This window comes from Chelmon rostratus, chromosome 1 (genome assembly GCF_017976325.1).
Source record: "Chelmon rostratus isolate fCheRos1 chromosome 1, fCheRos1.pri, whole genome shotgun sequence".
NCBI lineage: Eukaryota > Metazoa > Chordata > Actinopteri > Chaetodontiformes > Chaetodontidae > Chelmon > Chelmon rostratus.
In genome coordinates this window covers 878,138-948,887 of record NC_055658.1, presented here as the reverse complement: position 1 = coordinate 948,887, position 70,750 = coordinate 878,138, and the positions used below count along the sequence as shown (strand labels likewise).

General features: G+C 41.2%; 6 protein-coding genes across 7 annotated transcripts in view; 3 read left to right on the top strand and 3 right to left on the bottom strand.

The window, feature by feature from the left end:
• The window catches only part of shcbp1 (SHC SH2-domain binding protein 1), a 16,507-nt gene extending 4,119 nt beyond the window's left edge, over positions 1 to 12,388 (top strand). The window contains exons 4-14 of one of the 2 annotated variants that reach the window (XM_041936157.1): positions 756 to 964; positions 1,050 to 1,145; positions 1,235 to 1,465; positions 1,594 to 1,661; positions 2,181 to 2,290; positions 2,782 to 2,902; positions 4,431 to 4,562; positions 6,065 to 6,183; positions 7,574 to 7,660; positions 10,608 to 10,746; positions 10,871 to 12,388. In XM_041936157.1, coding sequence (XP_041792091.1) covers positions 756 to 964; positions 1,050 to 1,145; positions 1,235 to 1,465; positions 1,594 to 1,661; positions 2,181 to 2,290; positions 2,782 to 2,902; positions 4,431 to 4,562; positions 6,065 to 6,183; positions 7,574 to 7,660; positions 10,608 to 10,746; positions 10,871 to 11,157 — 1,599 coding nt within the window. In that variant the 3' untranslated portion in view covers positions 11,158 to 12,388. Of the gene's footprint in view, positions 1 to 755; positions 965 to 1,049; positions 1,146 to 1,234; positions 1,466 to 1,593; positions 1,662 to 2,180; positions 2,291 to 2,781; positions 2,903 to 4,430; positions 4,563 to 6,064; positions 6,184 to 7,573; positions 7,661 to 10,607; positions 10,747 to 10,867 lie in introns of both variants that reach the window. The other variant, XM_041936150.1, reaches the window with a different exon arrangement.
• A 332-nt stretch (positions 12,389 to 12,720) lies between these two features.
• Positions 12,721 to 24,753, bottom strand: spg21 (SPG21 abhydrolase domain containing, maspardin). Its single transcript, XM_041936169.1, has 9 exons — positions 24,626 to 24,753; positions 24,343 to 24,405; positions 22,085 to 22,246; positions 21,341 to 21,421; positions 19,773 to 19,918; positions 19,578 to 19,686; positions 16,731 to 16,838; positions 16,488 to 16,628; positions 12,721 to 13,641 (listed from the first exon to the last, which is right to left on the bottom strand). The coding sequence occupies exons 2-9, from the start codon at positions 24,403 to 24,405 to the stop codon at positions 13,516 to 13,518; spliced, it is 936 nt and encodes a 311-aa protein (XP_041792103.1). The 5' UTR covers positions 24,626 to 24,753; the 3' UTR covers positions 12,721 to 13,515.
• Positions 24,754 to 29,070: 4,317 nt separating this feature from the next.
• pdcd7 (programmed cell death 7) lies at positions 29,071 to 33,242 on the top strand. The gene is made up of 5 exons (XM_041938256.1): positions 29,071 to 30,453; positions 30,888 to 31,026; positions 32,135 to 32,365; positions 32,486 to 32,573; positions 32,788 to 33,242. The coding sequence occupies exons 1-5, from the start codon at positions 29,419 to 29,421 to the stop codon at positions 32,921 to 32,923; spliced, it is 1,629 nt and encodes a 542-aa protein (XP_041794190.1). The 5' UTR covers positions 29,071 to 29,418; the 3' UTR covers positions 32,924 to 33,242.
• Positions 33,243 to 36,579: 3,337 nt separating this feature from the next.
• Positions 36,580 to 52,091, top strand: ubap1lb (ubiquitin associated protein 1-like b). The gene is made up of 7 exons (XM_041940763.1): positions 36,580 to 36,593; positions 42,732 to 42,830; positions 43,719 to 43,831; positions 46,306 to 46,917; positions 48,730 to 48,939; positions 51,245 to 51,346; positions 51,481 to 52,091. Exons 3-7 carry the CDS (start codon positions 43,727 to 43,729, stop codon positions 51,613 to 51,615), a joined length of 1,164 nt encoding a protein of 387 aa, XP_041796697.1. The 5' UTR covers positions 36,580 to 36,593; positions 42,732 to 42,830; positions 43,719 to 43,726; the 3' UTR covers positions 51,616 to 52,091.
• An 852-nt stretch (positions 52,092 to 52,943) lies between these two features.
• Positions 52,944 to 54,197, bottom strand: kbtbd13a (kelch repeat and BTB domain containing 13a). The gene is made up of 2 exons (XM_041939217.1): positions 54,117 to 54,197; positions 52,944 to 53,910 (listed from the first exon to the last, which is right to left on the bottom strand). The coding sequence occupies exon 2, from the start codon at positions 53,904 to 53,906 to the stop codon at positions 52,944 to 52,946; it is 963 nt and encodes a 320-aa protein (XP_041795151.1). The 5' UTR covers positions 53,907 to 53,910; positions 54,117 to 54,197.
• Positions 54,198 to 56,951: 2,754 nt separating this feature from the next.
• On the bottom strand, positions 56,952 to 61,675 carry si:cabz01068815.1 (solute carrier family 51 subunit beta). The gene is made up of 5 exons (XM_041939192.1): positions 61,636 to 61,675; positions 61,173 to 61,550; positions 59,425 to 59,547; positions 57,479 to 57,569; positions 56,952 to 57,387 (listed from the first exon to the last, which is right to left on the bottom strand). The coding sequence occupies exons 1-5, from the start codon at positions 61,673 to 61,675 to the stop codon at positions 57,066 to 57,068; spliced, it is 954 nt and encodes a 317-aa protein (XP_041795126.1). The 3' UTR covers positions 56,952 to 57,065.
• Between the last annotated feature and the right edge of the window lie 9,075 nt (positions 61,676 to 70,750).

The following is a 70,750-nucleotide window of genomic DNA, read 5'->3' as shown; positions in this document are numbered from 1 at the left end:
TGTGTTTTTCCTGTAAACGAACTGTTATCCTGAATGAAGCCTCTTTGCCTTTATTTGACTTGCTTTGGGTTTTCAGGATGGGACAACATTTTGCCATTTTGCTGGAAAAATACAGCAACCAAAATTAGAACTGGCATTGATTTGCTCTAGCTTACTTTTAGATAAAAACTCAGCATTAGGATTGAAATATAGCAAGTGAAGATAGTTGCAAGTGATTTACAACAACCAATTGATTTAGCACATATTTTACAGTTGAGCAGCTACCAAAATGAATCTGTTACTGTTGTGCCCACATCTTACAATGACGTGACTCCATCACATCTGGATCAAGCTATTGCACTGATAGAACATATGGTGAGGGAAGGTAGACTCTGTGTGTACACCTGTGATGCTTGCTGGTCAAACACAGTCACAGCTGATGGACAGTGTTTCCCAGATGAGTATTTAATGTTAAGATGCTGACTATATTATCAACGATGTCTTGTTGCAGCTGTTTATGTTCACCCAGATACAGGTTTAAAAAAAAAAAAAAAGCACTTCAGAATTATTACTTTCTGGGTTGTGAAGGTGTATATGTATTTATGTGTAGAAATACTGTTGCTATTTTATTTACTTTACTTATTCTAAATGTAAATATTTGTGTATATATTCCGTGTGTGTTGACTAAAGGAGCTACAATTTACATTTCAATGTGCAACCCTGTGTTGTAAAATGACAAATGAATGACCTGATTGAAGAGCTGCTCATGATTTCAGGTGCGTGACGTTGGCTTGAAGGATCTGAAGGCATGTGTGGGGCTGGTGCTTCCTCTGCAATGTGACACCAGAGGCTGTGAACTCACTGAGGAGGCTATGAATTCTCTCCTGGAGGCCACTCAGCACAAAGTCCCTCTGCAGGAGCTCCAGGTGGTCTACGATCAGTCTGGGGCCTTTGATCAAACCGCCCTCGCTCTCGAGCACCTCAGGTGAGACATTTTAAACTGTTTGATAAAGTGCACTGCCTTCTTCTGCCATCCTTTCCTCTTTCCTCTTCTATCCTCCTCTATCTAGATTTTTTTATAAACACATCTGGAGGCAGTGGGATGAGGAAGATGAAGATGATGACTTTGACTACTTTGTCCGTTGTGTGGAGCCTCGTCTCAGGCTGTGAGTACACCTTGTATGTGGGTGATGCTGTTGTATTTATAAATGTCGGTTCATCCCCATGAATCCTAATTAAAAATGTCTTATCTCAGCTACTATGACATCTTAGAGGACAGAGTCCCAGCAGGCCTTGTGGCAGAGTACCAGTCCTTACAGAAAAGCTGCTTCGAGTGCTTTCAGCAGTTCTCAGTACTGCGCAGTGGCCTCAGCACTGACTCAGACTCAGAGCTGGACAACATTTCCATGGTGGAAGGCCTGAAACTGTATGACCAGCTGGAGACATTGAAACGCAAGCTGCACATCATTGAGAACCCGCTGTTGAGGTAGGAGATGAGTTGAGATTCTCCATCTCCAAACGCCCTGCACAATCGCCACTGCCTCCCGTTTGTCTGTCTTATCCAGCCCTCTCACAATATTTTCATCTTCCTTACCGTCACAACCTCCTCTCCAGGTATGTTCTGGGCTACAAAGGAAATGCAAGGCAGCAGTGTGTGCAAAGCCGTGGGCTCAGGGCATCAGGTGAGGTGTTACTGAGTTACTGAAAAATAGTAAGTAGTTACCTCATTAAAAGTAACAAGATTACTTATTACTTTCACCAAAAAGTAATGCATTACTCTGTCATGACTTCCTTTGTGGTTACTTTAAATAGGGCTGTCACATGTGACCAAAATTTCATATCCCAGTATACCGTGGGTAGTTTCATATCCAGATAACGATACATATCATGATATAACCCATTTTCTGTCAATTCAATGAATAAATAGTTTTCATAAAAATACCACGTGGACTCTCCTAACATGGCTGTTATCTTTCTTGACCCCAGGTCTTCTTTCCGATTTTGAATGTCACTATATCTATTATAATAGACTGTGTTTGTCTGCTATCAAAATGAAAGTAACGAGGCCCTTCAAATTTTAGTAATTGTAACTGCGTTATTTAATTTGAAAAAGTAATTGGTTACATTTCTAGTTACCACCCTTAGTATTGGAAATACGCTAATGCATTACTTTGTGATGTGTTACTCCCAACACTTATCAGGTATGAAGGTGGTCCATGTGGTCACAGCCTCCTGCAGCACCATCCAGCTCCAGTCCCTCCTCAGTGACAGACTTCTACCGCTGTGCTCCTCTGAAGACACTGAGATTCAGGTCAGTACCACTCACACTTACGATATGACCAGGGTCGGGCTGCAGCAGACAGGTCCATGTTGGATCCGATTTCTGGTCAGCAAAGTAACCGGATTTAATAAGATCAAACTAACAAATCTCTCATTGAATCGATCAAAACATTGAGATGGCCACTTCTCTGTGCAGCTGGATGATGTATGTACACAGCAATTTCCCAGCTTGGGAAAAATAAAGTATATCTATCTATCTATCTATCTATCCATCTATCCATCTATCTATCTGGCTGCACTGTGTCTCATGATACACCAACGGTTGCATGTTTTGTAATGGAAAGACACATTTTCTTGGTAAGATTGTCCTAAGGGTGGCGCCAGAGGGAGAGAAACGGTGTTATCTGAAATCACTGTGATTTCAGGTAACACTGTTCTCAGGCTTAGCCCCAAGCTGCCACTGTACATACAAGCATAGAAGTTGAGTTCAGGCTGTGTGACTCTCTTAAATTGTGTGTTTAGTTCCACAGAGACCCAATATCAGCGGTGGATTCGTGCCATCAGGGCGATGTGGTCATTGTTCTCCCAGGGAGCTACAGTGTCAGCAGCTCCATCTTCCTACCAGACTCCATTACTATAGAGGGTAAAAGCTTTTATCTTGTTTCCACTGAGATCATCAAATGTATGATCCATGTTTTGTGAATGAAGTCCCGCAGACCTAGATACTGCAATAATGGAATAAGTCAGGCTACGGATCCGTTGACCAATACCAATTACTAGTTATAAACTACATATACTACTACTATATCTAAGTACAGTTGTGACATACTTGTACTTGTACTTTTTATTTCAATTTTGTTACTTTATACTTCCACACCAATCCTTTTTGGAGGCTTGAATTGTACTTTTGAACTCTTCTACATTTTTGTGATAACTTTAGCTACTAGTTACTTTGCAGATTAAGATTATCAATATAAAGTATAAATAAACCAATAAATTATGATGTATTACCACAGCACAGGCGGTTAAGTTATGGCTCGTTTAAAAGGTTATGTAGCCACCGTTCATGTGGTGGCAAGTTTACATTTGATAATCAACCATAAGTGACTACAATTTTACTACAAATTTTAGACTGACTTCATGAATAGTTTCATGTTGAGAATATTTCATGGCACTCAGCCAAACATCTAGCTAAATAGTATAAGGTGATACCCTGGGTGTATTTACTGTGGCTTTCATCAGTTCTGAGGAAAGGTGCAGGCAGAGGTAATAGGCTCTGAAAACAGCTAGATTGATTTCCTACAGGCATTGTGGATGCAGCGCATGATGTCCAAGCTTAACAGGCTGGCTTTGTGATGTTTCTTTGCAAATGCATCACAAATAAAGTAACACAGTATGTATGAATCTAGGAATGAACGGGATATTCTGCACTTTTACTTTCAATACTTTAAGCCACCACTGAGAATAACATAACTCCAACACAAAACTTGGTTTAAATGCTTTTAAGGTCCCAGCAGTGTTTCTTATGAAGTTAACTGAAATTTTTAATAAATGAATAAACACAATATCTCCTCAAAGTTTTATGAAGTAAAAATAAATAAAACTAGTAAACTGAAATAAGTAATAATAATAATAATAATAATAATAAATAATAGCTGAAATTTGAAATTTGAGTCCTTCTCTAAAAGTATGTGAAAAAATAGTAGAATAAGAGATAAGAGATATCAGAGTGGTGAACAGCTGCAGATGGCCAGTTTACCTTGTGTATCTTACCTATGTGTATGGTTTACCTTGTGTGGTTGACACAAACTGTAACACAGATGTGTCTTGGTAGTGTTTAACATTGTTGCTGTGGACCGGTCGCTGTCAATAATCTTGCATATTTCAAAACTTTCTAACATTTTTAGAAATGTTTTACCTGCGTATATGAACTGTTAGTGTGTATTTGAGTTTGTAAACTGGCTTGCCTCAGATTGTCTGTCTGTTTAGGGACAAATAAAGTATTAATATTGAATTAAGTTTTACTGTATCTGGATGTGTTGATAAGGTTAAATTTGAGAGTGTAGTGAAATCTAACAAAACACACACCTCTTGACTTGAATTATAGAGCTGCTGTACACTGACAGTGTTCTTTGTTCTTGCCAACCACCTTTGTGTTTCCTGTGTGTCAGGCTTCGGGCTTCCTGATGAGGTGGTGATCGAGAAGAAAAACAAGGGCGACTCTTTTGTGGAGTCCACAGGAGCTGATGTCAGGCTGTCCAACATTAAGTTCATCCAACATGATGCTATCGAGGGCATTCTGTGTAAGTATACATGAAACCAGGTTGATAAGCAAAAATTGACAAGGCTCCTCATGTATAAACCTTTTTTTAACACTATGATGTAGGTAAAGGATTTCATTTCTTAAATGCTTTTACCAAAAAGAATTAAATTTAACAAGAAAAAAAGTCATAAAATACGAGTAAAAGAGAGGTTAGAATCGACAACTGTAACTTTTCACCTAAATTTTGTTAGACACTTAGACGTTTCTTGCGTTCTGTGCTGTTATCAGCTGCTCCAACAACAAGCGGACACTTGGAAACAGAAAATTCCACCAGCTGCTCCATGAAATGTATTTTTTTTAAACAAGATTTCCATTTACATTGAGCAGCATGCACACAAAGTACCAGTCAAGGACCATTTACAGATGCCAGCCTACAGGTGAATTGCCACCCACTGATGCATTAGCTTGGTACTCTCTGATGTTGCAACTATTACAGCATCATGTGTGTCAGATTTTGTACTAAATGTGATTTGTTCTCGTGACAGAAATGAGTGGGTTTGATGATTTAAGTGAAAAGCAGGACAGAACACAGTAACTCCTTGTGCAGCAATTTGACATACAGACCATGAAGGTCAGACTATGTTCAATACAACCTCTCTGCACGTGTGTTCAGCTCTGACACTGCAGTGATGAAGGCTTCAGAGAGACAGCACAGAAATCTGACAGAGGATTCATCTACTGTTGTGTCCATGTTCAGGGTGTGACTAGACTCTAGTTACTAGAGTCTGCAGTTTCTAACTCCTTCTCTCTCCTTCAATTATTATTATCATAATCATTGTAATTATTCTTATCTACCATTTATCATGTATAACAACCCATCAAGCTTCAGACAGTTCCCAACTACAGCAGGAATCCTGCAGGGAGTTACCCGAGCCTCTTTGCAATTATATTGGACTACATCCTTAGGCAAAGTATAGACTCGATCCAGATCCTCACCATCAAGCAGAAGCGATTAGAATGTCAGCAAAGCCTGCATCTTACTGGTCTTGACAATGTGGACGATCTCGCCCTCATAGCTGATCAGCTATGTGATGCACAACACTGCAGCCAAGGTTGGTCTGTTTCTCAATGCAAAGAAGACTGAGTACATGACCATCAATAAGGATGAAAGTCACCTGCCAATATATTCCATAGATGGTACACAACTCAAAGAGCTCAGAGACTTCAGGTACATTGAGTTGCTGACAGTAAGAGGGACTTCCTGTCACACAAGGGACACACGTGGAGAGCCTGCACCAAGCATAAGACCAAATAACAGATTTACGGAGACACTTTTGCTGGCCACTGATTTCGCACTGAACACCAGGTCACATCAGATGCTGATGTTATTGGCAGAGAGACACAACATTAAATTGAGGACCAACCAAAGTGCATGAGGGACAAAGACACAACGTGGTGATGATGATAACAGTTGTAAAATAGCCAGTCTGTTGACATGCTGACTCTCTCCTGGTGTGTATTTTCCTGTTTGGTTTCTGTCAGGTGTGCGACAGGGGACTCTGAACATGGAAAACTGTGTGCTTCAGTGTGAAACCACAGGAGTAATTGTCCGAACATCTGCCCATCTCACCATGAATATGTGTGACCTGTATGGCTCCAAGGTATGTGCCATAGACTGTATATAAAGCTGAGCGATGTGTCTGAACTTCCACTGTACAAAAATGAAGCCAACTGGACAAGTGGTCGGGGCTTGGAGCCGCGGTAACTAGGTCCTGGCCGCACACCCGCCCAACTCAATCGCGAACAGGCTCAGCTGTCAATTATGATGTCACACCTGCCTTTCGTAGCATAAAATAAGTAATTAAAACCAAACCAATGAACACTTGAACATACATCAGCGTGATAAGAAGTACCTAAAATGACAGAAACTATCTTAGAGAAAAATCTATTTGACATGTACTGTACGATGTATGATGACACTATGTGGAGGGGGTGAGATTTATGACATATACTGCACTCGGCCACAAGGGGGTGGTGTGTTGGCTTTACTTTTGGGGAGCTGTCATGTGGTCTGTCTTCATGCAGTCAATGGTGAGTGCTGGATGATGCACATCACAGGTAGAAACTCCTCTGAGGCTTCACTTCAAAAAGAGTTTGTGTCGTTTTCTGAGGTTGCAGTCTGTGTGCTGCTACTGTGAGAAACAGATGTCGGCATACAAAGTCATTGCCTCTTTAGTAATTTTTTTTTTTTTTCATGAACAAACAGCCAGTGCTGTGTATCCACACTCAGGAGATAAGATAAGAGGGTGTGACAAGAGCCCTTTTAGGAAAGGACCATCACCTTAATATGTTGGTAAGGGTTTTTAGTCATGTAGCAACAGTGATGATTTATCTTTGTTCTGCTCATAAGAGGTCTTCTGTGATTAATGGTGTATGTGTTCTTGTTCAAAGTCATACATCACAGTAGCTTCACACATTACAGTAAGAAAGTCATCTCAGGGTAAAAATTCCAGAGGAGACTTCCTTCCTTCCTAACCCCTGTAAATTCCACCGGCTGTGTCGTGTTCTGGCTGCGATGCAGCTGCCGGAATTTAACGATGAGAATACATGTGTAGTCTGTTTTTTTTTATGGAAGCTGTGTCAAGCTTCACAGAGCAGATTTAGCCAGGCAAGAAATCAGACATAGGAACGGTTTAGAGAATCCAGTTAATTTTCCAAATAAAACACCAATTTGGCTACGTATTCTACTTACCAATGGTAGAAACACAAACATCGAAGAGAAAAAAACAAATCAGGAAAATCTGACCAAGTCAACAAAATTTGTCAGGCAGCACTTCTGAAACGCTGAGTGAAGCTGTTATTCCTCCATTTTCCAGTTTCTGTTCAACAGCTAATGCAGGGACAGTCCTTTTGCGAGGCTAAAGCATATCTTCTGCATGTCTGTATTTTTGCCCATTTATTGTCCAACATGACACAATGTATGGATAATGCATGTCTTTAATGTGTCTGTGTGTGTCTGTGTGTGGTCGTGTTGCTGTGTGTTGTCTGCAGGGGGCTGGTGTGGAGATTTACCCCGGCAGTGTTTGTAGTCTGATTGGTAATGGCATCCATCACTGTAAGGACGGGATCCTCATCAAGGTGGGTAAAGAGGAAGTTACTCCTCCAAACATTTGGCCTGTTGGAAACAAATACTGAATTCAGTATTAATACCAAGAACTCACCAAGAAACACAGTCAAGGCTTTGATATGACCTCACTTGTTAGACATTATTATTTAGATGCTCAACTACAGCATGTGCAGACAAGTCCTAAATGCTAAAAAACATAAATCTGCACCAAGACAGCAATCCACTTGATTTTTTGATTTGTTGTCTCCTCCTCAGCATGTAAACTGACACAAGTGTTAGAGCCAATCCCAGGTGAGCTGTATGACAATGGTAAACTGCATTTATATAGTGCTATAGTTATATATTTATACAATTTCTAGTCTTACCAACCACTCACAGCACTTTACAACACAAGCCAGCATTTAGCCATTCACACACAGGTGGCAGATCATACCATGCAATGTGCCACCTGTTCATCAGGAGCAGCAACCATTCACATGCACACTCACACAACGTTGGCACAGCTATCAGGAGCAATTTGAGGTTCGGCATCTTGCCTTGAGATTGATATGTAGACTGCAGAGGCCAGGGATCAAACCACCAACCTTCTGATAAGAGGACAACCCCTCAACCTCCATCAACAGTGCAGCCAATAGAAGGACTTGTATTCTAAACAACACTCATTCAAAGGAGGAGTTCATAACAACAAAACAAATTCCAGATTTATGCTAAAATAGGCCAATGAGGAATATTAATTCAAGATTCAGGTATAGAATCTATATTCTCTCTATAGTGACTTTCTGGCTGAATTTCTGTCTGGCAGCTGGATGTGTCTTGTCATGATCCACAGTGGAACATCTCGTTTTTTAAATCATGTTCACGTTTGCCAACATCAGGTAAATTACATCAACATTTAAGTAAGTTAAGTAAATAAACTAAGGCAGTGCTGCATGTGATTCTGGCCCAGTTTTCATCTACAGACGCTATAGATAAAAACTGGGTTTTCATTTACCCCAAAAATGCAAAAACAATGTAAACCCAGAATTTAACAGGTCCAGGCGTACAAAAGAGGTCAATGAAACATAACTATACTCAATATAACAACAAATAGACATGTTGTTGACTGCTCAAACTGATCTGACACAATGACACATGAAATACCAAGTATAGTGGTTTGGCCAAAACAATGAACATATAAAAGGTAAACAAGATAGACACCAACACAGCTAAATACAGAAAAACTAACTAAACCAAGATCTCCCCCCATGACATGGCAGCACATGGTTTGGCCCGCTAAACTGGCTCCAGGATTAAAGAGTACTCTGCAAGTTTAAGCGAACACCACTATAGCCAGGTGCACTTTGCACGTTGGGGTGTGAAGGGGCGAATTTGAGAGTTGCTTTCAACTACCTGGAGAATGAATCAAGGTTGGACAACAACTAAACTTGTGTAATGTAGTACGTTGTATGTGACCACAGGACCTTCAGGGCCTTCTTGCTGTGTTTTTGTTTCTGCCTCCGCCCCCGACATAAGAAGTAACATTCTGTCTTGACTTGTTGTCCTGCGTTTTGCAGCATTTGGGTAGTATTCAGTGTTTAGGACAACCACTGCACCTCCTTTGTCAGAAGGATCAATAGTGTTCTCTGGATTCCTCTCCAATTCAACTGCTCCAATCCTGATGACTAAAACCCCATCATGGCTGAGGAAGAGGTTATGTCTCCAGCTCTGTTCAGAAAGACATACAACATGCCAACACCACCTCTCGCTCTAATCTCCTATCTAATGTACAGAAAACAAAAAATGCAAGTCAGGCTTGTTTCTCTACACAATTTAGGATATTGTCATGAACAAGAAGGACTCAAAACAAGACAACATGGCTGACAGTAACTGGCATGTATAGATGTGATAACTGTGCCTGCTGCACATGTACAACAAATACAGAATTGTTCAGTCATCCCCACACTTGGAGGAAAATTACCCTTTGGGAGTTTATAGACTGTAAGTCGGCTTGTGATTGGCCTGTTCTTATGTCCCTGTGGTCTAGCAGATGTTGAGCAAACCAACAACCCCTTGAACAATGAATATTGGAGCACAAAACTGCCGTCCATACAGGCAATATGGATTATGCAATCACTAAACATTATCCTGAAGCAAATCACGGTTCACTCTCCATTAAGTCAAATTAAGTCTCCATTAAGTAAAGTCACTCTCCCACAAGTCTGTGGGATTGAGAAAGTCACGATACCTACTAGAGGAGGTAGAGGAGGCCATGTTCTGAAGAAACTGGCCCACAGAGAAATGTTATGTGTATACACACTCAATACTATGACACCAAAGGGACTTAATGATGATTTCAACTTAAAATGTTCTTTAGGTAAGGACTGTTTGTAGTCTTTTGTAACCCACAAACTGTGTATGTGACCACTTCCCACTCAAGGATCATCAGTAAGGTCATCCTTCAGTGGAAAAGAGGTTTCATTCAGGTTTTGTGAAGCTTTGTATAGTATGTAATGGGGTTTCAATTGGATTTAACTACATGCTTGTGATTGGTTGCTATGTCTAGAACCACAGGATAAGAAAATTGATTGGTTCCTTAATAATTAGGTCTAATGCCCAGCTGTGTACTAACTCTGCTTTTTATATATTACCAAATTGAACCTGTACACTGTAACCGCTCTGAAGGCTCTGTGCCAAAACAAGTAAGCGTTTTTCTGTTGTGCCGTGAGCCAAGTGAACAATTGAAATGTGAGTATTTGTCCCTCTTTATTTGAAAAATTGGGTCCAGGGACACAGTTTTCTGTAGTTTTTTGGATATGCTCACTGAAAACTCTGTTTCCACTACAATGATGGATCAGTGCTCTTGTGAATGAGGTGAACTGGGAAAATGACCATGTGTTGCTGTGACCATCACACAACTATTTCCTACTCCTGATTTCTGATGATTAAATTTGGAAATGTTTGTGTTTGGTGTGTGTGCAGGACTTTGCTGATGAGCTGGATGTGATGCCATCCATCACCATGGAGAACAATGTGATTCACAATAATGAAGGCTACGGGGTGATTGTAGTGAAACCCAGCGACGGGGAACAACACAGGGTTCCTCTGGACAGAAGTGAAGGTAGATAGAGCTCCCACAGTCAGAATATAACATCAGAGAAATAAAGGCATGAAAGGGAAGGCAGAGGACAAGGCACGTTTGGAAAAAGCAATCAATTATTGATCCGATCTTTTGTTCCCAGAAGACCCTGCTGGACTGACAGCTGAATACAAAGAGCAAGGAGGCGCTCCAGCAAACCTGACCAGCACCGATTCAGCAGATGTTCCTGAATCAGACAACAACAGCACACATGTGGGCGTGGCCTCCACCTCAGGCAGGAAGTGGCAGTTTAGTCGTCAGCTCAGCAGAAACAAGGAGACGTCCTGCAGCCGAGCGGTCCAGGATCTGATGGACCACCAGATCTTTGTCTCTATTCAGGGAAACCAGTTCAGGCGCAATGGCATGGGTGACTTTGGTACTTTTTTCTACTGACAGATGACGTTGACACACTCATAACTTCAGACTTTTCTTGCATTACTGTAGATACTTCCACTTCCAGTGTTTTGGAGCAGTAATTATTTGATGACAGCTTCATGCTTTAGGTGATTTCCTTACTTTGTCATGAAAGATTGCTGATTCACATCCACCCACTGAACGGAACACAATTCAACAGAACTCTGACTTCCACCTGTTTAAATTAACAGTGAATTGATCCCCAAGTTTGAACTTGCACAAATGCTTTTATCTTATTTATTCCTTTGGGCTCCATATGCTAGATGTTTAAACATTTTTAATTATTATTACTTTGAAATCCACTCGTCACTTTGAATGTAGTTTTGGTGGTTTTGACTTCGGATCTAATAAATGTTGTTACCTTTAAGGTGGTGGCTTGTATGAAAGCAGCTCACTGTTGATTCTGAGTTCACATTAATATTCCTAATTTCTTTTGTTATGAGTTCAATGTGACTTTCACACGGTGCCTCGGGTGTTTTTAAAGGTTTCATGATGTACAGTATTTTATAGCTGAGGGACGTGTACAGGTTGATGAAAGCAGAAGCCCAGTGAAAACAAACTTAGGTTTTATATTTTGACTGACTAAAACAAATGAGTCATTGGTTTAACGTGTTACTGGACAATGTGAATATAATGACTTTCCTGCCGATTAAACAGTGTCTGTTGAAACCTCTGTATGGGGGGGGATGCAGCTTGATAATCTTTCTATGTGTGTTGTAACCTGACTCAACACAATAACTGTGAAACAGGCTCACTGAGTGTTTCATACTGTGGATCTTCGATTATATATTAACTCTCTGGACATGAACTTTTCTTCATGTCCCCCACAAACCCAAATATTCAAAATAACTTCTAAAAAGGAGTGAAATCTTCCTGCTTTTGCTCTCTCTCTCTCTCACACACACACACAATCCATGTCATTTGAGCCATTAGTCACACAGGGGCTGAAAACCGAAACACTGCGCTATAGATCAGTTGTCCCCAACCTTTTTATCACCACAGCCCAGGAGGGGAGGGGGTGTATGTAGATTGTTCATACTGTAAATATAATAATTTTTTTTCTTTCAAAATACTCTGGGATCTTGTCTTTTAATCCAGGGTGCTTGGTCTCCAAGTGGAGAAGCAGTTTTGAAGGCCTCATTAGAGAGCCAGTCGCCACATATGATGCAGATCGGCTCGGTGTGTGGGAATCATCCATATTTCAAGTTGGTCTCCTGGTGTTGTGTGTTAAAAGCTTCTTTTTCTTGGAAGTCGTTGCTCTTCTGTCTCTTCACTGGGCCTTTTCCCCTTCACAAAGAAACTTTCCAAACACGTCTGTTTTTTACTCATTTTGCGAGCTTTGGGTTAAATTTGAGCGCTCAAGTGACCGAGATGTAACCAAGAGAATCCAGTCATTTTTCAAAATAAAAGATCGTTCAGACTCAGATGCTGGAAATAATAATTTCTTGTGCGGCCTGGGTTGGGGACCACTGCTATAGACAGAATTGGTTGTACTGTAATCAAAGTGGAACAAGCACATTCCACTATTCTGTTTTTTGAACGTGACAGCGGTGGAGCTTTCTGCCAGACTGAGAGTAAAACATGAAGATGTTTTAGTGTAGAATGTGTACATTATCTCTAAGGCACAGCACATCATTTTCATTTATTCTTCAACTGTGTTCAAGTGTTTAGAAGCACTTTTCTGTAGCTTGACACTGCAAAAATCATCTAGTGACATGTTAACCTATTGATGAGAAATTGTAGTTTGTAAAAACAGAACTTGTTTTAGAGGCTGAAGCTTTAGGCAGTGCTGGGGTTTGAAAGTTGTTTCACATTTCTCACATGTCAACTTCCTGTAGAGCCACATTTCCAACACAGACACCAGTGGGAATAACATGAAATTCAAAATAATGAACTGTATTACAAAAAAAAAAGAACAAATGTAACCTCATGTCATTGAATTACACAAACACTTTCACATATATATATATCTCTCCATAACCAGTGTGTCCATCTTTCTGTTAACTGGAAGCCAGTTCACTGCTGGCTGTGTTAACCACTCCATATATTACAGATCAAAACTTGAGGCAAACAGTTCAGACAGTTTATGTCAGATTCATTCAACATAAGGCAAGGTGTCATTCGTTTTAAAGCAAAGTGGCCCAGTACCATGTATGTACAAATCATTATCAAAATATTGCTTCATCTGTCCAAAATATTCTCTGTTGGCTTGCTGATTGGCTGCTGAGCGCCACAGAAAATCAGAAGAACGTCCTGTGAAATGATGCGTTCAGGAGAACAAGTGCTGTTGAGAAGAGAACTTGCAGATTTTGAGGGGACAGCGTGCAGGTAAACGTCTCATTGGTTGTCATCAGAGTCCTGGTTACTGCACAGGTGACTTCCCTGCACCTCCAGCTCCTCGGCACTCACCATGGCAGGACTGATGGCAGCGTATCTCGTCCCATGGAACTGACGCAAGTGAATCTGTACATAAATGGCAGTCAGAAACAAACCGTTACAGTATTTTTACAGTACTTTTTTAAAATCACCCCAGTGTCCAATTTGACTTTTTGCGTGAAGATGGAGGAAGTGAAAACCGTTGCTAATTTGACACACTGAAACAGCAACATAGGCCTATTTGGGAAGCAAAATGACAACAGAAAAAATAAAGCCATTAGGAGAGCAAGACCCTGTAAAACCTCTATTTGTGTACAATTTGTCAAATTGGCACCCCTAAAAGTATGCTGATTTAGCTATTAACAGGCGTGTTTGCAGTGTATCCATGGATGTACAGACAACTATCACAGGATTATTTTGAAACTGAAGAAAAACGATGATTCTCAGGCAAGTTCTGCTCTTTTTTCCATTTTTTCTAATGGACATTTTCTCGATGGACATCAGAGATAATATCCTCTGGAGGTCACACTGAATGATATCAAATGTGTTTCATGTTATGGCTCTGAGAAGGAGTGAGAGTTGTCACCTCACGCAACAATGTGCTAGTCTATCTCTTAATAATTCCTAATTCCTTTAACCCACTGTTAAAATCACAACTATAGAGTTTCATTTCTAAAAAAGCCTCAGTAATTTCCTAAAACAGTTGGTCACTGCAGCAAGGAAGAAATGCCGTGTTTGTTGGGGACTGTTTTCAGCAGTGATTAATGCTGATAGGCCATCCGACGAGTGGGAGGGGGGAGTTAGGTCACTGCATGCCAGTGAAATGCCAGCAGGGGCGACTTAGTCTCAGTGTCAAAGAAAAACGTAACATTTTGTATTTAGAGATATTATGGGTTTAACCCAGATGTGAAATGGGAAAAATCTGCAAGCTATGGAAATAATGTGTGCCAGTGGAGGACCCACTTAGACGTCTGTGTCATATCCGAAATTAACTATTTTTATGGAGCGTAGGGCAGAGTTTTGGTGAGCAGGTCTAGTGCTAGCTGTAGATATTCCAGACCACAGTCCAGAAGCACAGGGGCAGTGTTTTTTTCTTCGGGGCTCACCCTCACCTGACCCTTTCAGCAGGTGGGAAGCAACAGATCTTTCTTGGTCTTGAGAGGCTGCAGCATGACACACCGTAACTTTTCCTGTAAATGTCCTGGCAGATTAACAGCTTGCTGCTAACCTTTTCTGCTGCTCGCACTCTCACTCACTCAACCATGAACCCGGCACGAGCCCAGATGCAGGGCATCAGATCCACGGAACAGAGACGGGAAACTCCTAATTAAGGATTCAAAATTTGCTCGTCACTTGTGCTTAATAACAGGGATCAGCAGGCGGACATGCTGCTCCACCAAAAACATCTCTAAATGCACAGTAGGACTCACATAAAAGAGATTATTTTGATAACATCTTTGTTCTGATATCTAGGTAAGAAAACTTATTGTCGATCATCCCTTCAAATTGTCCAAATATGATCTAACTGCCAAACAACACCAGCCTATTGCAAGTTATGAGCACATTGTACACCATCATTGCATTGCAACACTAAGAAATGAGCTGGTACAGTTAGAAATATCTGCAATAATTAGATATTGTATCTATGTTAAGGGAAATCCTATTTCTGATCTAATGCTTCCTTACGTACTCTTATTAATCTATAGCATCAATATTGACAGTTTATCAGTTTAGTGTGGTGAGCTACAGGGCCTGCTGTATGACTCAGGGGGGTCCCATAAAGGACCAGGCCACGTAAAATAGGCAAGCATCCCGGAAAAAACGGGAGGGTTGACAAGCTCGTACTCTTCGGTCTTCGTGTGATCTTTGAAAGGACGGATCTCTTTCCCTTTCTCTTGGCTTCCTGAACCAGCAGCCACAGTTTGGTACAAGCCTCCTGGTCTTCTCTGGCGAAATCTTCTCTGTATGTGCATCTCTCTCTTTTTCAGACCTCGTCCTGAACTGGGTTATCACTGTGCTCGGCATGTTGTTTGAGGTGCCAGCTTCGCCCTGTCTTCCTAGAGGGTGGACACTGTTCTCTGTCTCTCGCAGCCATCCCACAGACAGATAGTGGTAGTGAACGTCATTATCATATTTATTCAGATATTTTCCTTTTGGCTTCCCACACCTCTTAGCTGCTGAATGGTGAAGTCCTTGTCTTCCGTGTCTTCACTTCAGTAACTCGACATTTGCCGATTCTGTTTTGTTAGTTCCACCTGAATTTAGTGAAGCTAATTTGTACCCAAAGTTAATTTATGCATTAGACACACTTGTCTAGTCACCAAGAGCACTGTTTTATTATGCTGACTATAAATTATAATGCCGGACGAATGATTAATGTTTGCTTAATAAAACAATTAACGCCATATTTGTGAAAAAATGGGCAACATTTTCCCTGCACACTTTATTACTCTCAGACAGGAGACTGAAACATGCTCCCAAATGACTGCAGTTCTTTTTAGTGTTTAATCACGTTCCTTCCTTAAGACTAGTCAGCTCAACTGCTGCCTTTCATGTTGCACTTCAGTAGGCTACAATCATGAGATCAGCTGAAAGTGTGACTGCTCATGGTAATGAAGGAATGTGTCACCAGACTGATATATTTTTACTACTTTGCGGACAACAATGGAGCTCAATGGCACAGAGGAAAATGATTTGTCAGGCTTTGGATACACACACACAATACTTGTTCCACTCTGCACAAAACAAAAGATATGATTATCATCACTAAGTATCAATATTACCAACCCTACTGCTACGACTACTGTTGAAAAGCAGCACTCAAGACAAAATCAATCATCAATCACTGTTCCCCTGGATGGTCAATGTGTCTCTCTCTGCAGGCTGCGGTTAATAAAGCTCCACCATCATCATTTGTTAGTAAATGAGTGTACCTGTATGTAGAGGTTGACTTCAGCACTCCTGCACAGGTACGGGAAGTTTCCTCCTGTTTTCAGATGAGCTCGTCTTGCGTTGGGATACAACTTATACATCTCCTCCTTCGCCTCCAGTGACAGGGCACTCTGATCAAACACCTCCACACCGTTCACAGAGAAAACACGACTGAAGTCACTGCAGTAGAAATATACATGGATGGTTCTGGTACACCCGAAGGGAGGAGATGCTTTAACACTTACATCTATAATGGTCACAGCAACATCTTTTATTTTGTGTGGCTCCACATAAGAGTTCTGGCAGTTGAGTGTTAGCCGCGATGCTAACTCACTTTGGTTCAGACTCTCCAGCTGCAGCACACATGAGACATGGAGGGCAGAGGTTAACATTCAGGCACAAACACATAAAAACATTACATACTAACACTAAAAGAAAGCAAGGCTTTACCTGGTAAAAAGTAATTGTTCAAGATTTTGGGAAATAGACGTATTTTCTTTATTTCCAAGAGTAAGATGACAGGACGGATATGAATCTCACGCCTGCTGTTTAAGGGTGTTTCTCATTTGCCTTAACTGCATCCACATTTCCTCACCTGGGGCTTTTTTTCCTCATATCTTTGGCCCTCTAGTTGAAGACACCAGGAGAGATGTAGGAAAGCATGAATGAGCTGAACTGTCGCCTGAAGATGGCGACACAGCCGGGTCAGAGCCAGATCACAAGCGGATCGCAGCTGGACCACAGCCAAATCACTCTGGTATAAAACTAGAGTGATGCTGTGTGGCGGTATCAGATGCAGCGGCCCATCCCTGACAGATTTCGTATAAAGGGGTGTGTCTGTCTGATAAAAGTTTTAAGTGAGGGATCCTTGCTCTTCAGAGCAGAAAAAGAGAACTCAGACGTCTTTCATGATGGTGGACCAGTTTTGATTTCGAGGTAACCCGAGGAGTGGGAAGGGAGGGGACATGAAATAAAGCAAATGAGAATGATCCTAACTACAGAGGTGGGCTGTGTTCTAAATTGCGTACTTCAACATTTTAAGCCAGAGTAGCGCCTAATTTTTGTTTTGTACAATTTTAGAGTGAAAAAAAAAATGTTTTGGCACTGAGAGGTAAAGTCCAAAGTTTAGTTTGATAGTGTTATGGCTAGTTCACCATCACCATTAGGAAAGCACAGATGATTTATAATTACTCTGACTCCACAAACCTCCCAACAATCAGCAGCCATGGGCTCCTCTAAGATGGAGCCTAGCACTCTGAAAATTAAAATAATTGATACCCACAAAGCAGAAGGCTTTAAGAGAAATGTTATGAAGCTGTTTCCTCAGGCCATCATGTAATTAAGAAATGGCAGTCATCAAGAACAGCAGAAGTCAAGTGGAGCTCTGAAAGACCAAGAAAACCTTCTGAAAACTGCTTGTAGGATTTCTAGAAAGGAAATTAAAGTGGTGGTGCACCGTTCTACTGTGCAGCAACACCTGCACAAATATGAGTTTCATGGAAGAGTCATCAGAAGAAACCTCTACTGCATCCTCACTGCAAAATTCAGTGTCAGAAGTTTGTCCCAGACCTTCACTTCTGGCCTTCTTCTATTTTGTTACTTTGAAACTGTAAAAGACGGAATTAAAAAAGTAATTTGGCTTAAAATATTAAAGAACGGTGTCATCTTTACATTTATGCTGTTTGGAAATTGGGCTTTTACTCACATAAGAGAAATTTGGACCAAACTTTTGCATGCCTGTACGACTTCATGATAAGAAGCCGTCACCCTGGTGAACAGTTAGCTAGTAGCACAGTGTCACTAACCCTCTGACACCAAATCATCCACTGACTGGCCATGAAAATCCATAATGCAGTTTTTATCAAGTACAATCCCTGATCAGTGGAAAATTCATTGTATGTATTGTTTATTGCCTCATCATTCTTTGTACATATTGTTTACTGTTTATTTTATATTTTTGCACTGCTTAACTTATTGTTCAGACTGTCTCTCTTTTTTTCTATGCAGGTAGATTGAGTGTAATGTTTAATGTTAGATTCCTTGTAAGTGCACACATACTTGGCGAACAAAGCCAACTCTCTGAAGATGCGACGGATTTTCCACCATGCAGAGGATTGTGGGTCAGAAAAGCCAGAAAAGCATGTTGGCTTGCAATCTGCACAATGCGACTGAACGCAGCAGGACATCCTGGTATTCTTGGCATATACTGCATTTGGGGAGACCAACGATGGTAGTAACACTTTTTGTCTGAGCATCAGGAACTCAGTGCCTATTCAGACAAAGATCCACACTATCCAGACAATTACTGAAGTTTTCAAGAAAGTGAACAATTTAAAGTGACTAAGAACATATTACTTCTAAAACTTTATATTTATCACAAAAAACTATTTCTGTGTGTGTGTGTGTGATTGTGTGTGTGTGTGATTGTGTGTGGACGGTATTCCTGAATGTGCATGTGTCATATAAGGGTTCAATCACCGTCGCTGCTGCCCCTGGGGTGCAGGCTTTACGGTCCCAGAACTGACAGGTCTATGTCTATCAAGCACATTTACATTCAGCAGCAGATCTTACGTCCCACTGGTCAGCGGCACACAACAGACAGGAGCTGCAGACGAATGCACAGAGGATAGCCCACATCCCTGAAGTATTTTGGTTTAGTTTCTGTCTTTCTATTGGTTGACCTAAATCAACTGAAACCAAAGAGCTCAGTGCTGTTAGGAGAAACACAGTCACAGTCAAGTAGAGGACAGCGCCTCGAGACCTAACAACACATTATTTCACCTGTGATACCTGTGCTGTTTCATAAAAACATCATCTCCACTGGAAGCGGTTTAAATCACACAAACCTCCCAGTCTCTGCGTGTTACAAAACTTATTTCATAACAGCCGAGAAAATCTGTTGAAGTTAAACATATTGAAGTGTCTCCTGTCATAATGTCCAGTGAGAATAATCCCGAGTTAGACGTGAAAATATTCTGGCTCTACATGCTGTTTTGCTCCCGCTGCTTCTCTGATGTCTGCCCTCTCTCTTTTCGTATTCCTTTAAAGGAAGGTGACACATTACTCTAACATTAATCAGTATGTCCATTTACCCTATCCACCATGAAGTCGATTGCATCTGCCATTTTAGAGTCCACGGGTCCTTTAGCAAAGTTCCCCAGAACAATCTTCTTCAACATGAAAGCCGGCATCATCCAGAAACTGTAGAGGAGAAACATGAAACCCAAACATTAATAATGAATGTTGACATCCGGAGGAAAATCTGGGCTGGAATCAGAAAAAATCACCTGTTTGCTGTCCATGTCTGATTAAAGATGGAAGTATCACTGAATGAATTACACAGTATCAATGAGTGCACTCTGGGAGACTTGTGTGTGCATTCTGCAAACTTCTGAGCCAAGAATCCACCCAGAGATGCCCCGAACAGATGGACCTGAGGGTTCAGGTGATAGAGATCATCATTAGAGAGAGAGAGACTGCAAACGTGTGATTGAGTAACATGCACACTTTAATGACGGTCCCATTCATGGGCCAGTTTATCTCTATATTTCTATCATATTCAGAGAGACGGTACAGCTGTCTGCCACAAGGTGCAGCAACATCTTGGTCCTCAACCAACCAAAACAGCCTCCTGTCGCTCCACTTTTCATTCCTCTCCACTGGCTCCACACTAAGTTCGAGTCACTACTGCTTGCCTACAGAGTGACCACTAGAACAGCAACCTGAATTTCCTCAAACTGCAAATGCAGGCCTACTTGTCCCACCGTCACTGCAAGGCAAGAAATCTTCACCCAAACTCTCGTCCTGTGATCCTACTGTGCTGGAATCACTTCAGAGACCTACACAGAGTACTTACTCAACTAATATGCTGTTTCTGTTTCTGTGTCTTTATCTTTCTCTAGCTCTCTTTCAAAGAGTTCTTATGTACTTGAACCTTGATGCACCTGCATCCTTGTGTCTTTGGACTGAACCCGATTTGTGCATCACTCAGAACAAGAGTGTCAGCCAAATGAATACACGTAAACGTGAGATGGCACTTTGTTCATTGGAGCAGGCCAACTCGTTTGTATTCCTCTTTTTGCTTCTTTTTAGTGAAGACTAGCCAGACAAGCCAGACACTAGCCTGCTGAATTTGCTATACAACAAACAACGTGTACTATGTCAATGCTGTCAGGTAGTGGGGCTAAAAGTTGGGGCACTGGTTTCTGAAGCTACATTTAAAACTGCTAAGGATCAGGCTAATCCATGGTCTGATGCTTACAACAACATCTGCTTCAGGGGAATACATGAGTTTACTTGATGGAAGTTTTTTGGACACTTTTTTGAACTTTTTCTTTGATTTTTTGTTTAACTGACAGCTTTATTGATCTTGAAGTTGGTTCAAAGTTAAAAAAAAGTTTTTGTAAACTACATTTGCCATGTTGCTGTAGCTTAGCTTGCTACATTTCTCTCCAGTGTAGTGAACCTTCATTTAATGTGTCACTAGTAGCTGAGCTCAATATACTTTCCAAGTAGCTCAACACTGGTGTCCAGTGCTGCCACATGTAAATGTACTGGATAGACATGTTCCATGGTACCATGACTACTGCTCTTATATACTTTCTGCCAAATACATGCTGCTTAGATGCCAAATCCTACTCCTTGTCCAACTCTCTTTTTCTAAAGCACATGTAGGCATACAAAGCTAATAGCATGAAACGATGTAGAACTTTTATTTTTGTAGAACAGTGATATGTCACCATAAAAAACAAAAAAAGCATTGTGATATAAATGTTAGGTCATATGACCAAACCCTAACCGCTACCATCTACACTGATTTACAAAGTGATGAGTCAGGAGGAAAACGCAGACTTACTTTATCCAACTGCAGGTGATCGAGAAGTTTCCTGAAGCCGTCGCAGAACTCCATGAGATCCCAGTACACCGGATACTGCAGCTGGACACCACACAGACAAGAGTTTTATTTTGGTACCTTTACTTTTTTTTTTTTCTCCATTTAGCTGTCGTCAATGTCTCAGTGACATGAGTCAGTGTTTTATAAGTTGACTCAACACTTTCCCATTCCCACAGGAGATGACAAAGCTTTTCACACAGAACTCAACTGAACCAACACCAGAGCTCTGTCACATCTGTGATTCTCTGTCCTACATACAAACTGTCATAAAGGCCTAAATATGTTTCTTAGCATATTACACATGTTGTATTATATATCTGATGACCACACATTTACAAAGTTACAGACTCGTCTTTAAATAAGGGTCATCTTCTACTAAGGCTGATATGGTCATAGAGCTGAAATGATTAGTTGATGAATTGATTATTCATCCTACAGAAGATTAAACTGAAACATTCTGATAATATACAGTGTTTTCTATCACAGCTGACTGAATATCTTTGGATTTCGGACAGCTGGCTGGAAAATCAAGACATCTGAAGTTGTCACCTTGAGCTTTTTATCTCTCTCGCTTTATCGCTGCCTTCAAACATTTGACAAGCAAAACAATCAGATTAATTGAGAAAATAATCAGCAGTTGAATGGCATAATAATATGATGGTTAGCTGTAGCCCGAGCTGCCGTGTTTTTCAGTCACAAACTCACCGAGATGACTCTGTAGCCCCAGCCTGTCAGAGCCAACACCTGCTGGAAGAATACCTCAGCTGTCCCGCTGACCGGAGGCAGGAAGATGATTGGACATCTAATGCTCTTTGGGCCGGCATCATACAACGACCACACCTTACTGTCATCATCATCAACAATAATCTGGTGGAGAGAAAACAGAGCGAACAGAGCAAGGTGAGTGAAGTTCATCATGGCCCAGAAGTCCTCTCAAACTGGCAGCAGGAGACAAACAGTCATCCGTCGCCCGAACCCCCACATCTTTATGATAATAAAGGGAATGTTTTAGCAACATTTATTGGACAAAACTAACATGTAAGTAGGCTGTAGTGAGTTCAGATGTCTACAGTGTACACTGTACACAGTACAGGTGAAACACAGGTGAGGTTTTCTTTTCTAGTATACTACCACAGTCATTTTTCATGGGAACATTTTGTTTCTCCATGTATATTCTGAATTACCTGTACCATTGTGTATCTTTATACTGTCTCACTGTGCTCAGTGTGTGTCAGTGACTGTTGCTACAGATCTGCATGGCTCAGAAATCTTGAATGAAAAAAACATGTCACTAATGACCTTGTCTCATCAGTCACACTAAATATTAAAGGTCAGGTGCACAATCTGCCTAAAAACATGAGTTAAGTGACTGTATTAACAATGAAACAGACTTATTCTGTAAGCATTCCTCCTCCTCCAGAGGAGTTACAGTATGTATACAACAGCCTGACTGACAGCCGATAACATTGATAATCATTTCTGATGTCACAGATGTGACCAGGAAAGTTCAGAAAGCTAATATCGGACAATACATCGATCAGGCTTTACTTTTTAGGATAAAATTCACTGTCTCTCCACTCCCTCCCTCCTTAAACGTTTTGGCACAGCAGACTGTGGCTGGAACTAATGCTTTCATAATCAATGAATCTGCATTTACATGCTTTACAAAAGTTTAAAAAGTGAAAAATGTCTATTTTCAGTTTCCCAGACTCTTTAAATGTCTTGTTTTAACCGGCCAAGAGTCTAAAACTGGAAGAGATTCAGTTTAGATGAGATAAGAGAAGCAGTAAATCATCACATCTAAGCAGCTGGAACCAACAAATGTTTGGCAATTATTTGAATATTGAAAGAGTTGCTGATTATTTTTCTGTAAATCGACTAATGAATTGACTGTCAGCTACAGAGTAAACTACTCAAGTCTATGGAAAATCACACAAATGATTTGTATCATGCCGGACACACACGTCGCTTTGGACAGTTTAACCTCTGAGAACAGACAGGCAAGCGACGGAGAGCGGTAAGAGGACGGGTGGAGGCATAGCGAGTTTTGGCCACAAAAGAAGAAGAATTTAGTGATCAAACCTTCCGTTTAGTCAATGTCCCCATGGTATTGTTACGCTGCTACAACCTAATTACATGTTCCCCCAAACAGCCTTCAGTCTTGAATTTGTTAGCGTAAGTGACCGAGATCATTTTCAGTTCATTTTAATCATTGTTCTTGGACTCTACATATTTTGGGAACCTGTTTTTCTTTGGGCCTTTGGCAGTCTGCTACAATAACATTAGAAATTGGGGCAACTTTGTGTTTAATTCTCCTGAGCTCTGTTTCTAAAAAAATCCCATGAATCCTGCTCAAAGAAAGCAAATGTTGTTTTTGACCAGGCTCTGTATATGTTCATTTAAGAAAGTCAACATCACACAGCCCATTACAGACTGTCATGAAATTTGTAAAAAATCCAGTATGCAGCATATTTCTCAACGCCTGCTGGATAAAACCACTGGGCTACTTGTATATTTGTATATCGACAGGCAGGTTTGGAGCTCTGATTGTGCGACTCTGTGTCAGTGAAATCCTGCAGCACTAAACTCAAACCTCCTGAAATCCTGTACAATACAATACAGCCTGAAATCGCCTCGATCTCAACACAATACACTCTTTTGTTATCAGGCAGATATGCAAATCTAATCATGCTCCACGGCAATGATCAAGCAGCAACATGTTCACCACCAAATAGTTAACTAATAAAACAGTGAACACAGAGAAATCCATCAGGAAACAAGCCTTTGTTTAAAATGGTCTGTCATTCTATTCACGTTGGGATGTAGCTAATTGTAAAGCCTATTTGTTTCTGTATGCTTGTCACAGTATTACTTGCACTGATGAGCAGTTGTTGTGTATAAAGCAGCGGCCCACTGATCACACACATTACCACATCACACAGTAGAAACCATGGGGTACTTACTCTCTTCAGCGGCACTGTGCTTCTGAACCAGTTATAGTCAGGAGACACTTTAATCTCCTCCATCTGAGGGCACATTCACACAAACAGTCAGGAAAGAGAGTGGCACACACTGAGTTCACTAACGACAGCTCAGACATTAAAACAAACACCTGACTTGTTAGACACTAGCGGTTAACAGGAGTGTGTGTGTGTGTGTGTGCGTGTGTGTGTGGCCTCTAACGATCGTTACGGTGAAACTCAGTGGCCAAAGCCTGTAAATAATAAGATTTATGGATAATATTACCGCGTTCGTTGTGGATGTTAGTCACCGTGTCCGAGGAATTTTATCCATATCTTTGTAGCATTTTCTGCGCCTGCCTGTCTGGTCATATGACTCCGATTTCACACACTTCCGCAAAGCTTCTGCCGCCGCCTACCGATTACACACAGCTGACTTCCTGCCTGTCTGCCTGCCTGTCTGTCTGCCATCCCCGTACAGCTGCAATGAACAGGGAAATACACGATAGAGACCAAAGCCGTTTTTTGTATCAGGCAGTTATCGTGTTTATTTCTGCTGTAAAGTGACGCATTTTAATAAGCGGCTCTCTGGGGATTGACTCGCAGCCTCAAGTGGCCATTCGAGGAACTGCAGTTACAGGCACTTCCGCGTTTGCTTCATATTTCAGGGTCGGGAGTTCGCCGCTTTGGGTCGGTTTGCGTTGGCTTAATCCCAGGTTGCAGTAGAAGATTTTTTTTTCTTTATTGTGCAAAATGGCAGATTTCAATAATCGAAAACCATACACTGGTGTCGATATAGTTCTAAAGGTAAAAAAAAAAAAAGGAAAAAAAAGAACAGAGTTAGGGTCTTATTCTAGCAGCATTAACAAGTGCATTACAGACAACTAATTCAGGGCATTTCCGTCCGTCATGCATTAGGGAGAGTTTGCAAATAGCTTGAAATGATTCTTCCATTGGTTGATATGGGGCTCAACTTTGAGACATTTCCATGTATGAATAGTCTTTACCCCACAAAATCGAGATATTTACCAGAAAAACCCCATTTTTCTCCTCCATAAAACTCCAACTGTAATTGATATCATATGAGAGGGTTTAATAATATATCTTTGGACTGAAGACAACTCTAAGCACTCCAGAATTCTCGCACTGATTCACACTGGAAGAAAACATGTTCTGCTGTTTCAATATCCTTCTCACAGAATCCGCATGAGTTGTTTATCCATTTAAATCTTCATTGTAAGAATTGATTGGATGGGTAGAAACCCACTGGACCTCCTACAGGGAGAGAAACATACAAGGGATATACAAGTGTTCAAAATAGCCATTAAATCCTTCCACTGCCACGGTAGGAAGAAAAGGAGATCTAGACACCTGACCAGGTAACAGTGCTCCTAACCGTCTGTTTGTCCCTGAGTCAGTCTGTTCCCAAGTCCTCCTGGGCTAACACAGCAAAATTCACCTGTCATACTGCTATAATTTGTACACTCCCTTTTTTCAAGAGACAGTTTTGGTGGCCTTCCATGGATGCTGACACCACGGGGAAGGTGTTGGTCTGCTCACTGTGTTCCCTTAACAAGGCCTCTCATCATCTTCCAGCCGGCTGCCCAGTCGCTGTGGTCTCACATAGATTTGGATTTCGTGATGGGTCTGCTTCCTTCTCAAGGTAGCTAAAATATTTTTCTGAGGCTGTTCATTTTGTGGCTGTCCACCAATTGTTGGTGGGATTTGGTATTTGCACTCTACTGCTCTTAAAATACACAACTTTGGCATGTTTCTATAAGGCCTATAAGAATATATACATTTGCCAGATTATTAGGTACAGTAAGTTAAAACTAATGCAGTCCTGCAATAAATCCTCCCTTCATGAAGATTATAATGTTCACTTTTTGTTGTTTGAACCAAGCTCTGTGATTATATTTCAGGATATAGATAGCTGTGTCTGACAGTTACACACCTTGTTGCTTTTTGGACCCTTTGTCGATCACTGGCTCATGAGCTCATCGGTCTCCCATGGTTTCACATGTCAGCTTTTCAACAGTTAACAATAAATTAAGTCATTAGCTCTCTGTGATCATCCACATTTATGGTGTTGATCTTATCACCCGTCACTGATGCACTGGCTAACAAACGATGTGTGTAATGAATAAATACAAAAAGCCATGTTATCTAGTTGAGCGAGCTACCATTCATTGTAATCAGTGTATTGATACAGTCTCAAATAAGTGTTGCAATAACTGCACTTCATTTCAGGTAAATGTTGGCAACTGACATCTGGTTATACTAGCTAGGGAAGTGTTGCTCATGTTAGCTAACTGCATTATAATCTAACTAGCTATAGTCTTATGAAAGTATTAACTAAAGCTGGCTACTTAAAATACCATTACTGACTACATTCATGAGAGGTCAGCTAATGTGATAACATGCCGAAAAAATGCTGTGAGTGTATTTGAGAAACACTGAAAATAAACTATTCAGTGTTTGGAACTGTTGCAAATTCCACAATTCCAGCAGAAGTCTATGGGGGCGTTTTGGTGGCTGGAAAACCAAACAGTTCTTCTTTGCTGTGTTCTGCTGTCTCTATTTGCTTCTGACATCAGTCTGTGTTGGTCCTTGAGCACCGGTGGTGAAAATCAAGAAGAGTTTGAAGAAGTTGAAGCAGAAGATCGTTCAGATGGACGTGAGGATCGGCATCATTGAGCACATGCTGTTGCAGGTCAAACTCAAGAGAAGTCCAACATGACTCTGTTATGTCTCGCTGTGTCTGTTAAGCTGTTTGTTTCACTAGCATCAAGTTTTGTCTTACACTTCCTGTTTTATTGTGAAACCCTGAATCTTCTCTCGTTTCAGAACTCTGGCTTCCTGGTGTGTTTCCTGCCTGTCTGATTGTCTCCACCTGTTCCTTGTTACCTCATGTATATGTAGTTGTGTCTCCCCTTGTCCTGTGCCAGATTGTCTTGTTACCTTGGTGTTTCATGTCAGTCCAGCGTTTCTACCTCGTTAAGCCTAGTATTCCTTGAGAGCCATTTTGGGTTTCCTAGTTTTTGAGAATATCCAAACCTTAGCGTCCTTTGTTTGTATTGTGAGCCGTGCAACTTTTGTTCTTCATTTTTGTATTGAGAATCTTTTTGTTATTGCTAAACCAGCCTTGAGCCTTTTTTCACCTTCTCCACCTGCCTGTTTTGAGTCGTGCATTTGAGTCCAGTACCTCGTGCCTGAGCACTTGTGTCAGAGCAATCTGTGCTGACTGCTTAACTAACAGTCTTTCTGAAGACACCCACAGCTTGGCAAAACAAGATCCAGAACCAACATTGCTGGGCAAGGCAACGACAGACCGGTATCCCGACTTGGCACAAGTACCTCAATGTTAAAGGGATTTAAAGGAGGTATTTAAAAAAGATAAGCCGACATCTTTACCTCCACATAGATCCTCAGACTGTGCAATAGAGTTACTGCCAGGAGCCCCCATACCCAAAGATAGACTGTATTCTTTTTGAGGTCCAAAACGCAAGGCAATGGACGAGAATATTCAGACTTCCCTAAAAGTTGGTATCATCCACCCCTCTTCTTCACTGGCAGTAGTGGGGTTATTCTTTGCAGGGAAGAAAGACTGTTAACTCAGTCCCTTAAATGAAATAACTGTTAAAAATCACTATCCATTGCCACTTATGTCTTCAGCTTTTGAACTTCTGCAGCAGGCCCGATGGTTCACTAAACTTGATTTGAGAGTGGGATGAATGGAAAACAGGGTTTAACACCCCTAGATACGATGTTGGTAACAGAGAATTGCTAGCCATTCAGATGGCACTAGAAAAATGGTGACATTAGGGGGCGGAGCAACCATTTCTTGTTTGGACAGATCACAAGAACCTAGAGTACATTACAAAGGTGAAAAGACTCAACACTAGGCAAGCCAGATGGGCACTGTTTTTTAGTCAGTTCTGGTTTACCCTGTTCTTTAGACCTGGCTCTCAGAATACCAAACCAGATGCTCTTTCTCGTGTCAGACACACAACATACACGCCACCAACATCCCTGGGCCGCCGCGGGACCCTTGCTTGGCTCCACCTGCACTCTGGGCCCTTCTCTGAGCTCCACCTCCTGATGTGACTCTTTTTCCCTAGATGTCACTTATTTATTACTTATTTATTGCTTTTTATTAATATCATTTGGCATCAGTTTTTTATGAACATGAAATACATTTTGATGCAGATAATTTCTTCAGATGTTAAAGTAAAATTTCTTTTGTTAAACATTCACTCCAACGTGACCACTAGATGTCGCCAGAAGGGAAATTTCTGACTTTCAATTCTGAGCTACACTGTGGGAGACTGAGCTTTTACAACAAGTGAAGCGTTTGAACTTCAGCAACAGCTGGACAACGTGCAGCCGACATCTGGTCCAGTCACATGATCGTGAAATCAGTCTGTGATTGTTAACATTTGGTTCCATGTATTTCCATGTTGTTTAATCAGAATGCAAGAAGTCACAGAAAGTTTAACCTCTGACCTTAAATCTCACTTGAACACTTTTTACAAGCTGACAGCTGATGTGAAGAATGTTTGTGAAGTGGAAAATCTTCTCTTCCATCTTTTCCATGTGACCTGAACGCAGCATCGGTGTTACAGGGATGTTACACATTGCTCTCATTTTTTAACGCATATATTATACGATAATATCTCGTTATATCGAGAAAACGGCTTGTAAAAAAATAAAACATGTCCCTTCAGGGCTTCCGTACAAATAAGACATATATAAATGGAACATTTTAACGGTTTGATGAAATTACATTTATATTTTCAAGTTTCTGTTTTCATTTAAATAGAGTCCGCTATGGGATTCCATGCCGGAAGTTTGCAGTATAAAGTTCGTCACGGCCTGACACTCCGGTCCAGTAGGTGGCGGTATGCACCATTAGAGCTTGGTTTGCGATCTTCTTCGTGCTTTTCTCTTCCTCTGCTGCTCCTGCATCCCGTATGGGAGGACGACACCAACCAAATACGACTTCTGTGAAGAAATGATATAATTATTTAGTCCTGTACAGACAGTTTGTGATATATTCAGTATTTTATTGTACAGGAGATGGACAACACATATCACCACACTCCGGCAGATAGTCAGCAGGCTCCTGTGTACAATGGCGGCTATCTGGAGACTCCGTTTACCGTTACGAGACCGCCGCCGCCGAGCGCAGTACGTGAACCGACACAGCCGGACCCCACCGCTACACGGTGGACAGCTTCACAGGGGAATGACAGTCACCCGTACGGATTCAGGAGCAATTTCCCCCCACCGTCTCCCGGAGGAGGGGGTTTTGAAGGGCCCCGCTTCGTCCATCCGTATGCGTTTGACCCATCCGTCCCTCCGCCTCCTTTCGGCTGTCCACCACCCGGACACTTTCTTAACACGGTGCCCACGGCTTCGGTAAACACATACAGCAGCGGGGGAGCATTTCAAACATTTACCCAGCAGTTTAGATCCGGCTATCAGACGACTCCGTATGACCCGACCTCCAGTCAGAAACGACCACAGCATGAATATGCGGACTTCTCTGAGAGTGGAGCTCCGTTCGGCTGCCGTCTGTTTCCTCCGCGGGGTCAGGACCACGACCGGAGTCCGGGAATGACAACACGAGCTGAGGAGGAAACAGCCCTTCAAAGTAAGCAGGATCAACAGTGGCTCCGGCGGTTCTTACAAAGCAGAGACAACACGTCCAAGACCCCACAGACCCAGCAGCAGCAGCAGCAGCAGCAGCACAGCTGTATTCCTGACCTGAGACAGGCTCTGTACAGCGCAGCTCAGCTCGTCTCACAGCTGGAGGAGTCCTGTGAAACTCTGAGGAACAACGTGGAGAATGCGTGTGTTTGGACGGACTCGCATTTAATGGCTTTAAATGTGAAGAGAGAGCTACAGGACAAACTCTCTGTCCTCAGTCATAGTTTAGACTGCTGGAAAACTAAAGTGTCCCGTGTTGCGAAGAGGAGGACCCGACGACTGAGAGCAAGGAAACTGCAGCAGGTTGAGGAGAAACAGAGAGAGGACCACATCTCTGAGAAAGAGGCTGCCATAGATCAGTGGCGGATGCAGCAGATACGCCAAGTAGAGGAGAAGAAGAAGGTAAGTTCACCTGGCAGAGGCCTGTTGACACAGCCAGCAAACACAGCCAGGTAGTACTCTGAATGTCCACGTCCACCTCGATCTGCAGCTCCATCTGAGACAAACGATGGAGGGGCAGAAAACTCAATGGCACAATGTCCTGATAGCTGGTATGTTCACAGTTTCACCTCTGAAAAATAAGACGACTTGTTGCAGACCAGTGAAATGACTGTTTGGAGCTAACTCACTTTAAACATTCAGAGCTGAGAGGGAGGTCTTCAGTTCAGCTAAACTAGCACAATGGAGGTCAGAGAAGGTTTTAGGAAGCAGAAATTGTTCCTATTGAAACTATTGACAGGTGAGGTCTTGGGATTTTGTATTTGACTGTATTTATTTATGGTTAAAGCTTTCTCACTTAGCCATTTTCTCTAACGTAATTTCTTTTTGTGTACCAGGAGCAGGAGCTCAAGCTGGCTGCAGACGCTGTTCTCTGTGAGGTGAGGAAGAAGCAAGCAGACGTGAAGAGGATGCAGGATGTTCTGAGATCTCTGGAGAAACTGCGCAGACTGAGGAAAGAGGCAGCGTTAAGGAAAGGTAATAGTTATTGTTGTATTCTGCTATCCATCTTATGCTCAGTCCAATGACACCTTGTGTGCACTATGGGCCAGACTTCCCAGTATTCCTTTCACTGAACCATGGTCTGTGAGAGTTAGCGGTATGGTAAAGGGGCCTTTGCTGTTCTTGGAGATCTGGGACAAATACCAGCCTGTCACTTCTTAAAGGAAAGTTGGATGTTTTGGGTAATGCTCTCATGAGTTTTTCCTGTTGACAGTTAGATGTCAAGGTTGATGACACTGTCTGTATGGTGAACATGAAGCTACCACCAGTAGACTAAGTTAACTTAGCTTGAAGACTGGAACCAGGGAATGTATATTTTGTTACTTTTGGACAGAACCAGGCTAGCTGTTTCCCCTTGCTTCCAGTCTTTGTGCTAATCCAAGTTAGCTGGTTGCTGCTGATTAATTCATATTTAGTATACAGACGTGAAAGTGGTGTCGATCACCTCATTTCACTCTCAGCAAGAAAGTGTATAATTAATTTATCTGATTGTTTATTGTCTTTCTTTAAAGGGATCATGTGGTTATAGCTCTTCCCTTTACTACTGAGGGATGGAAGGGAAACTTGAAGGTTGGTAGCCAATAGCCTGATGCCCAGCAGATGAAATGCTTTTCCAGAAGGAGACTTGTGACCTGACTTAGACTCACCAATGACTAACCAATGATGTGGCATGGACTTGCATGAAATAACTTTTGAAGATAGCTCAGAAAAGGGAAGACACTTGAACATACTGCACAGATGGTGGTTCATGAAAGGAATAAGTCTGGGCCATAATTCTCTGGCACGAGGAATAAGTTGGATGGACTTGCTGTTTTCAGACACACAGCTGATAGTGCACCAGAGGGCTGCCAACGAATATTTCAAATTTGATTATACAATTGTAAAAAAAAATAAAATAACATTCGATTGTGAAAATTAATATTCGATTCAAACAGCACTGCTATGTGGATGTACTGAAGGTACTGCATCACTACCAGGTTTTCTGTTGTCTGGTAAGAGGGAAGAACTGAAAATTGAATGCCACTTTTTGTGTGTGTGTGTGTGTGTGTGTGTGTGTGTGTGTGTGTGTGTGTGTGTGTGGCAGGTATTGTCACTGACCGAGAATGTGAAGAGGCCTTCAACAGCCAGCTGGACCAGCTGAGGTGTGTGTTAAAGAAGAGAACAGCAGTTTACTCAGCGGAGGAGAAAGCTCTGATGGTGATGCTGGAAGGAGAACAGGAGGAGGAGAGGAGGAGAGAATGGGAGAAGCGAGTTAAGAAGAAGAGAGAGAGACAGCTGCAGAGGAAACACAGAGTGGACGCAATGCTGTTTGGAGGTTAGATCTCACAGCCCGTCTACACCAAAAGACATTAGTCCTTATACTGTGTGTGTGTTTTATACAATAGTGTTTTATAATAGAATTATTTGATAATTACTTTTCCTGTTTGTTTCACAGATGAGCCTCCTGCTGATTCTGTTCTGCAGCCCTTCACAGAATTTTACACCCAGGCTGAAAGCTCACTGCACGCTCTACTTCAAATCAGGTTCATCTTCACTTCTTCAGTTAACCTCATCTTCACTTCAGTCTGTGTAATGATATAAACCACAATAAGAGTCAGAATCTGTTCATGGTGCCTCTGATTTTCCTGCTGTGGCATGTCAACACGTCTTGAGGCCCATGTTCACGTCTGCTGCTATTGAAATGACTTTGAGGATGGCGGAATAACTTGTTGGGACTGTTACATGTTTTTCTTTCAGGAGAGAGTGGGATGTGTTTGTGGTCGCAGCAGATCATCCTGATGGTTCTCCTGTTCCTCAGAGCTGGATCCTGCCGGACGCCCCGTCGGATCAGGCCTGGGCTTCTGCTCTGCACACTGCTGACACTGAACTGTAAACTGAACTGTGACAAACCTACACTGCAGGTCTGCAGACTGTAAAGTAACAAGTCGACGATGTTCACAGTTCTAACGCCTTTTGTTTTTGAGAGAGGACATCATTAACTTGAACAAGAGAATGAGAAAATGAATTGTGAAAACTTCTGCAATTACCATGGTAAGAGAACAAGAAAGCTTTGGTTCTGCTTTATGTATTTTCAGAACTGTCCTTTGTTCTCTTTTTTTAAAATGTAAAACTAGGTCAACTCTTTTTTCTGGTCTCTTAATATATTTTAAGTAATAAAATATATTTTGTGGGAAGCAATTTTTTTCTGTTTAACCTTGATTTCAAAAAGTGTAAATAAAAACAATACAATGATATGAAAATCCTTTCGACCTATACTGAACACAGTAAGAAGTCAAGACATATTGAAGATACCTATAAACTATGATGTTTTTTGTAAATATGCACTCATTCTGAATATCATGCAAACTAAATGTTTCAGAAAAGTCGGGACAGACTGGGGTGGGGGTTGATTTCTCAAACACGTTTGGAACATTCCACAGGTCAGCAGTTTAACTGGTCAGCTGCTAACAGGTGATAGTATCATGATTGGATTTGAAAGAAACATCCCTGAAAGGCTCAGTCTTTCACGAGCAAGGATGGAGTGAGTTTCATCACTTTGTGAAAAACTGTGTGGGAAAATTGCAGTTGCCACACTCAAGTATGCTGTTGTCACTCCGTTACAGAAAAAGGGTAATCTAGACCCATTCATGAATGGCAACTTTATCTCCCCAACCTTCCTGTTGTCAGTAAAATCCTTGAAAAGGTTTCAGTTCAGTTCAGTTTTATTGGTTATGTGTAGGTTAACATAGGGTCAACTGTATAATGAAATGTGTTGGGGTGTGTCTATTTTAACAATAAGGAGAGATTCAAGTAATATATCTAAACAACTAAAACTGAAGGAAATATTTTTAAAACCTGTAAAATGTAATAAAATAATGCAATTTCCGTTAACAAATAAATTAGGACACCCCCACATTTTTCCCTTTTAAATTGGCTGAAATCACACACAGGTGTATCACATCAGGTGCACATGATTACAGCATTGTCACTCAGCATTTTTGAAGGAGACTATAAACCTCAGTCATTCAGTTTGGTGTACTCCTGACTGTGAGATCAAAATGAAAAAAAAGATTGTTGCAGCATGAGTCTGGTAAGGGATTGAAAAAGATCTTGAAATCAGCCATTCCTCTGTCTGGAAAATAGTGTACAAGTGGAGGACATTCGAAACTACTGCCAACATGCCCAGGTCTGTCCATCCAAGCAAGTTCACCCCGAGAGCAGACCGCAAGATGCTTAAAGAAGTCTCCAAAAACTCTAAAACCTTTGATGGGAGGTGTGCAAGGAGGAAGCCTTTGCTCTTGAAGAGAAACACTGAACTGAAGTTTGCCAGAGAGAACATAGACAAAGAACAAGACATTTGGAATAATGTTCTTTGGACAGATGAGTGATGAATTATTTGGACAGCAGAACAGAGGGCATGTTTGACGCACACCAAATACTGCGTTCCAGGAAAAGAACCTCATACCAACTGTGAAGCATGGAGGTGGAAGGGTCATGGTTTGGGGATGCTTTGCTGCAACAGGACCTGGCCAGATCACCATCATACAATCTACCATGAATTCTACAGTGTATCGGAGGGGGCTTGAAGAACACATGAGACCATCAGTAAGAAAATTGATGCAGTAGAGGGATATAGCAAACAAAAATGTCCCTAAACAAGTAATGTATCCTATCCTATTCCCTACACAATAAATCTGAAGCTAAAATACACTAGAAGCCAAGAAATATCAAACTCCAAAGCCCAAAATGGTTTGGCTCCTGATAATATTTCCAAGATGCTCACTGGCTATAGCACAAACATGTATCTCCTTAATGTACCTAGAAAGCTAAATCAGGTGAAGAGAGGACACACCTGAGAGCCTGACTGCAGCTCCAACACACTATAGGTAGGAGAAATATACTGTAGTTGCTATGGTGCTATTCTCTGGAACAAACTGCCCTATGACCTGAGATCTGCTGCAAATGTATCTTCTTTTTAAAGCATCCTTAAAACATTGCTTTTCTTTCAGGCTTTTGGTATGTTGTGTGCACCTGTTGTAATCCATGTGTGAATGCTGTAGTAGGAATAGGATCGGGGTGGCTGAAGGGAAATTGTATTTATTATTTCAGTATTTGCGTTTTTTTAATCATGACTCAGTGCACAATTGCAAGGAATTTGGGGATTTCACCATTTTAAAATCAGACAATTAGAGAAAACTCTGCACATAAGGGGCCAACACTGAATGCCCTGACATTCGATGCCTCAGGCGCCACAGCATTAAAAACCAACACGATCATATAAGGAGTATTACCACATGGGCTCTGGACACTTAGGAATGATTGTTAAATACAGCTTGTTGCTGCATCTACAAATGTAAGTTAAGATGACCATGGAAAGCAAAAGCCATTTATCAACAACATCCAGAAACACTGCTGACTTCTCTGGGCCTTAGCTCATCTGAGATGGGCTGATGCAAAGTGGAAAAGTGTCTTGTTTTCTGATGAGTCCATATTTTATTGGTTTTTGAAAGCATGGACACCATATCCACCTGTTGAAGAGGAAAAGGACCATCCAGATTGCTACCAGTGCTAAGTTCAAAAGATAGATAGATAGATAGATAGATAGATACTTTATTAATCTCCAAAGAGAAATTTACAGTTCCAGCAGCTCAAAGGGTGGAAACACAAGGGCATGCAAAATAAGAACAACTTTCAAGTACAAAAGCCAGAGTATGTGATGGTATGGTGGTGTGTAAGTGCCCATAGCATGGACAACTTGCACATCTGTGCAGGCATTGTCAAACCACATTCTGCATGTGCCAAACATTCTGTACTGCTGAGGGACGCTGCAGAGTCAAATGAAAACTCTCTGTGTAGGTCTAAAACTAGGATTCATCCTGTGAAAACCTTGCTGTTCATTCATTAGAAGGGTACCTTTTTATGGCTCAAAGTGTGGGATAAAACTTTCAGTCCCAGGAAAAATAAACTCTGACTGACTGACAATGTGAATCCATCCATCCATCCATCCATCCATCCATGCATCCATCCATCCATCCATCCATCCATCCATCCATCCAGTCTTGTTCTAGAAGGTCCTAGACAAACAAATGAGCTCATATCACATAGTTACAGCAAAAGTCTTGGTTTTTTTTGTGTTTTTTTTTTTTTTTAAATAATCAAGGTAGGCATCATATTTTATGTGTGAATACTGGGACACTCCATGTGTTTTTGAGCACGATTTAGTCAGTTAGGAGTCTGTTTTCTTTTCACACAATAATCACAGAATAATCACAGAATGTGAGATGGGAAAGTGTACATCACTCACATCACTTATCTCTAACAGGATGGCACTATAATCAGCTGTCTGTAATGCTGCAACAGTGTTGTTATTGTTGTTGTTGACTTCTTCTGTGCACCGACTGTGTGTGTGTGGACAGTGAATCAGCTCATGTGGGTTACTGCAGGTCAATAGATTAGTGCTCTAAGTGGCTTTCCTCTAATTGAACCTGCAGTCTCAATCTCCGATTCTCAGACACACCAGAGAGGACACACTCAAGAGTCTGACTACAGCTCACACAACAAAGGTAGGCTCAAATTTGTTTCATTACAAAATTCAAATGAATTGTCCAATTTACAATTTAAGAAGGGTGAAGGATTGGGCTATGCTATACATTATATCACGTTGTAGCTACAAGTTGACTCCAACCTTTTTAAAATAATACCACTAAAATCCTTTGTATTAGAGGTGCTTTTGGTAAAGGAAGGAAAAACAAAACAAGTCATCAGAACAATTCAATAAAACAAAGTGAAACTGGAAGCTACCATCACTAAGGCTTTTAAAGTTTTGACTGAAAACATGCTACTGATTCTGCACACCTTCAGATCTGAATATTTACAGTTGAAGCTCACAGCACAAAACTAGAAGCTTTCTTTTTCTTTTCAGGAGAACCTAAATTATTTTTTACTTTGTATTTGTTGTGCATTTCTTTTCTTTCTTTTTATTTGTTGTTGTACAGTATAACATTGGGAACAGAGTAGAAGAATATCCACTATTTTTTACTTGGGACGCACTTGTTGTTCATTTTTGCTTCTTTCAAGTAAAAAATGTACAACCTGTGCTAACTGTGCTACCTGGGACTGGTCACAGACAGTTCATGTGGTGTGTCCAGTAGCATCAACACACTGAGCTTAAGGAGCATGTGTCCTCTCTGCTGTTGTTACTCCTGGACCATCTGGCTTGTTGGTATTTGGCGTTGCTGGAGCAAAGATGTGATTAGCTTTCGGACAGCAGGGACAGAAGACACTGAGCAGATTCACCTCACCGTGTCTCTGTGGTGGTGTCTCATAGTCAAACATGCACATTATTATGTGTGTACATGCACAGGTTGGGAGGGGACAGCTGGACAGCTGTGGCACTTATCTGAAGTGAGCATTGCAAACAGTGATTTCATTCCAGTGTAATATAAATATACAGTATACCTGAGAGGTGAGTGTCTTTGTGCTTGTTACATGAAATGAAGATCGTGCCACCTGATCCCTGATCCTTTCACTGCATATGAGTCACTCTTCATTATATAACACACTTGACCAATATAGATAGGCAGCGTGTGAGCAGTGTGACAGGCTTTCAGGAAAAGTAAATCTGATTTCACTTTCTGCTTTTCTTAGAGCTTGTCAAATGCCAAAAGTCACTGTATGTGATTCAACATTTGCTTTACTTTATGTTTTATCCATGAGCTCTTCTTCTGTAGTGGGTGGAGGCTGCCCTTATTCTGTCCTAAGGTGACTGAGTTCTGTTTGTAGCTGTCATGGCAGTAGAGTTTCGAGGATGTGATGAAGAGGGAGCATGCTGATCGGTTGTTTCACTGGCATTAGTCATTCCTCCAGCTGTCATACAGTGGAAACAGTCCCATTCATAGTGATTCACTCTGTGTTCCCATTCACCTCTACTGAAACCCGCATGGTGGACTAATTTAGTTCTCACCATCTGGCAAACGTCTACTCTCTGGACAAAATGGATGAACTGCTGCTTCCCAACAGAGTAAACATGGACATTTCCAGATCTGCTGGACTGGACTCTGTCCTGGACTGGACTCTGACCTGGACTGCCCTCTGGACACCACTGAGGATATAGATGAGAGAAGGATGTTAGCCAAACTAACATCTATCATTGACAACCCCTCCCACCCCCTGCATGACACAGTGGGGGCCTCAGCAGCTCCTTTAGTAACAGACTGCTGCGTCCACTTTGTAAAAAGGAACGCTACCACAGGTCCTTCATCCCAACAGCTGTCAGAGTGTTCATCTCCAGCGTTATATACACTGCTCACAAAAATTAAAGGAGCACCTTAAAGAAACACATAAGATACATCAGATCAAAATATGAAGTTGGATATCTATACCAATAATGACAGGGCACTGTTTTAGGAACAAAAGGATGCCAAGTCTTTTAATGGAAATAAAAGTTTTCAGCTTATAGAGGGCGCAATTGTGTAGACACCGTAAAATCAGAGTGAAATGAAGATGTTAAGGGCTAGTCAATTTTTTCCAAAACTTAATTTTTGCCACTCAAAATGCCTTTCAGTATCTTGTGTGGCCCCCACGAGCTTGTATGCATGCTTGACAACGTCGAGGCATGCTCCTAATGAGACGACGGATGGCGTCTTGTGGCATTTCCTCCCAGATCTGTGTGAGGGCATCCCTGAGCTGTTGTACAGTCTGAGGAGCAACCTGGCGGCGCCTAATGGACCGAAACATAATGTCCCAGAGATGTTCTATTAGGTTTAAGTCAGGGGATCGTGAAGGCCATTCAATTGTTTCAATTCCTTCATCCTCCAGGTACTGCCTGCATACTCTTGCCACGTGAGGCCGGGCATTGTCGTGCATTAGGAGGAAACCAGGACCTACTGCACCAGCGTAGGGTCTGACAATGGGTTCAAGGATTTCATCTCGATACCTTATGGCAGTCAGAGCACCATTTCCTAGGCAGTAGAGGTCTGTGCGTCCCTCCATGGATATGCCTCCCCAGACCATCACTGACCCACCACCAAACCTGTCATGTTGAACGACGTTGCAGTCAGCATAGCGTTCTCCTTGTCTTCTCCAGACTCTTTCACGTCTATCACAGGTGCTCAGGGTGAACCTGCTCTCGTCTGTGAAAAGTACAGGGCGCCAGTGGCGGACTTGCCAATTCTGGTGTTCTTGAGCAAATGCCAGTCGAGCTCCACGGTGCTGGGCAGTGAGCACAGGGCCCACTACAGGACGTCGGGCCCTCAGGCCACCTTCATGAAGTCTGCTCCTGATTGTTTGGGTAGAGACATTCACACCAGTGGCCCTCTGGAGGTCATTCTGTAGGGCACGAGCAGTGCTCAGCCTGTTCCGCCTTGCACAAAGGAGCAGGTATCGGTCCTGCTGAGGGGTTGAGGACCTTCTACGGCCCTGTCCAGCTCTCCGAGAATAACCACCAGTCTCCTGAAATCTCCTCCATGTTCTGGAGATTGTGCTGGGAGACACATTAAACCTTCTTGCTGCAGCACGGGTGGATGTGCCATCCTGGAGAAGTTGGACAACCTGTGCAACTTCTGTTGGGTTAAGGAATCGCCTCATACTGCCAGTAGGGATATTTACGCAAGCCAAAATCAGCACGAGTGGAAAACCAGCCGAAAAAGATGAAGAGGGAGAAACTTGAAATGACCTCCACATGTAAAACCAGTCCTGTTTTGAGGGTTTTCTAATTGTTGCCACTGAAGTGCACCTGTTGTTTATTCCATGAACACCAATACAGCTGAAATTGATTAACGAGGCCCTCAGCTGCTTAACCAACCAGAAAATTATCAGACAGGTTTAATTCAATTCATGCCAGGGCCAATGAAAAAGGTGTTCCTTTAATTTTTGTGAGCAGTGTATATGTAAATACCCAACACATGCAATTTGTGTAAAAACTGTGAAATTCTCTAGAATTTTTGGCAGTATATTTTCATGGCAATTTTCCCTTTAGTTCTTTGTGGCAATATATATACATTTTTTCTTTAATATAGTCCTTTGTAAAAAATCTACATATATATAGTCAGCTATTATTTTGTATTTTGTATTTCTCTTTTTTAATTCTATTTTTTTCAAACTGCTATTACCTGCTGCCTGTAACACTATGAACCCCCAGCCGGGGAAAGTCTTATCCTATGTCCACTGAAACCTGTCTTGGTAAGCACATCCTGGATAATAAACTGTACCTGCCAGGCTTCCACCATGTGACAGATATATCAGGGAAAACAACACCTTTTACATAAACGGAGACTGGTGTGCAGATGTCACAATGTTAAAGAAAACATACACTCCTCAGTTAAAGACAATTTTCATTTACTGTCAATCGTTTAATTAAACCTCAGCTGCACAAATGTCTGACTAGGCATGAACTTGGCCATTGCTATATAATACTAAAGGAAGCCAATTGCTTTGTCCCTCGTGCAGCTTTGGGACTCTCTGATCACTGTTTGGTTCATCTTCTCCCGACTTAGCAGAAACTACAATCTGCTAAGCCCGTGGTCAAGGCTGTGAGGGATGGACCAGTGAGGCAAAACCGGAATCACAGACCTGCACTGAATGCATTGATTTGAGTGTTTTTGAGGCTGTAGCTGGATGGACTTACTGACACTGTAACTTACTTATGTCAGCTGGTGTGAGGATGTGTGTGTGCGGACTAAAACTTTCTGCACATCCAACAACAACAAACCCTGGTTTACAGCCAAACTCAGGCAGCTTCATCAGGCTAAGGAGGAGGCCCAAGTGGTGACACAACCGTGAACAACCAATACAGAGGTTGAAAGAGGAGATCAAAGTAGCATAGTGAAGCCACTAAAAAATGGTTCTCAGCTAACATACAGCGTCAGTGTGGGAAGGCCTGTGGGATGTCCCAAGCTACAGGAAACAATGCCCCCACACAGTGGAGAACCATCAACTGGCTGATGACCTGAATGTGCTCTACTGTAGGTGTAACTTACTAAACCCCCTGTCACTGCCCCACCCCTCCCCACTGATCCTCCACCTGTGCTCAGGATCTGTGAAGAAGATGTGTGTCAGCTCTTCCAGGGACAGAAGATCAGGAAGGCACCAGGTCCAGATGGCATGTCATTCGCCTGTCTCAAAGCTTGCGCTGACCAGCTGGCCCCCATCGTCACACAGATCTTTAACAGATCACTTGAGTTGTGTGGAGTCCCCTTCAGCTTCAGCTTCTAATAACAAGGAGAACAAAAAGCGTGTGGTCATCAAAATACAAACAAAAGATGCTAAGGATATCATTCAATACAAAAACTAAGGTAATCAAGACCTATCACAGCAAGGCAAAAACTAGCAAGGTCACGAGACAATCTGGCATAAGACAAAGGGAGACGCGGACAGATGTACATGAGGTAACAAGAAAGAGGTGGACACTATCAGGGTGGGGCAGACAATCAGACAGGCGGGAAGGACACCACAAAGTCAATGGTCTGAAATGAGAGGAGAGTTAGGGTTTCATAATAAAACAGGAAGTGCAAGACAAAACATGACGCCAGTAAACCAAGCACATCAACAGACACAACGAGACATGACACCGTTATAATCAATAGACCTAGTTGCCATTTTCATGCAGCTATGAGTTCACCTGGCATTTTCTTCAGATAAATAATTATAACATATCTCCTTATCAATTTGATGGTGAGAGATGAAGAGAACATTGGGCAGTTGGGGCAGTTGAACATAGCGCTTTTTTTCCTGGGGGATAGTTTGACTCACCCAAAATATATACAGAATCCAAACAGCCAAGACACATCATAAGATTAGTCTCTATACGGATGTTATACTGCTGTTCTGATGAAACCCTCACTCATTGCTATAAGAAACAATTAAGCTTATTGACTCATGCTCCAATATCATTAGCTGGAATAAATCTTCCATGCTTCAATTGCATAGTAACAGTTGAGATGTGGCAGCCCATACACCACCTTATGCACAGGTCACATCATGTACTTAGGCATTAATGTTTCTCCCAGGCTGTCAGACCTGTCTGGACTCAACTTCACTCTAGTTGTAGCTCAGGAGGTGTAGCAGTTGTCCACTACTCAGGAGGTCGGTGACCCCTGCAATCAACATGTCGAAGAAAGGCCTTGGCTTGGAAACCTCTGCTACCAGTGATTTTAATTTTAATTTAATTTAAATTTACTTTATTAAGGGGAAATTACACACACATGCAACTGCAACATGCAGTGAACCACACACTGGAGCAGTGGGCTGCAATCGAGCGCCCGGGGAGCCCACTGCTCCTGTCTGTTTCACTGCATGTTGCATGTTGCATGTGTGTGTTTCAAAACAGTGATGGTTGAAATGCAGAGAAGTAATTTCCCAGTTTGGGATGAATAAATAAAATAAAATAAAATAAAATAAAATAATGTTAAAAATGGGAAGTAGACTTATCCATCACTCCTGATGCTGACTTCTGAAACCAAACTTGCTACCTCATGCATCACACATCAGTATGTGTGGTGTTCCTTGAAAACTACTTCTAGATTACATTTCCTGTCAAAGGATTTTTATTGTAAAATCAAACAAAAAGAATTCAAAAAATGCTGCAACAGAAACCCACTTAATCTGGTCATCCCTCATTATTTCTTCACAAACCTGATTCCATCCATCTTGGAATCTGTCTGTGCACATCCATCAACGTCTGGTTTGGGTCTGCCACCAAACAGGACAAGAACAGACTGCAGAAAGACTGAGGAAACATGCAGGAAGCATCACTGCAGACCCCTCACATCCTGGACACAACCTGTTCCAGCTTCTCCCCTCTGGTAGGCGCTACAGATCACTGAACACTAAAACAGCCAGACACAAAAAATACTTTCTTCCCACAAGCCGTCACCCTGATGAACAGCTCGTCATACAGTGTTGCTTACTCCCTGACACCAAAACATCCACTGACTGGCCATTTATTATCCAGTAGTTTTTAACATGTACATTCATCACTCACTGTCACTGTCAACATAAATATCTGCACATTGTAAAATTAATTGTATCATCACTGCCAGAATGATGCCAGAATCCTCCTATTTTTATATATTTTTTGTATTTTCTGTCCTTGTTGAGCTGTATGTTTTTTTTCTATGCTAGTACATTAAGTGTGATGTTAAACCTGAGTCTGATTCCTTGTATATGCACTCATATAATTCTGATTCTGATCAAAGACACCTTGATGAATTTTCCATCATTTTGATTTTTTGGAAAATAAAAAGAAGGTAAGGCCGATCACATACTTGTTAGTAACTCAAGGTGTGCTTGAGCAATCCTGATTAAACTCACTGAAGCCATCCTGGGCTACCTTCTGACATACACACAACGTTTTGCTCAAATGAAAGGGGGGGGGGGGGGGGGGCAGTGGTGGAACTTTGAGTGTGCAGTTACTACAAACAAAATCAAACTAGTTAATTGACTTTTCTCACCCCTGTGAAGCCAGAAACCTGAGCTGCTTCCTTCTGTTGAGTGCTTGAGGACTTGAACCTGGAATTGCTGCTTGTGGCTACATTATTATTGTTATTATTATTGACTGGGTTCAAGGGCCTATGGAGCAGGGATTTTCCACCATTTTGAATTTCAAAAGTCAAGCTCTGTGTGTGTGTGTGTGTGTGTGTGTGTGTGTGTGTGTGTGTGTCTGTCTGTCTGTCTGTCTGTCTGTCTCTCAGTGAACAATATGGACGGTGTCCCTCTGAAGATGCCACAGAGTGCCTCAAAGGAAGTCAAAGAAGACGTCAAAGTTATTGTCCCTGATTATCTCAGCATACTGCAGGAGACAGAGGTCAGCTTTGTCTGTGTGTATGTACGTGCATGTGTACTCTCCTGTATGTATGCCACTGTGTGCTCCTGCTGCTCTTTCTCTTACAACCACACTCTTCCTAACTACAGTGCAGACCTTCGTTGCTCCTCTGCTTTCCAGGCGGAAAAACAGAGAAGAACTGTTTGCTTTTCATTCATTTGCATGTATATGATTAGCATACATTATCTGCTGACATGATGTGAATAACAGATGTAAAGGATCAACGCAGAGCTGCTGTTTAGACAGGTGACTTCATTGGACCCGAGTCCTTAAAGCAGCTAGAATTAAAATGTTTATATTAACAATCCCCATGAATATAGACAGAGACCAAAAACAGAGCTGAGAGCTTGTTGGAACAATGAACAGCAGATTGTAGTTAGTCTGACAGCAGCACTGCTCTGTCAGTCAGACCGAATTTGACCTGCAGTTCTTTTTCTGTAATGCTGACAGCAGGGTGGACGTCACATACAGCTCAGCTGAGAAAGACATTTTTAGAGGACTGGTGAACCGTTTATACTCTGGCTAGATCCAAGAAGCAGACTTTACACAGTCTATTTTTAGAGTGCAGATCCCTGAAAACATTTTAGAAATGTGAACTGGAAAAACAAACAAAGAAACAAACCAACAACTGACATTTAAAGACTGACTTATTGCCAGTTCTAATGTAAATACAGTCAGACTAATTCTGCTTTGTTGGCCATGGAGGGTGTGTGTGATACCATAGTGGAGTAACCCTATAAGTTCCTGGCTTATGTGTGGAGATTTATAGTATGGCTCAGGAAAAGGTAATGCCCTGAGCTTTAGGCTACTCCTCCAGACCAGAGAGATGGCTATCCATACTCCAGAGCCTTCCTCATCATCATTCATCAGGCTCCATGGGCGACACAACATCAGGCTTTCACAGTTAAAGCATGGTGACATGTGAATGAGAAGAATGAAAAGCACTGATGTAAAAGGTTTGTCATTAAAACATTAGGTCTTAGCAAGTACTACAATATCTTAGGATGTTTATTAGTTGTTGCTTTATCAGGGCAGTCAGCAATTTTAGGACTGTGACAATTTTCATTGTGTATTTCAGCACAATGGAATTGAAATGAAACGATCACCAGAGGAAGTTAAGGTCCTGCCTTTCAGTATTAAATCTGAATTAATACTAATTAGCACTTTTCATAATAAGTATTTTGATAATAACAATGGATGAAATAACTGAAACGTGAACAATGTCACTCAGTGTTGAACCCATACATCTAAACCTGCAGTCCCCCTCAGCTCTACAAAGTGGTTTTAGCCTCTTTCAGCTCATTGTTTAGCTATCAGGTCCAAGCTTTATTGTTTTGGTTCATCCTCACAGCTCTCATAGCATTATTTTAGAGCGCAAGATTGAGCAGCTAAAGAGCCAGATATTTTCCTTTGGAGTTGGTAGAGAGCAAAACAGAGCTCGAACAGAGTGAGTATTGGACTTACTACATTTATCTATACTAGATATGAAAACAGTATGAAAGTTTCATATAACGATTGTTGTGAGCAAATTATCATGGCTATCAGTATTATTGCAGTATAGTTCAAATGTGCTGGAAAACGTATGTAAAGAATCCTAATCCATACACTGAAATCATTTTACCAAGTTTTATGCTGAAAACAACAAATACAATTACCAGCATTATGCACTTTTTCTTCTTCTTCTTTCTCTCTCTCTCACACACACATACACAGAAACACACACACACACACGCACACACACACAAACACACATTATATATTCTGTGATGCAGTTGAGTATGACTCTATGCACTGTTTACATAAATACAAATCTTAAGGAGAGAGTGATAGTAATTACAACATGTTCAGCCATTGACATAAATACAGAGGAGTCTTGTATAGGATTCTACAGTGTTTCTCCTGTTGGAACGTTTGTCTAAACATTCAATAATTGCTGGATTTTAAATGAACAAAATAAGAAAGTTGGGTAATTAATCTGCGTACAAGTCATCGTGTGCAATGGACAAATACAGTCTGCAGACACACAACGCATACAGCAGCTGAGTAGTAATGTAGTAATGTAGTGTTTTTACAAGAGTAGGTGACACTGAAAGCAGTCAGACAGCAGCTAACACACTTGCAAGACCAACAAATTGCTAGCTGCTAACATTGCCGTTTAGATATGCCATCATGAGCTAATGTTGAGCATTTCGAGATTTTAAACTGATGGTTGGCTGAGATGAAAAGTCAAGGGATAATCAAAGTTAAGTTTCATGGTAATCCATGCAACAGGTATTGAGATATTTCACCTCAGACCAGCACTTGATCAACAGACTGACTTCCAGTGACATTCCTGGGGTGGGGCCACCATACTAACATATCTAAGAATGTTGAAATAATGACATAAGACCAGAGAAAAGAGAAAGCTAAATAGTTGGTTGGGTAGAACACTAACAAGTTGTCTGTCCATGTAACAGTATGAGTTCAGTCTGGAGAAGTGGGTGCTAACTGGACTGCAGGGTGGCTTCACCAGCCAGCATCGGCCTCAGCTCTCCTCCTCTCCATCAGGACTGCAGCCAACTTGCCCACCATACTGGATGATGTTCAGCAGCCCGCAGCAGAGCCGCCTGGCCAGCCGCCACTGCTCTGACTTCTGGGAGCCCAATCCGAGGCAGCGGTCCCACAGCCTCAACCCCGCCGTCCTGCGCACCAAGTTTATCATCTCAGACTCTGAGGATGAGGGAGAGAGTGCCACAGCGAAAGCCAAGACATGTTTGTCAGTGAAAGCCTGCTTAGGTGGAGAGCGTGCTGTTGCTTCATGTCAGAGTGGTCAGAGGAAAGCACAGAGAGCCTTTGTCCCAGACCTTCTGAACCCCCCGGCCTGCCTCAGCAGCCTGCCACACCAGCGCAGGAAGAACCTACGACAGTGTTCACTCTCAGTGTTGGACACGCCCAAACAAGATGATCCCAGCACAGACAGCCGATCTGAGAGCTCATCATTACACAGGAAGCTGGACACCAGAGCACCCAACATCAGAGCCAATACAGTGGACAGGCTCCCCAGAATCAACAGCCACAGCACAGCACATGCGGTAAGAGATGCACTGTAATATAAGGTAACATGTCGTAGTGTGAGCTCCAGTTTGATTCACAGGAATACTTTTAAATAGATGTCTATCATTTTGAAGAAGATAACTGAGGTCCAGGATGTGTTGAACCCATAGACGGATCCAGGGATGGGGCCACAACGGCATTGGCCCCAACCGAAATCTGATTGGCCCCTGAAACGCCCTGGATCACTTCAGAGCACTTCACTGGCTGGATTTTCAGAGAAATTGATATAGGAATATACGACATTGTTGTCCAGCACCTGACTTTTGTGTTCGCCTCAAAGACAATTCCACATCACATCAAATAAAATGGCTGTAAAGTTGACTTAACCACCAGGCCACATCCCCCTCAGGTACTGCAGGTGGCAGTGTGTAGAACACTAATTGTAAGTAGTGACGAAAGGTTTTTCACTCAAGCAGCACCCGTCAACAAAACAAGAGGAGTAGAAACATGGCTGCATTTATGATATCTCCCCCATCAATTCATAATCTACCTCTTCAACCAACTGTCCTAGCTGCCAGTAGCCTCTCAAAATCACAGGCATGACACCTGCCACCACCAGAGCTTTACCAGGTTACTCAAATGATCTGTTAAACATGGCAGATTCATTCTTACTTCAATGCAAATACATAACTACATAACTACATAACTATTACAGTACAAGTACAACCACTACAGGCTGCAACAGCTCATTGTAGTTCAAGGTAGTCTTTTAGCCAAATAAAGGAAAAGGTAAGCATTTAACCACCGTAGCCGGCACAGTTTTGTTCCTTACAAGACTGGGGGCCTGTCCCAATGTGCAACACGCCGTGACATCCCTCCACATTCCCTACTAACCACACGATGCTTCCCATTTAAATCATTATGCTGGAAGCAAGCAAATGGGACAAAACAAGACATGGTGAACAGCTCACAGTTTTTGTTGAACTTCACTCACTTAATTAGAACAGTTCACACTCTCTACCACAAAGTCCCTGATGTAATTTGAACAAAAAAGAATTTTCATTGCTGAAAATTGTTGCTTTCTCTTGTGAATTCCTCCCCTCGGGTCTTGTAAAACATGAAATCCTGCTTTAACTTTTCAAATGATCATTTACAGGACACATTAAATATAATTATAGTAAAATAGTCAACCTGCAAGGTGCTCTTTAACCTGATAGTGATTATTCAATTTCAAATCCATTGTGCTGGTGTTCACAATGAAAAATGTAATGCTAATATTGCTGCCCGCACTGTATAAAACAAATTAGGTCTGCAGGCGGAGACTATAAATGCCTAAAGCTAAGGGCATTATTTTTCCTTAGCCCTACTATAAATCTTCACACATAAGCAAAGAGCAGATAGGACTCATAATGGAATCACAAATACCCCCAATGCCCAACACAGTAAAATCAGTTTAACTGATCAGGTTTCAGGTTGGCAATAAGTCAGTCTTTGTATGTATTTTAATTCTGTATATTAATGTCAAAAATGCATTTGCTAAAAGAGGGAATCAATCCTAAGCCTCTAAGTTTTTTTTAGTCCACATTTCCAAAATGTTTTCAGGGATCTGCACTCTCAAAATAGATTGTGTAAAGACTGCTTCCTGAATCCAGTCAGGGTATAAGAGGTTCATCAGGATTAGCAAGTGGAAGTCTTCTGAAAATGTCTTTCTCAGTGGATCAGCATCTCAGGTCAAATTTGCTGTCAGCATTACAGGAAGAACCTTAAACTCAGATTCCATCTGTCTCAGTAGTACCGCTCTCTCTATCTGTGTAAGCACACACTCATTGCACCTTGTTCTTCTCTAGAAATCTCCCAGTCCAAACTCCTCAAGAAACCTCCCTGTAACCTCATCCCGCCAGGGTCTCATCGCTTCAGATTCAGACTCGTCAACTGAGCTCCTGTCAGCTCTAAGCCCTGAGGAGAGAGAGCTGCTGGGAGCCATCACTGAACGGGGTTACCCCCTCCGTACAGCCTTCATCGCATTGCAGAAGACGGGCCAGCAAAGCCCAGATCAAGTACGTCAGTATCACACACAACACTTCTGACCTTTCTTTACTGTCTGCCCAAATCAGAATTACAGACACCTCTGAATATACAGTATACGCAGTCCAGTACAACACAATCACTAACTAAGACCTCAGTGTTACCCCCATACCCACAAGGCCACTGCCCTACCACTACCCCCACTCTGGAGGATGATTAAACCCTTAATATCATCCAGCATATTACACTTTACATAGGAAAGGATAAGAGCATTATTATACTAAAACATTCACCATAATGAGGCTTTTCTCCCACAGTCCTTGAATGGGTCCTCCTCCAGTGGAAAACAGTTCAAGGCATATCCACGAAGTGTGTCTGAATTTTGATGGTGTCTCCCTTGATGATGGAGCATCTGGAAATTGTACACTGCCAGTTTCTCACACTGCAGAAACTCAAAATCTTACCAAGTATATTTGTCTAATATCTAGTGAAAATGGCTCATTCATTTAATATAGGACACAATCACATAACAAGTAAAATGTCAGCAAGATATGGGGGCTTGTTTTTAGACAATGCATCTTGAATATCTTGTTAAGTGAATGAGTCTTGAAAACATCTTGTTTTGAGTTGTATGTCAGATGAAACAAGCACTTGACATATCATAAGGGTTTTAAGATGCCGTGTTTTTTGGAAAACATGGATAATCTTGTTTCAAGAAATACACTAACTTGATTTAAGAAAATAGATCTGCTTTATTGGAAAACATCAAAGTGCAACATTGCCCAACTCATACTTCATGAGTGCATTACATCCTACACAGACTCAAGCTGAGTGATGTGCAATGAGGTCTGTGAGACCATACTTCACTAGAATGCACTTGCTATTATTGAAGGTCAAATAGTAGTATGGTGTACAATCAAGTTTTTCAGTATCCACTGAAATATTGGCTTGAGCTAGGTAGGGAATTTCTACCTCATAAGCTATATGACGATAATTCCACTCAATTGCAGAGAGAGGTTGGCACTCAAAACAACACACTGATGCATTTACAATATAGATGTTTTTCCAAACTCTCGAGTTCTGTTGATGATTTCCATGTTGCATAATCCACAGTGCAGAAACTATATATTCAACTTGCTCTATTCCAAAGAAGTCTTCCGTCTTGCCTTCGACATAGTGAACATTTTTCACCTCAGGGGGCCAATTTCAACATCACTTGAAACAATCGGATGTTTCTCATGCACATTCTGTCTATATTCAGAGAGTTGGTTGTGCTTCACAAGAGATCTGCAAATATTCTTAAAACTACTTTTCAAAGCTCACTGCTTGAAAAAGCAATGCAAAGTGCATCCACGTATGCCTCACTATAGGACCAAGTGCCTTAATCTGAGATGGAAGATGCAGAAGGTAATACTGTTTAGGTATGATATTTGTATCTGGAAACAGTTGTTTGAAATGTTGCTCTATTAAAAGCATCAACCTTGAAACAGCCAAGAGACCAGAAATAGGTGAAAACAGAATTTTGACAGTCTCTAAAGACCTGAGCAGCATTTGTGTGTAAAATTTTTTTCCAACTGTGTCAATGAGAAATGGCAGGATCTTAAACGAAACCAGCATCTGCCCAAAGGATGGTTTCAATTTGTTGGCATTAGATGACAGTGTACTGAGAGATATGGAGCAAGGCTTATCTCTTGCATCCACAGGAGAATAAGGGAGAATTACGTATATTTTTGCTGCATGTTAGTTTATTTTATTCCCCTAGTTTTACTTTATTTTATTATCTTTTTTATCCTCCTTATTGTCTACACGGAGGTTGCAATGCACATTTCGTTGGCATGGTCAATGATAATAAAAGGATTCTTGATTCTTGATTCTTTTACTTTTAATACTTTAAATCTGCAGTGTGGAGCTTTGTCTCATCTCTCCGGCAATGAGAGCAATTATATAAACCATAGGGCCCCACCATAGTCCTAGTTGCTGTAGCCAACTCCAGTGCTATGGTTGGTCCCCCCTTCACCTCTGGCAACCCAACCATTGCAGGCTGATTTCAAATGTGTTACATATCACCTATCATCATCTATCATATCGCCAGCACAGGAATGTCAACACAGACCCCAGATTTAAAAACTATGTTATACGTTGAAATATAAAGAGATTTACCTGGTGGTGATAGGCTTAATCAGTATTGTCTGCACTCGTTTGGCAAGGGCTTGAATGTAATGCAATGTAGCTTTTCTCTCAGACCAACTGATAAAAGAGAAGGACAGTGTTCATTTGAACAGTCTTTTGTTTTTTCATTTCCAACATGAATGAAATTTTCTGGGTCTATGTTTGCAGATCTTGAGTTACCTGGTGGCATGTGACCATCTGTGTCAGCTGGGTTATGATATGGCCCAGGTAGAAGAGGCTCTGGAGATGTTTCAAAATTGTGAAACAAAGGTAAGACATGCAGAGTGCTACATTACACAAGTCTTTAATCTTCTTAGAGACAACAAGACTACACTTTTCCGTTCACAGAGTCAGTTTTATTTCAAAAATGTTATATAAAAACATGATACTGTCTTCCTCTTGAGGCGGAGGAGTTTCTTCACCTACTGAGTCAGTTCAATGAGATGGGCTTCCAGCAGAATGCCATCAAAGAAGTGTTGCTGGTCCATGAAAACCACCGAGAACGGGCACTGGAGGAGCTGATGATGCGTGTGGCATGACAGCAAATCAACACATGCGCATACCCGCACTCTTTAAATAAACCACCCACAACCTAAAATTTGTTATTTACTGCAGGACAATATGCAAATATGTTTTCATATTGATAAAGACACAGAGAGAACAACTACACACAGATCATTGTAGCTGAAGATGGACAGTGGCCTTCAGAAGTATATTGTTGATATATTGCAGTTAAAAGGATGACAATGATGATATTGGTATGACGATGATGATGAAGGAGAGAATGATGATGATGATTCAGGATGACGATCTGCCCATATTGCACATTTTCATTCATGTGTTTATTAACATTTTATTTGACCTTCCTAAGTGTTAATTATGTCCTTACTTTGTTTTGGTGTGAAAACTACACTTACTATGTAATATCAGTGTAGTATAGTGTAACAAAACAGAAGTGATTTGTGTTTCTGAGTAGTTGTAATTGTGACAGATTTATTAAAGATGTGCACGTGTATGAAATTACACCAAGGCAGTGTTTTTCTATTTTCATTCTACAGGTTTTTTCTCCTGTTTTCTGACCTTATTTAACCTTATTTCCTTGAACGAATGTGTCTGGGAAACAAACATAACTGAAGATTTCTGTGCAATCACGAGCAGGGACTGTTTTTAACAAACAAAGACCTTTGATAAACATCAACAAAACAGATTCTCATTCATTCAGATTAACATCACTGAAACAGACCTGTTGATTATTGAAGGATAATTCCAGTTAATCACAAATTGGGTGTTATTTTCATAGTTTTGTCCATAATTTCTTTCAATTACCAACTCATTGCCATGATCTACAAACAGCATGACATTCCTACAAAGATGTACAAGCAGTCAGACAATCAGACAGGCTGTAAACAAGCCAACAGTTCAGATAAATTATGTAAATCTCTTTCTGGAGGCCAAACCGAAAGTTTTAAGGATCAGCTTTATTAATAAGATACACTACACTGAAATGTAGCTGTAGGCCCCTACACACTACACACACAGAAATCAAACAAAAAAATATTCAAATAAGAATAGAATAAAAATAGGGAAATAGAACAAAGTCTAAAAGTAGCACTAAATGGAGAAATAAAAAGGAAAACTAAATTGTACTTATTGACTTACATTTATCAGGAAGTGGATGTGTAAACTGTAATGCATGCTTCTGTTGTCTGAGTTGGGGGTTTCTGTCTGACGTTTCTTGCTTCTTTGGACTTATGAACGTGGTCAAAATAATGGAAATATGATACATGTGGTAATAAGTCAGAATGGTCTTTTCAGGAAATAGCTCAGTCAGCAGCACATCAAGTAACTTGTCAGCTCTGATAACCTGTTACAGGTCATGAGAGCATTGTGGGGAGACTCTGGGACAGTCACTGTGGATTTGATCCTGAATCTGATCCGGCGAGTTTCCTATGAGAGAGATAGTGGCTTTAGGCAGCCTCATCAGAAATGTATATATGGATCCAATTCTGCCAAAACCTTTCATCTCACGCCTCAGTCTCCATGTACAATCCTCTACAGTGTACTCGGTGGTCACCTGTCGACTGAGTGTGAACACAGAGTCTCCTCTGACCACAGCAGTAAACAGAGAGCCTTTACTGTTCCCGTATTGGCCCGACATGGCTGTCCATTGGCCTGAGCTCAAATTATAGCAGTCCATCACACACATTAAAAAGTCATCACAGGGTCCGTTACGCATCACATACAGATTATCCTTATGGGCCACCATATGAAGACCATAACTGTGTTGGCGGACGAGTGTGGTGACCAGAAGCCACTGGTCCTGTTCAGGAATGTACTCGTGTATTTCTGTGGCTCCCTTACCTTTCCAGAGACAGATAAAGATCCTATTTGTGGCTATAGCAGACACCACTGAGGATGCAGAGCAGGGGAGGGGGGAGACAAAGCTCCAGCTTTCAGTAGACACCCTGTATCTCTCCACAGATGAAAGTGCCTTTACGTTGTACTCACCTCCTATGGCATAAAGACACCCTTCGTGACCTATCAGAGTAAAGTTGTAGCGAAGCTGTTGGGGGCCACAGATAGTGGACCAGGTGTTAGCTGCAGGGTTGTAACAGAAACCAGTCTCTACTACCTTCTTGCTTAAATCATGTACTCCTCCAATGATGTAAAGTTTGTTCTCCAGGACGGCCACACCTGCCATGGTGGTGCTCGTGCTCACCGGTAGATGTGTCAGGATCTTCCACTCTCTGCTGTCTTCATCCAGGTAGCAGACTGTCCGCTGGAGGTCCTGCAGTTGCTCAGTGGAGGGCGAGTGGCTGCACACTGCCATGTAGCTACTTGGAAGAAGAGACTCAATGTACTCTACCAGTTTGTTTGGTAATGTCTGAACATCCTCCTTCAGGTCAGTGTACATATCTCTGATGAATAAGGCTGAACTGTGAGAGAGCTCCCACACACCATAGGTGGCAGCTGTGTGGTACATGAGAAGGCAGTTTTCAGAATTAACAATATTGATCAAATGCTTTGTTAGAACTGGTACCTGCAGAAAAGCCGTACACTCAATGGCCTCCACAATCTGGTCACTGTTCAGCACAGGTCGCTCCCCGTCCAGGATCTGCAGCATAACAAGGAAGCCCAGGACCCCAACACATTGCAGGCGGATCTCTTCCTGTTGGCACTCTCTCATTCCTGACTGGAACAATGCTCTAAAGTACTCACAGTTTTCAGCCAGAAGGGTTTTGTCCACAATGAAAGAGCTGTGGCCAACGTGAACCCTGAGACTGAGCGGTGGTTTACCGTGTCTTGGCTGCTGGCTGAGGTGAGGACAGCTGCTGGACTCCATGACCTCCCTGCTGTAGATCTTCATGACATTCCATCTGAACTACATGCTCACAACAACAAGTGTTTGATCGCTATCAAGATACTGCACATCCGTGGTGTTTTACCACATACTGCCACTGAGACTGAATGCCTCCTATCTAAAGCAGATGATTGCTGACAGGCTACTCTCTAGCTTTTTTCACAGCTCTGAGAACAGACTCTATACATAGCAGGTGGACGTGTGACACAGTTCAAGTGCATAATAATGACATGCAGCCAGAGGGAGAAAGAGGAGCCGGATAATGCTAGGGTAGCTCTGCTGATGATTCGAATTGCTCTTTGTTTGTGACTGACAGTTGTGGAACAGCTGAAAGTTTGTCCTTGAGCAGCAGGAACAGTCACATTGTAACAATGGGCTGTTTCCCTGGGTCACATATTGTGAATGCCATTATTTCAGCAGTTGTTGAAAATCTGGGTGCAGGACATGCAGTACTTTTCCACTGTGGTACTGCTACTTTTACTATTACTAAATGAGTTTAAACATTTATTTTTAAATATCTATGTGCTATATTTTTTGTTACTTACAGCACTGCTTTTATGTCTGTGACTGGTGAAGAAAGCTGAACATAAGTAAACACTCAGATATTTCCCTCAGGTGTTGGTAGAGACAAAACACAGAGCTGAAAGAGAATGAATAAAAACATTCATATTCACCATTTTACCATATTAAAACGAAAAATGAAAATGTAATCTGTCAGTCCTCTCATCAAGGCAGGCCCTCAGATACAACGTCACTTAGTCTGTGGTGTGTTCCTCTCAGTAAAGTCTGCACGCTTAGTTCCAACCCATTTGATGCATTAGACTATGCTATGGCCAATGGCATATCTGTCTTGATGCCTGCCAGATTTACCATTACCAAATTTCAATGATGCACTTTTGCCTGCACCCAACAGCAAAAGGAGTACGGCTTCAAGGTATATGTATCAAGCTACATCCCGAGTTACAAGGGTGAGTAAATAAGCCGAGCAGCCTAGCTTGATATCTGTAAGCTTTCTCTCCACAGTATTTGGCTTGATTGACAGACAGATGACAGGACAGTATGTGCATTTTCTGTGACCCAACTTTGTAGTTTGTCTCAGTGTCCATAAAGACTGAGACACAGGTGTAGTGTGTGAGGGCGTTACTCTACAGGAGGCCAGACAAACCCCATCGTCTGAGAGTAGGATGTAGATGGCAGCATTCTGATTTGTATCTCTTCACTTTACCTATGACTTCCTGACACAGCTCTTAAACTCCTGTGCTTTGCCTTGCGCTTATGCACTGCTGCGCCTTTTTTAAAATGTGGTATTTTACTTGATTCTATGCACTCTATTTTTACCTATATTTTACGATTTTACGTTGTGATCTGATGCTTCATCCTCATCCTACTCTATTTTAACTATATTTTATTCTGTGTTTACATGCATTGTCTTTATTTTTATTTTCATCCTTATTATTATTATCAAGTGGTTTTTATTCTTTTACCTTATTTTACATTCAGTTTTAATCTGTTGTTATGTCCATTCTGCCTTTTTTATGTAAAGCCCTTACTTGGTGCATGGGATTTCTTTATTGTAAAGCAGTTTGAGCTGCCGTTCCTGTATAAAAGGTGCTATACAAATAAATTTTATCATAATCATTATCAACAAAACACAAGTTAATGATAAATGTGGAAAAAAATGAATGGTCCACTACTCCACCTACTGCTCATGAATCCCATTCACCTGATTACAACAGGATGTCAGTTTCTATCAAAGCTGAACCTAAAGCTGCTAATGAACATGTAGCTACATTTGGGGAGTTTGGAGTTTTAGGTGGAGTTTTACTATTTCTTGAATGTGTCCATTCACTCAGCACTTCTGAGTAATGTCTTCAGCTACAGCGCAGGTTGACACATAGTGTCAGTAAGCATGGGTTTTAGTTTAACAACACAAACTCATCATGACAACAAGACTTCAGAAAGCTGCACAAAGTCACTGCACCCAGACACTGTTTGAAACAGTTACAGCACAAAACTCCCCTTAAAACCACAACCCGTTGTTTTTACATTTATTTTTGTGTACAGTTTAAAATAACAAGGTAAACTGTGTTAATTTATGAGCTTTAGCTGTTGGTGGGCCTGTTTTGCATAGACCAGGCTAGCTGTTTTGCCCTGCTTGCCGTTAATGTTAAACTGAGAATTATCAATTATCAATTTTCTAATCTCTCTGAAAGAAAGCAAATAACCTAAGTTCTCAAAATGTTGGACTATTTCTTTGAGAAATATAAGCTCTAGTATCTGATTATCATAAGATGTGTATCCAGATATACAAGAACTTGTTTAATCTTTTTAAACAAATTTTATTTTTCATTGAATATTTTATTTTTATTCAAAGCATTGTTTCACATACAGTACATCTAGTGCATTTAACATTGTGCCTACATTCAAACTAATGGACTGATTCATCTGCTAAACAGTCAGATTGCCCTGAATTAATGCAGTTTTCCAAGTTATCCATGCTGATGGCATCCTGAGCAGTGGGTGGTGAAGAGCTGAACTGTATGCAATTAAATTTGATAACAAGTCTTTGTAAACAACTCTATAGAGGAGCATAGAGACATTGTATTTGCAATCTGTAATATGATTTTTTCACTCAATTGTCTTCTCTGCCTCATCAGCCTCCAACTCAGCAGCTGACACCTCCTCCTGTTTCTCCTTCTCTGCTGTGGGATCTGAGTATAAGCAGGAGGCGTTGCCATCTTTCCATGTGACCACTATGTTTCCTGCTTTGAGCTCAGTCATCTCTCCATTCGATTGGGAGGGTTCCTTTCCCTCCAGCACACTGTCAGGTGATGGTGAGGGTATGCTGCTGCCGTTGTCTTTGAGCGGTGAAATGACCAGCAGCTCCTCACCTTCACTCTTCTGAGCCATAGCAGCTGCTGCCTTGTACTTTGCAATCTTCTTCCTGTTCCTGAAGCAAAAAAGACAGGAAACCATGTCACTTAGCAGCCTTTAAAGTGTCCATTTTATCCAAGTCTTGTAATGAAAATGTCAGGTCATACTTGCTAGCCATGGCTCCCATTCCTAACAGCAGAAAGCCAACAAGAAGGCAGACGAAGGCCAATCCCAGCAGCACAAACTTCCATGTGGTCGCTGCAACAGGAAGAAGAAATCACTCTGGTAACCATACAGCTCATGTAATAAAATTACTACAGTGATTTACAATAAATAACACCAGCATCTGGCTGCAAGGTGCAGTTTGTACACATGCACGAGTATCCAGATTTTTGGAGGATCCTGGCTGTGTTTCGCACATGTAAATATCTTATTCTGGTTTCAGAAACCCAAAAACACTACCTGGAGTACTCTGATAGAAACCAGACTGCTTTGCCTTGTGAACACCTGATCGGGTTTCTGATCATCAGAGTTTACTTTTGATCTTGGATAAAGGTACTTTGAATAGTCGCTCTCAGTGAGCGTTGAAAGTGAGGTATATGATCAGCTCAATCAAATACCAAATATATGTCAGATCAAGCATGATCAGGGGTAAACTGATGTCTGGAATGGAGACCACTTTTAGTTGTGGTATGTGAGGCTACAAAGGGTTGGATCAGGAAAAGATAAACCAGAGGTGGTTAAGTTTAGAGAGGGGGCTATTAGGACTATTTACTATAGATGTAGACATAGATTGTCACAAAGGAGAACATTCCTCTGTGGGACAATGCCCAGAGCATGATCTGGTCTTTAAGATGGGAAAGGTATGGGTGGAGTTAGATAAACCGTCATGCTATATATTGTGTTGTCTGGATGTTAAGGGCAGAGTCTTCTGATCTGACCCTGAAGCTCTCTCGGATGGCCGGCATCTGATCTGATGCTGCTTGTTAATAAAGGTCTCTTCAACTCAAGCTTGTATCAGCGGAGTTCTTCCTACATCATCATCATACCACTGCTTGGCAGGACCTGGCTGATAAACTTCAAAAGAATGCTCAATGCTTGTGTGATTAGCTGTACTGATCATGTGACTGTACTCACAAATGGCTGACGGAGCACTGACAGTACATTTTATGTGACTTTTCAGTCATTCTGTTTATGAAAGGAAATCTACCCAAATCTATCAAGGAGATTAAACTTTACAGATTAAACTATAGAACCAATTTTCAGCAAACTTGGTTCAGGAATGAATCTTATTATTATCTCACATCATTTACATATAATTTCTGAAACAGCATGTCTGAGAGCATGCCCACAACTTGTATAGCCTATTTTATCATTTACACATGTTTTACACTTCATGGTGGAAATTAAATGGTGATGATCCAGCCCTGTTTGGTCATGTTTCACGGTTCCCATAGAAAAGCTCTGTGGCTGTGTTCTTTATGAGAGGTGGGGGAGGTAATCAGATGTACATCATCCAAACGAACCAGTAAGTCGTCATCCTTAAAGACGTTTCTAATTAAAAAAATAAAAACACTGTATGACACTTCTGATGAAGCTTAAATCTCACCTTTGTGTTGAGGTTTGTTTTCAAATGTGGAATGGGCTCATTGTTGCCCTTTGGGGCCATAGGGGGGAAAACAGGTCCCTGTTTTTGATATCTTGTCTTAAGCCTCAGGGGCCAGTGATGAGTCCATTATGGCCTGACACACAACAATGACGGGAGGAAGACGATATACTGGAAAAATAGTTGGACAAGGTGAGTTTTGAGCTTTATTAGAAGTGTTTTCAAACTACAACCCTGATTCCAGGAATGTTGGGACCCATTGCAATCATTTGCATCAAACTGTGTTTACCGACAGCAGAGTGTTTTTAGGAAGTGTTCCAGAGGCCTGAAATCCTTTCATCATTCATGTGTTTCACAAAGTGATGGCCTTGTGCACAATGAGGATGCGTCTTTAATACCCAATCATGATGCTATCACCAGTTACCTGTCCATTCTGAAGAGTCTGGAGTGATGAGAGTGATTTGTGACACACTACATTTTCTTTGGATAAGGAGCTGCAGCACTTACGGTCCTCTGTGCGATAGTACCAGCGTAGATACTCTCTCTGTTCCTCCGTCATGGCTGCTAGCTCACGTGTCTGCTTCTCTGCAGCCTCAAACTCTTCTGGATCATCAGACGCCCTTCTGGATCCTGGAGAAAGAACAAACACACACAGGAAATGCAAAGACTAAACTTACCTTCATTACCATCAGTCTTTCCAGACCCTTTTGTTCAAACAGTCAATTCGCTGATCATTTGTAAAATGTCACCTTCTTACATTTTCTGCAAAAACAGCTTCAGTTTAATATTTTGAAAAGCAATGATATTTCAAAATTCAAGTAAAGTAAGGGAATTATAAACTTTTTTTCATCTTTTTCACTTTCAGCAGCAGCAGGCAACTGTTTTCAGAGAAAAAGCTCTAAAACCAATGTACACTGCCTGCTCAGCAGCAAACAGCAGGCGCACACAGTTAGATACTTGCTTTCGAACACTGTGGAGCATTTAGCAGCTGAACTGCCAAATAGTTCACTTGGGAGTTGGTAGTGACCAAAAACAGAGTTACAAAAGCAACTTAAAAGGTGAGGATGATGTGCCAATTGCATTTCATTACTTGTTTCTGTGGAAAACAACTGGACAAAAAAATAAGTTATTGCAGACTTAAGTAAAAGATTGGAGTACTTCTTCTAACATTGCCTGTATGTAAATACTCTGTTCAGTTTGGAACTCTTTAATACAATTAAACAGAATGTCGATTATAGAAATCAAATTTAAATTCAGTGCCTATCTACACAAATTGCCAAGACAGTGCAGAAAACAAACTTACTGTTCCTACAATCCTGATTGACTTACTGTCATGACTTGCCACGTCTGTTTTATGTTTTCCTTTTGTTCTATCATGATCCGTGCGTTGCACGCCTGTTTTTTGTTAAAGATTCCTCTTGTGTGTTGTCATAGTCTGTTTTTGTCACATCCTGTTTTATTTTGAAAGTTCATATCATGTTTCTTTGTTTGCTTTACTTCCTGTGTTTTCCTGCCCTTGTGATTGTCTAATCATTTTCATCTGTGTGTCATTAGTTGTCCTTCCTTGTCCATTTAAGTCCGTGTCTTCCTCCCCAGTCTTTGTCAGGTCGTTGTCTACGTTACCCACCATTGCCTGAGAACCTTTGTCTTTTCCATATGCTCAGTAGGAAGTGTTTCCCCTTGTGTTGTCTTTGTTCATGTCCGTGCCATGTTTCATGTGAGAGTTTCCTTGTTTTGTCCTTGTCCCTGGCCATGCCTCAGTCCATGTAAGTTTGTTTCTAGTCTTGTCTTTGTCTCCAGTCATGCCATAGTCCATGTAAGTTTATTTCTAGTTTTGTCTTTGTCTCTGTCATACCACAGCCCATGTAAGTGTGTTTCTTGCCATGCCATAGTCCATGTTGGTGTGCCTCTGTCTTTAACCATGCCACAGCCCATAAGTAAGCCCATACTAAGTGTTTGTCCACCGCGTTCTTGTGTTGACCATGTTCCCTAGCCTCGCCACAGTCCCTTTAAATTTGTTCTAATCTTGTTCTTGTCTTTATCCACGTCACAGCCTAAGTGTGTTTCTAGTCTGGTCTTTGTCTAGAAGTCATGCCACGTTCCATGTGTTTGTTCAATGTTTCCCTGTCTTATCCTTGTTTTGGCTTTTGGTTTTCCCTTTTTGTTAAATTTGTTAATTTGAACCAGCGCCCCCTCGTGTCTGCATCTGGGTTCAACCCATAGTTCCCTTAAAACCCCACCTCCCTGACACTTACTGAGTTTTTCCTGGCAGATGTCCCCCTCATCCAGAGATCTCCACTTCGAGTGTTTGTCATGTGTGAGAATAAGACGCTGGCCATCTATTGATAACAGCATAGATGTGTTCCTGCTGATCAGTCTGTCCCTGTCACAGTCCCACATTAACCCTGCAGCATCCATCTCCGGCCCCTGGCAGGACTGGGTCTGGAGAGGCTCTCTCTGACTGGCTGACAAACATCTGGATGATGCAACACACATCAGCATGCCCTGATTGATCCACATCCACTGCTGGGACTCTGAGTGCAAGTTGCACTTCTTCAGTAGGACATCTGTAGCTGCTGATTCCTCCAGACACATGCTGCGCTGGGTGTTGTGGATCATAAATGCACTCGCCCCTGCAGGTATTGTGAAAGTGACAGGTGTAGATTAATTGATGATATGAATCAGTTCTAAATGTGTTTGAATGACGCATTAACTTACCCAACAGGAGGGGAGAGAGTAAGATCCAGGCATCAAACATCTATAGAGGATGAAGCGTTATCAGAAATTACAGTCATTTCAACATTCACCCAGTACCTCCAACTCCCCTTTCAAACCATCATATGTTTTAACCATCATTCTGTTTGATAGATAAATATCTGGGAATCTACACCAGTCAGTTAGAACTTAAGAAGCCTCTCGGATAAGAGGCGAAACGTTATCAAATATCGGCTCACAATTGTGAAGTAGAAGGAAAATTATACATGATTTTCAATTTTTTTTCACAAATAAAAACTGAAAAGTGTGGTGTGCAAAAGTATTCAGCCCCCTTCTCTCTGAGTGCAACCAGTTGCCTTCAGAAGTTGCCTGATGATTGCTGAATGATCAAATGTGACCTAATGATTAAACAGAGTCCACCTGTGTGTAATCTAACCATAGTATAAATACAGCTGTTCTGTGACAGCCTCAGAGGTTTGTTAAGAGGACGTTGGTCAGCAAACAGCATCATGAAGTCCAAGGAACACACCAGACGGGTCAGGGATAAAGTTGTGGAGAAGTTTAAAGCAGGGTTAGGTCATAAAAGGATTTCCCAAGCTTTGAACATCTCACAGAACACTGTTCAATTCATCATCCAGAAATGGAAAGAGTATGGCACAACTGCAAACCTACCAAGACATGGCCGTCCACCTAAACTAACATGCCGAACAAGGAGAGCACTGATCAGAGATGCAGCCAAGAGGCCCATGGTAACTCTGGAGGAGCTGCAGAGATCCACAGCTCAGGTGGGAGAATCTGTCCACAGGACAACAATTAGTCGTGCACACATCTGGCCTATATGGAAGAGTGGCAAGAACAAAGCCATTGTTGAAAGAAGTCTTGTTTGCAGTTTGTCAGAGGCCACGTGGGGGACACAGCAAACATGTGGAAGAAGGTGCTCTGGTCAGATGAGACCGAAGTTGAACTTTTTGGCCTAAATACAAAATGTCATGTGTGGCGGAAAACTACCACTGCACATCACTCTGAACACACTGTGCCCCCTGTCAAACATGACTTGACAGTGGGGAAAAGACCTGAGAATGGGGCGGAGGTTCACCTTCCAGCAGGACAACGACCCTTAACATAAAGCCAGAGCTACAATGGAACGGTTTAAAACAAAACAAATTCATGTGTTAGAATGGCCCAGTCAAAGTCCAGACCCAAGCCCAATCAAGAATCTGTGGCAAGATCTGAAAACTGTCAGAGCTGATCTCTAAATGTGCAGAGCTGGTAGAGACATACCCCAAAAGACTTGCAGCTGTAATTGCGGCGAGAGGTGGTTCCACCAAGTATTGACACAGGGGGGCTGAATGCTTTTATATGCCACATTTTTCAGTTTTTTATTTGTGAAAAAAAATGGAAATCATGTATAATTTTTCTTCTACTTCACAATTGTGTGCCGCTTTGTGTTGGTTTTTCACATAAAATGACAATAAAATATATTTATGTTTGTGTTTGTTTGTGTTTGGTCAGAAGGTGAAAATGTGGAATACTTCAAGGGATATGAATACTTTTTCAAGCCACTGTATATTAGAGAAATTCTAAAATATTAAATCTGCTCATAATAGGTTAAAATTGCAACAACTAATAACATAACACAGACAATGCTACAATGCACAGGCATGTGTTCAAACTGAACATTACAAAGGAGAAATAAATGTTTGAATTTGCAACTTCTTCAAATGTTTGTGGAGCTTTGTGTTTACTGATCTGGGAATGTGTACAAGAGTCTATAAATCTGAATAAGATTTGTAAATGTGCAGAAGAATCTGTAAATATGTATGAAAAAAAGGAGTGTTAATGGTAGAAAGTGTACAAAACAGCTTTTCTGTAACACTTTAGCCTGCAATGTGTAGCATTATTCTTCCCATATGACATTGTGATTATTTGTACAAAACTTTGTTTTATTTGAACAAGATACAAAATTAAGGAATATGGGGTAACAATCTGTGCATTAAAAAAGAAATATTACTGTATTTCTTTTTTAACTAACTGTATTTTTACCGCATAATTGTAAAGGTTCACTTGATGTCATGTAAAGATTTTCTAAAAAACCTTCAGAGAATCTTCGGGGAATGAAAAATTGAAAAATCTATAGAGAAGGTTCCCTGATGGTCATATTCATAAAGCTCAAATGTGCTATAATATAGTGGGATTTCATCATTAATATGTAACTATTAAACATTTGTACTCCCATAACAAATTTTCCATATTTTTCATATATCAGCATTATAGCTTCAAGGGGCGACTGTGGCTCAGGAGGTAGAGGTTGGTGGTTCAATCCCTGGCTGGCCTCAGCAGTCTATGTGTCTAAGTATCCTTGAGCCAGATGCTGAACCCCAAGTTGCTCCCGATGCTGTGCATTGGTGTGTGAATGTGTGTAATAATGCTCGTAGTGAGCAGGTGGCCTAGCCCCCATGTGTGAATGTGTGGCTAGGCATCCACCTGGGATGTGTGAATGTGTGAATGCGGACTCATGTTGTAAAGCGCTTTGAGTGGTCGGAAGACAAGAAAAGCGCTATATAAATACAGTCCATTAACCGTCAAGGTAATCATTAACCAATAGCTAAACTCACTTTAATTTACTGATCTTAACGCAAGCAAGTGTGCCAACATTGGACGTTGTGGATCGTAAAAAAACAGCTACATAACTGGCTTCAATTGTTATTGATGTTAATGTTTGCCATTACTGTGTAACTTCAGCTTAAGTTATCGAGGCAGTCACAGAGGTCATGTTACTGTAATTTCAAGGTGTACTATTAGCTATTTCTCAAACTGGTCTTCATGTAATATGTTTACTTGTTGGCAAAAGTCCATGTTTTTTGTTGGTAAACATCCACTGCATACAATAATCAGTAACCTTATGGTGGCAGTCAAACTGACGTTGTGTGGACATCGTTACAGGTTCAAAGCTATTTTTATTTATTTAAATATACTTATGAACAGAGAGTGACCACTCCCCATTATCTCCAAACAACACTATTCATATTTTTTAATGCACTGCTTACCTGAATTTAGTGGCAGTGAAACACTGAATAAACTGAAACGGCAGCTTTTATCTCCTTTCCTATAGCCTTTCACCTTGGATTTGCTGTTTGCGCATGATGCGAACAGGTAGCCAGGCAATCACAGGGCTGACACATGAGACAACCAATGATGCCCAAACTCAATGATCAGACTCAACCAGTCCTTCCAAATGCTACATTGTTGTTGAGCTCAGACTGTGTACTGTACTCCATGACATTGAAATAGGTGTCAAGTTAAAAATACATACAGTATCAATTTTCAGATTGTTAGCCCTTTATTCCCAAACTTTTCATCTTGTTCGGTTGCACCTAGTGGTATGTATTGTACTGGTACACCATTAGTACAATAAATTACACTGTAAATTGGGAACAATTATGCTGTAAGTTGCCGGATGTATTATAGAGTGTTTTAAAATTTAATGCGTGCATGTCTGTAAATCACATGACCTCCAACTTTACCCTCCACAAGAATCTCCTTACAAAGAGAACAAAAAACTATCAAGGTGAAAGTAAATATTTTTTAACCAACCACATATTAACCAAAGCTCATCATTTGAATCATCACATTGCTTTGTTGATTATGTATTTTCATTTCTTACATTCTACCATATAATTACATCTACATATAGAGTTAGTTATTACTCACTTCTATGATGTTCTGTCTCTGGCTGAGATGAGAAAGAGGGAAAGTCTAACTGTTGAGCAGACAGAAAGATGAAGACAACAAAAAGCTTTCCAAAGTTCATGGGGAGGAGCCTGCAGATCATTTCATTACTCTGCTCTTACTCTCAATACTGAATATGACCAGCTGCCATAATAAGCATAGAGTGGTTACTGGATATGAAAAAAATGTCAAACTGTTTAATTGTATCATTGTCCTCAGTGAGCTGGTCAGACTTTTCATGTATTTTTGCATTCTACACATGATATTAAATAGAAACTTTCACAAAGGAACCGCAGAGCCTTTAAAATAGAGTTGAGCTAGTTAAATTTCAGGTCTTTGACCTTGTCTCTTGGTTACTGTTTAGACAGCTTCGCAGTAACCTTGTCTTTTCTGTTTGTGAGAGTATGTGACTCATCGGTCAAATGCCTACACACCTTGGTTGATAACGGCTTTCATTTTTACAGTAGAGGTGTGGAGGGGTAAATAACCTCTGTGTCACTGAAAGACTGAGGAGGACATATTTGAATCCACATGTATCTGTTGTTTGCACTCAAATTATTCAAAATATGAGAAGCAGTGAATGTCATAATAAACAAGTTAAAGCTGATGTGTGACAGAAATCCATCAACAGGCACTGAAATGCAAATACATGCTCTGTGTTTGTCTGCACTGATCATTTTCTCAACACATCAGATGTCCAGCTGTTCACCAGCACAGGACAGTTCATGCTGTTAAACGGCACAGGTAATACTAGTTTCAGTTTCATTCATTAAAAAACATGATCAGATACAGTATAAGCAGCTGCAGTCTTGAGTGATGATTATCACAAGAAATCCCTCACTTATTCCTGTATACTGTTATAGAATAAGTATGGCATAGCACTGTTTTACCAAACTCACTTCTCTTATGACATGTGCCATCACACCACACACACAGATTTGGCGTTGTAGCAGGTGTGATCTCACTAAAAGCTGGTCTCTAGTTTTACCTCATGTCAGAGTGGGCAGGAATGATTGAAACTGGGACACAGTGTTCTGCACCTTCAAACAAATTATGGTCACAGGCATAAAGTGAGAATTCCAATAGCCTCTTCTCTACTTCCTACCTGCTCACTTCCAGCACCCTTGCTTGGATCACACCCATTTTGAAACTCAGCCTTCATTTTGATTCAACTACACACCTGTGAAGTTCTGTGACTGCATCTTGTACAGTTGTGATGCTGTTATATAGCATCTATATATATGGTGGAATTAAGATGAATTAATTCCTCTGCAACCAGTGTAATATTATCCAGCCAGGCATACAATTAAAGGGAAACCTTTTTCTATCATTTACTACACACACTAGGCCTGATTTGTGAAATGTTGTTGTATAGTGTATTTCTACCACGTGACCATACTACTTTCTACTGTACAATACCAGCATATGCTTAGTGCTCATTCACAAAGGTATTTTATTAACATTAACTTGTCAAATTAATATATTTAATCATCAAATTTCATCGTAGATATCCTAGGTTTTCCTAGGTTATCCTAGAAGTAGAGTTGGTCTGAGACCATCTAACTTGAAAATAAAAGTGCCTGTTTGCTTTAAGTCCCTGAGAGGTTAGAAAAAAATGTGTTTGTCTGTCCCGGGCTAAAAGCAATGTGAAGCACCCTGTGAATACCCTTGTGGTCTCAATACACTTTCCTATCTGTGCATCCTGCGCAGGACTGGGCACACCTCGCCTGAGATGCAGAGGTTGTCCAATGGACAGGACTACAAGTTACTGACGTCAACTCCTTGGAAAGCCGGAGTGCCTCCTAGCGGTTGTGTCTATAAAAGTAAATAGAATTACAAGGGCGCCCTCTGGTAACCGTTTTTGTTAACTGAGTTTGAAAGTGCTATTAAATTATCTGTAGTAATTCTATATTTATACTACTTCATTTAATACGTGAAGTGGCAGCAATACTTGAACTTAAGATTCAGTATTATTCTCTTGAATACCTTCACATTCATTATTCATCACTGTTCCTTTATTTTATTATTTTCCCTAAGATTCATATTTTTATCATCTCATTATCATCATTATATACTGTATATTTTATTTTTCCTTTTTTATATAACATTTTTTGCAGCTATTATAAGAACCTGATATCTCACTGGACAAAGAGTAAGTCTAAATCCAAATCCACTAATCTGAACACTTATAACAAATAAAGCAACAATAGAAACACAGGTCTTGTTTAGGAGTTTGTACAACAACTTGAGAGTCATACAGAATACAACCGTAACTGCCTGTGAGATTAACTCACTTGTTCACTGGTTTCATGTTTTTCTCTGTTTGAACCTAATAAATCAAACTTAGTAACTAAACTACCCAAATGTCTATCTCTATCAAATCAAACTTGACGGTTTCAGCTGAAACTGATCCTTGACAATAAACCCTTTGAGATCTTGGAAATCCCCTTGGCAGGCTGAAGAATTGCTACCTGGCTATGCAACTCAAATTCAGAAATGAAATAATAAGTTCTGACATTATAATTTGGAGAGTGAAATGATAATGTCTGAACTCACAAAACTCACATCCTTACTAAGCCACTGAAAGAAAAGGCAGTGGCCAAAATGTTGGGAAACCTGGCCATCATGTTTACTGCATGGCTTAAACACACCCTCCATCTGTTAAAACAGGCGGCAAATAGACTGAGGTCCAGCACACAACAATTTTCACTTCTACAAGAATTCAATTTAAATCAATTTTATTTATACAATGCCAAATCACAACTGAAGTTGTCTCAGGACACTTTCCATATAGAGCAGGTACAGACCAAACTCTTTATCTACAGAGACCAACAATTCCCTCATGAGCAAGCACTTGGCGACAGTGGTGAGGAAAAACTTCCTTTAAGGAGGCAGAAACCTCGAGCAGAACCAGGGACTGGGTGGGCAGCCATCTGCTTCAACCGGTTGGGTGAGAGAGAAAGAAAGAGATAGATACCCAAGTTTCCCCAGCTGGGGATTAACCCCTTGACGCCTGAATTTATTTAGAATTATATTAAAAAATTAATTGATCCTAAATTAAGAGTTTGTTATTTTTTCTGCAGCACATAAAATAGATATAAATTTAGGTATGATGCAAATTAGCGACAACAGGAGTTAATGTTTGCATTTAAGCATTAACGCCTGTTGTCGCTAATTTGCATAAAAATATTTTTTTCAAAATTCATGAATATGCATCAAAACAGCCACAAAATTGGCTTACAACCATTAGATTGTAACAACAACACAACGGATGTAGTTTTCACTTTGACCGGTTCGATGAGAAACCAGTGCTTGCAAAAGGTTTCTAGGTGTGTGTTGAATATGCACAAACCGGCATTAGAGGAATGCATGCAATGTGGATTAAAGTGGTATGATGTGAATTTGGGACAATCTGCGTTAAGGGGTTAATAAAGTTTTTATCTTATCTTATCTGATCTTAGAGAGAGAGAGAGAGAGGCAGAGAAAGACAGAAGGCAAGAGAGGGAGTGGTCAGGGGGTGGACAAAGATGCAATCACAGTAAGAGTAACATTATAGACCTTTAACTATGTATAGTATTTATAGCATAGTAGATACATGTATGATGTATTTATGTATGTGATCTACGTACATATTAGTAATAGATAGTATATGTTTGAGTAGAGATGGCGCAGCATGTTCTGCCCTCACTGCTCGACTTGAACACAGCTAGACAGATAAGTCTTTGACAGATGGACAGCGACATTGTCTTCTTTAATAAGATCTTCAAGACCTTCAATTATCACCAACTGGAAAAACAATAGCAACTTATTAGTACAGTAATAAATTGCAAAATATGCATACAAATTGAGTGGAACAAAACAGATTCTGCTCATACTAACGCTAGGCATATGAACTCAATGAACGCTGTATAACATGCTTAGACAACAGAATATAGATGCTCATTTACCACAATCACTATGTAATAAACTGCCAAATTTCTTACTGAAATTACTGAATTGCAAGAAAAAGAACGAAAGTGATGTATATTCCAAAGCTACATACAGTCACAATGAGGCCATATCACCGAAACAATGGCTCATTAATTGTAACCCTTTACATTACTCAAACACCAAATTGACCCTCAATTTAACTTCTAAGACATGTTAATTACTGCAAATACTCACAGTCAGTACTTTCTGTAAAGCAACAAGGAAGGATGGATGAAGAATAAGTATCACATTTGATCCCTGTCTCTGTAGGCCATTAGCTAAACATATCAGACTCACTTCCTACTTCTCACTGACTTGAGTCATTCTGATTGGCTGTTGTAACCTAGGCAAATGAATACATAAACTAAAGTATCACCACCTACTGGCAGAACTAAAAAACAGCACCATGTACTGGCAGAACTCATCTCTGCCACCACGCCGCAGCGTGTTACAGCAGCTCCGACTGCTTTTCTTTGTTTTAGTGTTTTTCTTGTGGATTTTCTGTCACTAGTCTCGGTTGCTTGGCGTACTCACAGATGTACAACTGGTAAGACTAGTGCTAGACTTTGTGTTTTATTTTTTTCTGGACTACTTAAAACAACTTTGGGAGATCCATTTAGCCATGGCTCCACGCGTGTACTCCCAGCGGAAAGACTGGAGATCCCCGTGGAGATAAGGAGATGGGGAAGGGTATGCAGAGCTGGAGCAAAGTGCAGGGACAAGAGAAGACGGTATAAACCACCCATACCGTCTCTTATTATGGGGAACATAAGGGAACATAAGATCTCTCCCTGATAAGATGGAAGAGCTAACGCTCTTCCATCTTAGAGAGCTCTTCCATCAGACTGCAGCGGGAGTGTAGTGTCATGTGTTTCACGGAGACATGGCTGAATGAACTGACACCGGACATGCATGTTGCTTTGGACAATTTTCATCTGCTGAGAGCGGACAGGCGAGTGATGGAGAGCGGTAAGAGGAAAGGTGGAGGCATAGCGATGTTTATGAACAACAGATGGTGTAACCCAGGACATATCAGTGTTAAGGAGAGCTGCACAAGAGACATACAGCTGCTAGCTGTTAGACTTTGGCCATACTACCTTCCGAGGGAGTTCTTGCATGATAACGGTGTAAATCTCCCCCTTGGCCGATGGTGCAGCAGCATGTGAGCTCCTACACACTGTAGTCTCACAGCTGCAGACGTCGCACCCCCAGGCCTTCCTCCTCATCTCCGCAGAAAGGTGTCACAGATCACACTGGTGAGCATCAAGGGTTTGGACATTGAGAGTGTTGGGGAGTACAAATACCTGGGTGTACACCTCAACAACAAACTGTACTTGACCACCAATACAGATGCCCCATACAGAATGATGCAGATTTGATCGCTCCTTGATCAAAGTGACAGTTGTCCGGATTTTTTGGC

Coding starts and splice junctions, on each gene's coding strand:
- spg21 (XM_041936169.1), bottom strand. CDS start 24,405: ATGGAGGAGATTAAAGTGTCTCCTGACTATAACTGGTTCAGAAGCACA. Junction 22,247..24,342: donor GCACAGTGCCGCTGAAGAGA/GTAAGTACCCCA, acceptor TCTCTCCACCAG/ATTATTGTTGATGATGATGA. Junction 16,839..19,577: donor TCGACTTCATGGTGGATAGG/GTAAATGGACAT, acceptor TGTGTGCTGCAG/CTGGAGAGTCTGAACCAAAG.
- pdcd7 (XM_041938256.1), top strand. CDS start 29,419: ATGGACAACACATATCACCACACTCCGGCAGATAGTCAGCAGGCTCCT. Junction 31,027..32,134: donor AGAGGCAGCGTTAAGGAAAG/GTAATAGTTATT, acceptor TGTGTGTGGCAG/GTATTGTCACTGACCGAGAA. Junction 32,574..32,787: donor CACGCTCTACTTCAAATCAG/GTTCATCTTCAC, acceptor TTTTTCTTTCAG/GAGAGAGTGGGATGTGTTTG.
- ubap1lb (XM_041940763.1), top strand. CDS start 43,727: ATGGACGGTGTCCCTCTGAAGATGCCACAGAGTGCCTCAAAGGAAGTC. Junction 48,940..51,244: donor GCCAGCAAAGCCCAGATCAA/GTACGTCAGTAT, acceptor CTATGTTTGCAG/ATCTTGAGTTACCTGGTGGC. Junction 51,347..51,480: donor TTCAAAATTGTGAAACAAAG/GTAAGACATGCA, acceptor CTTCCTCTTGAG/GCGGAGGAGTTTCTTCACCT.
- kbtbd13a (XM_041939217.1), bottom strand. CDS start 53,906: ATGGCAGTGTGCAGCCACTCGCCCTCCACTGAGCAACTGCAGGACCTC.
- si:cabz01068815.1 (XM_041939192.1), bottom strand. CDS start 61,675: ATGTTTGATGCCTGGATCTTACTCTCTCCCCTCCTGTTGG. Junction 57,570..59,424: donor GTACTATCGCACAGAGGACC/GTAAGTGCTGCA, acceptor TTCCTGTTGCAG/CGACCACATGGAAGTTTGTG. Junction 57,388..57,478: donor ATGGGAGCCATGGCTAGCAA/GTATGACCTGAC, acceptor TTTTTGCTTCAG/GAACAGGAAGAAGATTGCAA.